This window comes from Lactuca sativa, chromosome 5 (genome assembly GCF_002870075.4).
Source record: "Lactuca sativa cultivar Salinas chromosome 5, Lsat_Salinas_v11, whole genome shotgun sequence".
Taxonomy (NCBI): domain Eukaryota; kingdom Viridiplantae; phylum Streptophyta; class Magnoliopsida; order Asterales; family Asteraceae; genus Lactuca; species Lactuca sativa.
The window spans coordinates 364,739,116-364,811,204 of NC_056627.2; the positions used below are offsets into that span (position 1 = coordinate 364,739,116).

A 72,089-nucleotide genomic window follows, 5' to 3' on the forward strand; every position below is an offset into this window, starting at 1 on the left:
TCTTACCGTTAGTAGGCCTCACTCACGAAGCTGGTCTATAAGGGGTGTTTAAGGAAATTGCCTATAAAATGGCGATTGAATGGGTATCCACTCTTACCCACCGCACTCTTGACCAGTGGAGGGTCGTTAGCCGAACGAGTAGGATAGGACGAAACCTTCCATTATAAGTATAATGAAGTATAAAAGTAACTAAATGTTTTCATATAATTCCCAATCTTAGTTACTTAGGCAAAAGTGAATTGATGCAATTCCATGAAATTACACTTTGTGCCCTTGCGAAGACGTTAGTGGAGCGTGTGTGGTTAACCGGCACACTAAATGGGTCTAAGCAAAGGTAGCAAAGGGTGACTCAATGTTTGTCATAGTTCGGTGGAGCGTGTGTGGTTTACCGGCACATCGAATAGGCGACAGTAACATGTGAGGGCACCATGTAAGTTTGCATGGTTATTCACACCCACTTTGTGATCCTCGGCATCCCAGTCACAAACAAGAGGGGCATATCGAGATTTAAACATGCCATTGAAAGTTCAATGAATCTCAAAGGATCTAAGAGTTTTCATAGATTTAAAACTTAAATTTCTTTTTCGTTTTTCGTGGTGGAAATTAGTGAATCGTCATTCACTTACCTTCAAATATTCTGCAATTAGGGTTACGGCATCCCTCTCCCGAGTTGTAGAATATTGTGTTGGGTCCTAGCCTTAGTATCTCATTTGGGTGATTTACTAAGGACTCAATCTATCAACTAACTTGAATTTGTTTTTCTCCCGTTTTGTAGATGTCAAAGTTCGACAACTATGGTCTTCCCAAATCCCGTGGAACAAGCATTCCACGTGAAGATGATATTCCACGATTTAATCGAGGAACGAGAAATCATGCTTCACTTCCTCCTCCTCCTCCTATTGTTCTCCCTAGCCCACAAGATCGAAGAATTGAAAGGTTCAATATCACTAAAGCCCTATTGGAAATGAAACATGAAGATGGTAAACCCGTGTGTGCCCACGTTCTAGGAATGAAATCACACATTGATAGGTTGATAATGTTGGGTGTGTCATTCCCAGATGAGTTGGCTGTGAATTGGGTTTTGTAGTCACTTCCTGAATCATATAATGAGTTCAAAAGAAAGTATTATATGATGAATCATGACGACAACCTCATTGACCTAACTTACATGCTCATTGCTGCTGAATCAGAAATGATTTGGCGAAGCAATGGAGCGTATTTGTTGGAAAAGTCAACCAACCATGCTTCCGAGGACATTCTAGGAGAACCGACCTGCGTTTGCTGCCAAAAGAGAGGGCGTTGGATACAAGTCTGCCCGAAGAGCTTGAAGAGTCCAGAAGCTGGGAGAGTCAAAGAGTATGGTTGCGCTTCAGGTAAAATCCACTATCTAACTCTATTAAGTTCCTATTCATTAATTCTTAATACATAATGTAATAAGATTGCATTTGAATGTTTTACAGGATCGGTGAAAAGAAAGGAAGCTTGGTGAAAGAGCAAGATGAATCTAATCACAAGGAATGGATCTTGATCGCATGGACTTGAAGATTAGATTTTGAGCTTAGATAGTTATGATAGAGTTGTTAGAAAATTTTCTTTTGAAATACATAGTTTTCAATGGATTTTGCATTGTAAGGACAAATGTTTTCCGCTGCTTTTATAAAATAAATTTTTGTTTGACTTATTTATTTATTTGTTTATTTCCTTGCAATGAAATCGTTATGAAAATTGGTGTTTGCATATTTCTACAACAAGTGGATATGATTCTTATTTATGGTGTTTATAGAAAAGTCGAGAATTTACCAAATAGGGAGAGTTTCTCATCACCCAAGTTTCAATTGGACAGAAATTTGGAATCATGCAACTTGGTTGCACGATGAATGAGAAATCTCATATTTGGAAATTAGACAAATTCATTGACAAAGTGTCAAGTGAAGGACTAAGAGATCGAGCACACAATGTTGCGTGTTGATCAAGTCCACCATAAGAGTAACAATGATATTCGTCATGATTTACTAAAGGTTTAGTAAATATGATTATACTTACATGATTAGGTGTAATTCTGAATTAATTAAAGGGTTTAAATCAATAGCAGAACGAATAAGAAGAATCAAGTAGGCAGAAAGATAAAAGTTTCTCCATTCTAAGATGAAGGGAGAGTACCTTTTATGCTTTATGATATGTCTTAGTGATTAAGAACCATACCTCAATTGATCCTCTAAGTGAGTCTTAGTACAATTGTATGTCTAAGAAGAGGAATCAAGAATTGAAGAAATGGTTAAATCAATAAGTCAATCATACTTCGTTCCAATAACAAGTCTTAAAGTTAAGATTGTGACATTGAGTGAAAGGTATTAAGAAGGTTTGTAACTTTCATTAAATGTGGAAAGTTGTGATGTCTTGGATAAGACAAAGACCAACTAGGACCAATTTATGAAGTGTTTTGATAAAAGCTACACTAACTCTTGAATATTTGTTTGTCAAAAAATGATTTTTGACAAGAGAATCTTATATGTCAAGGAGTCAGTGGGAGTCTTAATGGTCTTGAAAGGTTTCAAGAACAAATCAAATAAACCTTATCGATCATCACTAGCACACGAGTTGAGGTTTACAACCTATCGTGTTGACATTATTTTGATTCTGTGCCAATCCAATCGAGTTAATTGTGCATGTGAGTTCTATGAGTTCTCATTTTGAACGCATAAAAGGCAAAACACCTTAATCAATGAAAGGTACATTGATAGGAAAGGGTGAGCTGCTTAACTACTTGGAAGACATGGTGGGCAGCTGTGCTACCATAAAGGCAAGAAATCGAGATCATGAAAGTTCGATCCATAAGAGTTTGAATTTGTCGTAAACTTTGATTTTGACAAATTCACATGGATAGGAACAAATACACTGTTTAAATCTAAGTGTCATAAGATTTCCTCCTTCATGAAAATGATTGTGAGGAAATGCTTTCACTAAGACAGATTTTAAGAAGATAGTGATTGTAAAATTGCATTCTCGAATTCAATTATGGTTATGACATCCCTTTCCATAATTTGAATTGTGAGGTTCGACAATTAGTCTTAATTGTTTAGACACACATATGAACTATCGAAGGCAAATGTGTATAAGTTCAAGAAACATTGATGAAAGATTATCAAAGCACTAAGTATTAGAAACATGAACTTAAGAAATTCAATAAGCATTGTTTTTCTGAAAGTTAAGATGTTTATGAATACATGTCGAAGCTAGTGGGAGCATAAGTGTTATGTTTTATAATAATCATCAAGATAGTGGGAGCATAAAAGTTATGATTGTATGATTATTAAGGAAAGTATTGCAAGATTAGCAATATTAATTATAGAAAACAAGAGTCATACTTTGCAAAGTCGCAATAGTTGAAGAGTTGTTTTGCTATAATTAAGGGAGAGAATATTATGCTTCATTTCAAATCTAAAGGTTTAGGTTGAGAAATGTTAATAAAATTTAGTCAAAGGTACAAAGTGTGTTCTTAAAATTTCGATTATGATTACGGCATCCCTCTTCACAATTCGAATTTTGAGAACATAGCAAATAAAACATTATGCGTCGTGTCCCATACGCTTCGGGTATAGGATCGATTGCAAATGCTTTAATGTTTGACCATTCTAAAATTTTCCAAATGTCGAGCACATTTAGAGGGAAAAAGGACTAGAATCGGTTTGGACTAAAATAATTAAACAACTATCAAAGGACAATCCAAGTTCGACGAGGATTGGTCGCTTGTGAGTAGTTGGAAGTATAGTATTGGAAAATATGGAAATGTTTCCATATTGGATGGACTATATCGACATCGTTACGAATAGATAAGATTCTATTAAGAATGAGTTGTCATATGGAACATATGGAAGTGTGTCCATATTGGGAATTGAAAATTGAGAAATCTATGACTAGATTAGAAACTTCTATGCAAAAGGATGTTCAAAGAAAGTACTTTAAGTGAGAGACATCACATCTATGGAATTGTCTTGTAACAATCTCCGATAGAAGACTTTGTAATATCATTGGCAATAGTCTTTGTGACTTTGGTGTAGTGACATTACAAAAGAGATCATTGCATAAAATGTTAGAATCTAGCATATTCTATAAGTAGCAAGAATTTGATATTCTTTCACTTATGAAAAGGATTTGGAGTTGTGAAATGAGAATGATTGGAAATGTGTGATCTATTTCACAAAGTAAGAACCATAGGTAAACATTGTGTGCATGCTAGGAGCATGGGACAAGTGTTGTAATTCAAGTAAGAAGTTGATTACCCGAAACTACAAATAATGAGTAATCAATATGGTGATAAATAAAAGGTGTTTTATTTATGCTCAAAGGGTTGAGGCCATATGGGATTAGTATTATTCTTGTGTTTCACATTTGCATGTTTTGACTTCCAGAATAATTGAGTTTATTAAGAATAATCGAATTATTCGAACGGGCCACAGTCGTTCATATGTTGGAAGTAGATATGAATGAAGACTGTCATGAATTGGTGTGTGGAATGTCTAGAAATATATTAGACATAAGCAAATGTTTGCTGCAACGTTCATGAGTGCTTACGAATATGATTTGAGCATTGGATTAAACCCACGCTCACTTGGATCACCCCATGGATTGTATCACGAGTGATTGGTGAGACGATAACATCTTATATTCTTGAAACCGAGATGTGTGAGTTGTATCTTGCAAATCGGTTGCACATTGATAATATGTAAACGCACCAGTAACTTGGTGTTATAAAACATATTGTTGTGTGTGATTCGGTGCGTGAGTACAAGCAAGCATTGTATCAAAGTTTATCCGTTCCTTTTATCCAAAGTAGGATAAAAGCGATATCTTTGGGCCCCTTGATGGTTTAGTGATGACAAACGTAAATGCTCGGCCGGGCTAGGGCTAATTTGATTTGTTCAATTAGTCAGTCGTCATAAATCAGAAGTCGAGAAGTAGTACAAAGAGAATGATTTGAAATCATATCTCATATGATATCTAGAATGGAGGAATATATGATCCCTTATCTAAGGACACGCGTATTTGATATGATCAGAGTTGACAGCGGCTTTGGAAAGCTACGATTGCAGAATGGGATCCGAAGTCATACGCAGAATAGTTGTTAGACTTATCCAAGTGGGAGACTGTTGGATTAGTGTCTAAGTCCATAACTATTTTGGTATGTACTTGACCCGATGGTGCATGGTCCTTTTGGGTTGCCTTCACCAAAGCAACTTGATTGGAGAAATAAATAGAGAGAGAGGTTATTATGATTTATTAATATGTTATAAGAATAATATATTAAAGGAGAAATCATATTTGTTTAATTAATATTGGTCAATAATTAATTAAGAATTAATTTTGTGATCAAGTGTAATTAATTAAACTAGAGGGGCTGAATTGTAATTATGTGATAGTTACAAAATAAGGTAAGGATTATCTTATATATATGGTGAACGAATTTGAGGTGTAAATCCCTTAGAATTCGACTAGGATAAGGATTTCTAGGACTTATCTTATGGTTGCTTGGTGGACAAGCAACTAGATAAGGATAAGGACTAAAACCCTAATCTTTACACCTATATAAACCCCCTAAGGCATAGGAATTCGTCCAACCCTTCCCAAGAAGTCCTAGGGACGAATTCTAACACCTCTCCTCTCTCTTTATACCTTCTCCACTTGCTTATGGTGTTTGTAAGCCATTAGAGGAGTGACACTTGTGACTCTCAGCTTTCCAAGGTCAATTCAAGGAGGAATTGGATTGTTATTGCTATATAACAATCAAGGTATGTTCTCAAACCTAATTATATGTTAATATTGATTTCCATATGCTATAATTAGGGTTTATAGTCTTGGATTCAAAGTATGTACAATAGAGAAACCTAGATCCGAGCATTAGGGTTTGTATGAGCACATAGGATGTCTTCTGACAAAAACCCATCAGAACCTAGGAAAAGCACCAGAGCTAGAAAAGCTAAGTCTTTTGGATCTGATTTTCAACTATATTTAGTTGAAGGAACAAGGAATGAAACTATTTCTCAACATCAATATTGTTTTAATATTGAAGAGGATCCAAAGACTTTCAGTGGAGCTATGGCTTCTAGGGATGTTCATTTCTGGAAAGAGGCAATTCATGATGAGATTGATTCTATTATGCATAACAATACTTGGGTATTGGCTGATTTACCTCCTTGTTTCAAGGCATTAGGATGTAAATGGATCCTCAAAAGAATAATGAAGGTGGATGGCCCAATTGATAAGTATAAAGCCAAATTGGTTATCCAAGGCTTTAGACAAAAGGAAGGTATTGATTTCTTTGATACTTATGCTCCTGTTGCTAGAATTTCTACTATTAGATTATTATTAGCTCTTGCAGCTATACATAATCTTGTGATTCACCAAATGGATGTGAAAACTGCATTCTTGAATAGTGACTTGGATGAGAAAATATACATGAAACAACCTGAAGGGTTTGTGATGCCTGGAAATGAACACAAAGTGTGCAAGTTAAAGAAATCATTATATGGTTTGAAACAAGAACCAAAACAATGGCATCAAAAGTTTGATGATGTTGTCTTGTCTAATGGTTTTGCATTAAACCAAGCTGACAAGTGTGTATATAGCAAATTTGATACTTCTGGAAAAGGAGTCATGATTTGTTTATATGTGGATGATATGTTGATTTTTGGTACTGATCTAGAAGAAGTTAATAAAACCAAGAAATTCTTATCATCCAGTTTTGAAATGAAAGACCTGGGGGAGGTTGAAGTAATTCTTGGTATAAGAAGTAGAAAAGGAAACAATGGGATTTCAATTTCTCAATCTCATTATATTGAGAAGATATTGAAAAAGTTTAACTTTGAGAATTGTTCTCCTGTTAGCACTCCTATAGATCCTAGTCTTAAGCTTCTACCTAATAAAGGATCTCCAGTGTCTCAACTAGAATACTCAAGGGCTATTGGTTGTCTAATGTATGCCATGATTAGTACTAGGCCTGATATAGCATATGTTGTGGGAAGGCTTAGTATATATACTAGTAATCCTAATTCACATCATTGGCAAGCTGTGAGTAGAGTATTCAAGTACTTGAAAGTGACCATTAATTAACTTATAGTGGATATCCTTCTGTTTTGGAAGGTTATTCATATGCTAGCTGGATTAACAACTTAGAGGATCACTCCTCTACAAGTGGTTAGGTGTTTCTTCTTGGAGGAGGTGCCATTTCTTGGGCATCTAAGAAACAAACTTGTATTACTAACTCAACCATGGAGTCTGAGTTTGTTGCATTATCTGTTGCTGGTAAAGAAGCTGAGTGGTTAAGGAATTTGATTTATGAAATTCCATTATTGCCCAAACCGATATCTACCATTTCTATCAGATGTGGTAGTGCCGCAACCTTGGCTAAGGCTTATAGTCAAGTGTACAATGGAAAGTGTAGACATTTAGGTGTTAGACATAGTATGATTCGTGAGCTCATCATGACTGGTGTGATATCTGTGGAGTTTGTAAGAACTCAGTTGAATTTAGCCGATCATCTAACCAAAGGGTTAGCAAGAGATCTTGCGCACAAGGCGGCTATAGGGATGGGTTTAAAGTCCACTTAAAATCTTTTATATTAAGATACCCAATTCCCATCTAATGCAATATTAGATGTTGAATTCAATGTGGAAAGCTTGATACTTGAAGATTGGAACACATTTTTATGATCATCCCAAGGTATGTGTTCAGTACTGCAAGTTAAGGAGGTTGAAATTTTATTTCTTAATAGTTCTTTGAAAAATTGCATTTGCAGGTGCAAGAATAAAAGAACTACCTATATAAGCATGAAGTTTAGTTGCTTCAAAAAGTTGGGACTCGGCTTTGATATGCTTATTGAAGGATGGGACACAAGCTAGTAAAATATAGTGTCAAGTTAGAAATTATGAGAATGTAAACTGGTGTGTGTATTATCTTCATGTATTCACTTTGAATAGAAAGGGTTCAATCCTTAGAGACACCCTGATATTCGAATATTTTGATTGAGTAATATACTAATATGAAATTCAATCGTCACGACATTTCATTTATGCATCAGTTTGTTATTGTTTATGTTTTGTTTTAAGTTTAATCAAGATTACACTTAAATGGGGGAGGTTTGTTGGTGATTTTATATCATCAAATATTATTTAAGTATAATAGGATTAAATTTGTGTGACCAAAAGTGATCTTGTTGAATATTGAACAAGTTAGGATGGTGTAGGAGTGCACACTTGTTCAAGTTTTTCAAGATTTAAAGTACGTTGTTATTTAGGGGCGAAGCCCCTAAACGAACGGGGGTCTGGGGGTAGCGCCCCTTGCGGGGTCCAAGGGGTAGAGCCCCTGGCTGGTTTGTAACTGTCTGTTTAATAACAGTTTGGTAGTTTTATGACAGTTTGTAACTGTCTGTTGACAGTTTTCAGACATGATTGATATATCCGTTTTTTGGTCAATTTTCTGGTACATGTTGAAGAACATTTTTTTATATACATTCTCAGATTTCATTCTCTGAATTTCATCCAATTGAGTGTTCAATCTGTACCATCGAAATACTTCAATTTGATAGTGAATCACGACTTTCAGAGAATCCAAGCAATCTATTCATCCTTTTTTTTTTTAACATTGGGTACTGTGAGCTATTGTAGCCTTCCATCCTTGATACCTTTAAGATCTTTTCATCAAATCCCTTTTGTGTGAGCCTTATGCCATCCTTGCCCTATGATACTTCAATTCCCAGGTAATAGGATAGTAATCCCAGATCACTCATGTCAAACATTTGTTTCATTCTATACTTGAATTCTTGGATTCCTTTCTCATTTGAGCCAGTAACTATAAGATCATCCACATATACACCAATTATGAGAATCAAGTTGGGTTTATGTACCTTGTAGACGGCTTGCTCTTAAGCGCATCTGGTGAATCCAAGTGAATTGAGTGACTGGTCGAGCTACACATTCCATGCCCTTGGCGCCTGTCGCAATCCATACAGGGCCTTATGGAGCTGGTACACCCAACTTTCCTTTCCTTTGACCGTGAATCCAGTTGGTCGAGTTACGTAGACTTCTTCCTTAGGATCGCCATGTAAGAATGCTGACTTGACATCCAAGTGATGTACAAGTCAATGTTCTTTAGTTGCTAATGAGAGAATCAACCTTATTGTCTCCAACCTGGCGAATGGTGCAAAAGCTTCGTTAAAGTCGATACCCCTTTCTTGAACGTACCCCTTAACGACCAGCCGGGCCTTGTGTTTGATTACTTCTCTAGCTGCATTCCTTTGTAGCTTGAATACCCATTTCAACCCTATCGCCTTGCGATTTGGGGGTAATTTGGTTAGGGGCCAGGTGTTGCTTCTTTCAATCGACTTCAACTCCTATTCCATGGCTCGTTTCCAACCTTCTTCAACCGATGCTTCTTCGTAGGTCGTGGGTTCGTCATCAACCAATAGTAATTCTTGATTCCTTTCGTATAGATCTTGTATCTCTTCTTCCCCCATTCTTTTCGTATTTTCATAGATGTCATTGATTGAGCGAAAACCTTTTGCTGATGTATCATCATACGAAGCTACATACTCGTTTCCTTCTTGAACTACCGACGTTTGACTTGGAGATGTTAATCACGAGCTGGTTCCAGGTGTACATGATTGCAATGAGTCTTCAAGTCTTGAGTTATCTGATACATAACCACTGTAGGATTCGTTTAACGAAGTCAAGGGTTCTTCGTTGATGTCATCTGTTTGATCGAGTTCTTGGGCCGGTTGAGATTGGGCTGTTACATTGACCACAAAGTTGGTCCAGTAGGGTGTGGTAAAGGGCTCCCTCGTAGTTTCTTCCTTCTAGGCCCATCTCCTTGCTTCGTCGAATACAATATCGCTTGCGATTACATTACGCCGATTAGTAGGATTGTACATACGATACCCCTTCGTCCCTTCGTCTGTTCCTAAATACACCATCGCTTCGCTTCGATCACTTAACTTGCTTAGACCTCACAGCTTATTTACAAAACTCACACATCCGAAAAATCTTCAAGTGTGCAATCGAGGGCTTGGAACCCTTCCATGATTCGTATGGTGTTACGTCTTTAAGCGCGTTTGTACTAGTTCCGTTCAGCAGGTACACCGAATGACTCACCACCTAACCCCTTAATTGATATGGTACAGCCATTGCCTTGAGTAGCGCCCTCGTCATCTCTAGAATAGTTCTATTGCGACGTTCTACAACCCCATTTTGCTATGAGGTGTGTATTATTGTCAATTGGCGCTTGATTCCCATCTGCTCACAAAATGCTTGGAACTGGTTCGAATTGAACTCACCTCCATGGCAGTTCTCAACATCTTGACTTTATGGCTGCTTTCCTTCTCAATTTGTAATTTGAACTTCTGGAACATGTCGAACACTTCGTCTTTAATCTTGATCAGGTACACCCACATGTATCGTGAGTATTCATCCACGATTAAGAGGAAATATTGGTTCCCTCCCTTGGTTGCCGGTGTAATGGGTCCGCACAAATATGCGTGTAGTAACTGAAGTGGTTCCTTAGCTCTCCATTGGGCCTCTTGTGGGAAACTTTGTCTTGATTGCTTGGATATCATACATCCCTCACATAGTTGGGATGGGTGTGCAACTCACGGCATACCTGTCATCATTTCCTTACGTGCCATCTCTTCAAGTGTTCTAAAGTTAGTGTGACCCATACGTGCATGCCACCACCATGAGTCATCATCTATGCTCATGTTCAAGCATACGAGTCTTCCAGGTGTGAGCTTTATCTTATAAATCCTGTTTTTCGACCTCTATACTTTCATAATCAAGCAACCTTCTTCATCATACATCCGTAAGAATTCTCTTTTCATACCTATGTCATAACCTTCCTCTGTCATCTGACCCAAGCTTATTATGTTATTGTGAAGGGCTGGAATGTAATAAACGTCCGGGATGATGAATTGATCACCATTTTTGCAGTCAAACAACAATGTGCCCTTTCCTTTGATTGGGACCTTGGAACCATCCCCAAATCGTACTTGTCCCATTACGTTCTCATTGAGTTCTGCAAATAAAGCTTTGGAGCCAGTCATGTGATTACTAGCCCCATTGTCTAGATACCACATGTTCTCATCTTCAATTTCTTTTAACTGGCTTGGGTACACCTTTTCTTCATTTAGGAGGACCATGCTTGATATCTCTTCCCCACATACAGTTAGTAGGAGGGCAAGACCATCTTCATCTACATCCAAGTTCGCCTCCTAGTCCTGCTGCTTCTTTGCCTTGCATTCAGATGCAAAGTGGCCAAACTCTTGGCACTCAAAGCATCTTATGTTACTCTTGTCTCGGGGCTTTTTGTTGACATTGCTTGCTTCCTGTCGTGAGTCACTGTCCCAACGCCCACTTCTGCCACGAGACGACCCATGCCCTCGTGAGCTGCCTCTTCTACCTCAGTTGTTGTTTCTGCCCCTTCCTCGGCCACCGGTTGAGTTTGGTTTGCTTGGACTCTAGTGGGTTGATGAGCTTTCTACCTTGGCAAGTAGCAAGGCATTATCTGCCTGTGTGCTTGCCTTTAGAAGCTGAAGTCGGTCTTCATATGCATTTAAATGCCCAATTGCCTCTTTAAATGCCATTGATTCCATGTCATAGCTTTGATCAATCGATGTCACCAGGTTTATAAACCTTTCTGGGAATGTATCAAACAACTTCCTTACCAATTCTTCATCTTCCAATATTGCAACTGCACTTCCAAACTTTGAGATCATGGCTGATATTTTCCCTGCATAATCATATATGGTTTCTATTTCCTTTATTTAGAGTGCTCCAAACTCACTTTCCAGTACCCGCAACCTTGCCTTTTGGACTCGTTCTGCACCCACATACCGTGACTTTAGAGAGTCCCAAACCTCCTTGGTTGTTTTCTTCTTGGCAGCCCGTGCAAGTATCTCTTCTGGGATAGATTGGAAAATGAAAGCTCGAGCCTGCTTGCTCTTCTTCTCATCCACAACCACTCCGGTTGGTGGTTCAATGGCATCCCACATGTGACATCCCCATTTTCACGTCCAGAAAAGACTGATTTGTTTATGCTTTATTTGAAAATCATAGTATATATTTAAAGAAATATATTGCGAAATTTGTCCCTAGAAAAACATGATAAATTTATTATCAAAGCATTTCCGAAGAAATGTATTTTGTTCATATTTAAACTTTGGGATGTCATCGTCAATACAAAAACATAAGCATAAACAAAACTTACATTCATTTATATTATGGATCTACATCTCTTTAAATCTCTTGGTGTGGTGTGGCTTTGTATCGACGCCCATGATACAAATAAACTGAGTGGGTCAGGTTGGGAAACCTGATGAGTACATAGGGTTTTCAACCCACAATAATAAAGATATTATATTTTATCATCAAAAAATTAACACAATTACTCATCCCTAGTATCTTCTTTATTTCTAAAGGATTTACCCTAAGAATCATCTATCACTCATTCCTAAGGATTCATCCTAAGGAATAGGCACGAAGTCTCATCGTCGCCAGGGTTTATACAATAGACACTAAGTCCATAGCTGCCAGAGTTTAACAACATGTGCTAAGTCCATAGCTCTTATTTATTAAGAATCATCTATCACTCATTCCTAAGGATTCCTCCTAAGGAATAGGCACGAAGTCTCATCGTCGCCAGGGTTTATACAGGCACTACGTCCATATCTGTCAGGGTTTATACAACATGTGCTATGTCCATAGTTATCATTTATTAACAATATTATTTTCGAGAGTCCACTCTCAATACATGTCAATTGGTTTTTAAAGTACATCTGATGAACATATTGTTCGCACACCTACAAGTTGCGAGCCTACTAGTGTTCCACGCACCGTCTAGAATAGTCCATGGTTGTCATCCATACTTTGCTAGATGACAGGGCCAACGTTTGGGTAAGAGCTTCTCTTATTTTTCACCTCTCACCCTCATCTCATATTCTATATCACTTTTCATCTCACCATCCAACTCATCTTTCTTCACACATTAGCTATTTCATCTACCCAACATATTTGTAGATATAAAATACATATACAATTCAGATCTGGAAAACAAAGTTTAAATCTTTCATCCAATATAGATCTCACGTAAATGGATAGTATGCACACACATAGCACGTAAATTATATAAAATACTTCATATCTATGTGTAAAATGAAAGTAACTATGCACTCACTTGATAAGACGGTAATTGGGCAGCATTTTGTCTCTTAAAACAATCGTTTATGATAAAATCGGGATGTTTTCTCAAAAACCGGGCTTCACGTGGGCAGAGTTTCGACTCGCAAAGTCTTTTTCTCGGGATCTTCGGGTTCTGCGAGGCTTTCTTATGATGCTAGGATAGTATTTTAGGGTTAGGGGTATTTATTGTGACTTAAAAGAATGTATAGGGGTGAGAGGATGAAAGTTGTAACCTAAAATCAGATGGCATTGCATTCTATTTATAGTGGTTGAACACTCGTGTTACGCTGAGCGTAACTTTATGGTACGCGGGGTGTACTGCTTCTTCAACCAGTACGCTGGGCGTACATCATGGTACGCAGGGCATACTAAAGGATTATCTCGGACGCGTCAAGGCTATGAATACGTTTCCACCATGCAATGGAGTAGGCTACGTGGCCAATTATGGACTGTGAACAAAAGTACGTTGGGCGTAAATATCTCGTACGCCAAATCTTAGAAAATTCACAACTTCCTCATACGAAGTCAGATTTGGACATTCTTTTTATGCATGCTCTCAGTTTAATGTATACTACGAATTTCATTTAGATCGCTAAGGCGAAATGACACTTTATCGTAAATTCACTTTTTAAGTCACACAACGTCATGTCGGGTCTGCCGCAAAACTTCGACAGGTCATAACTTCTTCGTTATAACTCAGATTTCGGTATTCTTTATATCTCCGGAATCCTTGTTTCAACCACTACAACTTCATTCATAGAGATCGGGTTTATCTAATACTTATTTTCGACGCTTATTTTTATCTTTAATTTATTAAATCATAATAATTAAGTATAAACACATAATACTCAAATAATACCTCTTTATTATTTCAAAATAAGTTACAAAGGTTGACCTAGACTATTACATCATCATTAATGCCTAGCCTAGAAACACGGGCGTTACAATTCTCTCCCCTTAGGATGATTTTGTCCCCGGAATCATACATCAGCAAACAAATGCGGATAGCGACTCATCATGTCACTCTCCGTTTCCCAGGTGAGATTTGGCCCATTCGTATGTTTCCATCGCACAAACACTAAATCGATCATCTTGTGTCTCAACTTCTTAGTATTACGGTCAACGATTGTCTATGGTTATTCAATTAACCTCTTGCTTTCATCAAACTTTAATTCAGAAATTAAAATTATATCGGGAACTTCTCCCATGAACTTCCTCAAATAACACACGTGGAAAGTGTTATGAATATCATCCAGTTCTTCTGGTAGTTCTAGCTTGTAAGCTTGGTTCTCAATCTTTTGAAGAACTTTAAATGATCCAATAAACCTTGGACTCAACTTTCCCCTTTTACCAAATTATAAGTCCCTTCCACGACGAGACTTTAAGTAAAAAACCGAATCTGCAACTTCGAATGTTATCGATTTTCTTTTCTTGTCAGCATAGCCCCTCCTGGCCTTATACAAGATCCACTCTTGTATGTATGCTCACTAAACTTTATGCTTACACATTGTTTATTGATCTTTTTCATAAGTCTTCGGGATAGATAGTTGTAAGAACCAACGTGAATGCATATGATATTTACATTTTTGTTATATTATCATTATGACATTTAAATATGTAATATGGGATTACGACTTGCGTATTTTTCTAAAAAAAATTTAGTTTTTTTAAATATAAACACACACTTACTCCCACCTCTACCTACCTCCATCTTAACACCACCAACCCACCACACCCTTACCTACCCACACCCACCCACTCCCACGCCCACCCCTACATACACATACACACCCACCCACCCACCCCCACAAATACACACCTACCCCAACCCACCCCCACCACATAACCACAAACATACACACCCACCCCTCCCCCACAAGCACACACACACACACACACATAAACAGGCACCCACCCCCCACACACACTCATATCCTCCAACACACACACAAACAAACAAACACACACACCCAACATCACTACCAAAATCAACGACCTACCATTACCACCACCACTACCCCATCACCACTGCCACCGCAATCAGCACCACCACCGCCACCACCACCATCGTCGCCGTCATCGACACCACCCCCACCCTACCACCGCTACCGTTTTCTAAAAATGAAAATCGATAGAAATATACACATCTAAATGCGTTTCCTAATTTTCTAAAACTGAGAATGAATAAGTTTTAACTAAATCCGTTTTCTAAATTTTCCAATGAAAACTAAAAACGAAAAACGGAAAATGAAAATTGTTTTTGCGTAACTAAACGCAACCCTAGTTACTTATTAAAGTTGAATGATTCTCAGCTCACTTAATAATATTTCATTATGTTTGGTTCAAAAAAAGAATCCCAATCTAAATACCAGATATGAGCTCTAAGGCATGTACCAAATACGACCAATGAAGGGCAATTAGTGTTTTTTTTTTTTTCCAAAATAAGGTAAAATGTCAAATGATGGATATAAGCTATATCTTGAGCATCATTTGTTAAGATAATGGATAATATTGCAATTTACTATTTCATTTTTCATTAAGGAATGAAAACAAACAACCCTCAAACTAAGCAATGAAAAAAAAACTGATCGAATTACATTCTTTCAAGAACTGTCCATTCCATTCCATTAGATAACACAATCAAATTTTTTTTTCAATTCAGTGGAATAGGCTATTCCATTGCTTCCCCGATTCCATCATTACCAAAACACCTACTATTAGTAATACCAAAGTTGATAGAATCCAACCTTAAGTCTGATTGTCTATCACAATTTGTGCACCCTTCTTTTTTGTTCCATAAGCAAGTGTTTTCCCCGCACCACCAGCATCAATAACCTCAAATAGTGTACCACCCAAAGGTCAAACCCTTGCACCAGTTTTAACTCCTAAACCAGTATCCAGTTAGTAGAGTTTATATATTTTCATTAACTAATTTGGAATTATAGAGTATCAGGAAACGTCATTAGACCATGCACCAACATAGTTTGTATTACAATGATATAAATTCCCATCACTTTGTCTTCTAGCGATGCATTTCACTGCTCCTATTGGTCGGAAAAAGCATACCTCATTATCAATCATTTAAAATTTTCATTTATCTCTTATTTATTTAATACTTTCCTAATTATTTAGTAATCTTAGTCTAGTTATTTATTTTTATTTTTATTTATTATTTTTGTCTTATAAATAGGACAATATTTAAACGTTTATTAGAAAAGCGTCAATCTATTACTTGCAGTGTGAGGAATTACAAAGAAGTCATCATTTCTATTGTATAAAGAATGATTTTCAATTGCCAATGAGACTTGTTTTTCTTTCTCATTTAAAGCGGACCAGATAAAGTTTTGTCAGGATAAATGAATTGCTAATAATACCTGAGAAAATAGAAAGAAAAAAAATACCCATAAACCCTCAAAATTATTTATAACAGGCTTTTGCTTTCTTAAAATCTATTTAGTGCTTCCCACTTTATAATTTTACTTAATCCTTTTAGTGTTTCCAGTTTACATTCACAAAATCATGCATTGACTGCTTGTTTGTTGTTGCCATCGGCAGTAATAGACCACTAGGTGACTTGAGTCATGCGTGAAGGGTTATACAAATATATTAATTTATATTTTATGTATAATGGAACAGTTCTTATTTTCTCATGTTTATTCAAGAGCTTTTTAAAGCTACTTGTTAAACTAGAAAAACACAGTGGAACTAATTGGATTGAAAGTGAAGCTGGTTAGTATTTTACTGATGGACAAACTAAAGAGAATAGCAACGTACTTTAGCATGAAACTTGTGCCCAAAAAGATGAATATTTTCTATTAAAAAGACGTAAAGATTAAGAAACCATGCTAAATGAAGAAATTATAGAGGATGGGAAAACAAACCAATGCATACTTGAAGGGACATACATTGGCTGTTTTACCAATGGAGGACCTGAAATTAAAAACCCCAATAAAATTGAAACAAATGATCTCATAGTTCTTTTAATTCAATAACTATATTAAATTGCAAAGAAAGAGAAATGACAAACACATATCTCCAATACCTAATCCATTCTCCTAAATACTGTCAGTGACACCACTTTCTACCCTCAAGTTTCCATAATTTTAAATATTAATTAATACAACTCCCACCTCAATTCAACACCCCTACAACCATACTGATAAAAAAAAGCTTAGATCAGAACTTAACTGAAACCTAAAAACAATAGAAAGAAAATATATACCTGCATGATTAAACTACTTACAAAATTCTGTGAAATGCTATTCCTAATTAAAGATCAAGATGCCATAAGGTTAAAAAAAACCTCATTGCCAGAAATCTGAAGAGCACATGCTATTTTCAACAAAGGTAGGGATTAGTGAGATGGGTAATAACAATACAAACGACCCTAACCTTTTTCTTCGATCAATTACTATGGGACAGAAATCAAGTTCCCCCAATTCAGAAAACCAACAAAACAATTAGTTCGAAGGAGGGGGAGAAGAAATAAACACAATAAACAATCATGGCAAGACGGAGAGTAATTCTTTTAGAGGAAGCCATGACTCAACCTAACTATTGCCAAAATGAAATCCGATAAAACAAACTAATAAGGGCTCATTTCAATCAATAAATTGTGCAAAAAATTAATAAGTTATTTTTGGAAAATCAAAAAATCGATTATGATGATGTACGAAAACAAACAAATCATTATAAATTATTGAGGCTTGTGTTTAACACGGTGTACTTAAAACAAATCCGATAAAACGAGTAGGTGTCTTACATATAATTGTGCAAAAAATCAATAAATTCAAGTGGTATAAAAGAAACAAACCAAATTCAAGAGGCCAGTTCAAACAAAAACAAGATTACTAAGATAGAAATACAATCCAACATCAATACATAGGTCTCAACCAAAAAACCAACATACCTTAACCAAGTATTGAAATCTAAAGTTTTTAGCTACACATGGCAAGGAACAATTCAAACAAAATAATGGAAATCAAAGTGTTTAACAAACTACAAAACAATCATTCCAAAAAAAATCAAGCATTTTAAACCTTCAAAATCACATTTTTCTGTATGTGGAACAAATTCTCCTTGAATGAATCCAATTTCCCCTTTTTACAAAAATAAAAAAAGTTTGCCAAAATAATTTGTTGGGGGAGGGGGACATGGTTTGTGTTAATAAACACAATCATGTTTTCTAAGTTCTCACGATATCAACATGGATTCAAAGTAGGATGGGCCAAATATGACAATTTTTGAAGAAACACAGTTTGGGTAACAAAACACGAGTTTGTTTTTATGTGATTTTTTTTTGTATTCGATCTCAAAGTACATTCCCCAGTCTTTGAAATCCTACTTCGTTGTCTCTAGCCCCCCTCATTTACTCTGCTCCCTTTCTTTGAAATCATTAAAAATAGTGAAGTACCAAACATTCCACCCATGAACATAGATTTGTTCAAAAAAACAAGTAAAAAACTAAAAATACAGTGCAAATGTAGGAAATAGATGTGTAAATGGAAGCTCGAGCTCGTTTAATAAACTCGAGTTGAGCTTTTAACGAGTTGATCTCGAGCAACTCACGAGTAGTTTGGCTCGTTTGCACCCTAGTTAACCGACATCTTAAGAATTAAACAAACATATGGAATAAATTTATAACTTACTCAGAAAACTTTAATATAAAGGATGCATAATCATAAATTTAAGTTTCTTTTATATAAATAGAAGACATACTACAAAAATGGTCCATGTGGTATGCATTTTTTCCGAGTTTTGGTCCAAACTACAAATTTTTTGGAACGGTAGTCATTTTCAGCTAGTTTCATTGTTGAATTGGTCTTGTTAAACTTGAAAAAGACTAATACACCCTTTTAATTTGTTAAATCAAATAAAGAAGGGGACTCACCTCTCTCTCTCTCTCTCTCTCTCTCTCTCTCTCTCTCTTCAAAACATACACAAACACACACTCTCAAGAATATACACCCATATGTAGGAGCATACACCTCCATCTTCGCCCATATCTATTCTGCCACTTTCATCTCCGCCAAAAATAGTTCCAAATATCCTCTGCAACCACCATGATTTCACAACTCAAACACACAAAGGCTGCTAAAGTGAAATAGGAGAGAGATAGAGAGACGGTGTTGCGAAAGTCTAGTCGTCTTCTTCGATTACCCACTGCTAGCACCACCACTTGTACCGCGACACCATACTCTTTTTTGTTCCTAATCCTTTTTTTAATCTTACTTAACACCAAAACCATCCTCTAATTTGGTTTTTGTGGATGTCAAACATGAGCCCCACCATGTTCAAGATAAGCCCTAACTTTTCAAAGTTCAAGCTCAATTTTCATCATATCTGCCATTGTTGTTTGAGCATCGGTTGTTTACTTCGTTGTTGCGTGGATAGAGGAAGAAACTTAACCGGGTGTTTAATTAATTGTAATGTGCTTTTCTAAGAATAAAGAGTGCCTTGTTTTTTCGACAACATTTCCGAATGAAGTGTAGAGCAAAAAGGCTTTGGCTGATATCCCTAGCACTAGGTTAGCGGATGTAACGTCCCAAAAATATCAAGAAAAAAGTTTTATTTTTCAATAACCAAAACCATTTAAAGATTTATTCAAAAGACAATCGGAGTATCATCCCTCAAATATAATCACAGAATCATCACGGAATCACTGAATCAGCATAGCAAAACATTGTTCCAAAATATAATCACAGAATCAGAGTAGCAAACATCTCTCAAATCATAAAAATCCAAAGGATGATGTGTACGATCAAGCCTTTACCTTCCCCCAATCATCCAAAGTACCTGAAACATGGAAATTCACAACTATCAGCAAAAACTTAGTGAATTCCCCCAAAATATTCCACACAACAACACAATAACAATTACATTACATGCATATAGGGTTTGTTGGTTTGTGGCCTCAACACAACTACCCAGGGTGTGTTGACATGTCTCAACCCAACCATCCCGGGTTTGTTGGTCTACCACATGAAGCAATACCACCTCAACCAACCATCCAAGGTTTGTTGGCCGCCCACCTCAACCTAACCACTGACATGCAACAGATAACAATAATTACCAAATACATGTAAACATATCGATCTACCAAACTAACATATGTGTGTATAACACACCTTAATGGGCTGACATTGATGGTGGAAGGAATTCGGTTTCATGTGAGAAATTTTTTTGTTGATTACAAATAACTTAACAATCAGATTTAGTAACTTAACAATCAGATTTAGTTTTGTTGTCCTTCATCTTAAAGTCACAAAATCCTTAAAAATAAAAAATCTAATCTAATAATCTTTTTAGTTTGATGTTCATGATTATTTTTTCCAATTTGTTACCCAGGATCTTAATTTTGTTTTAGTTGTAGTTCAATTTTTGGGTTTTGGTTTTGATTATAGTTTGAGATGGTTTGAGGAAATTTAGGGTTACAGGATGAAAGAGAAAAAGCTGAGGGCAAAACAGTCATTTTACAGACATTTGTAACACCGTCAATATTTAGACAAACCTTGCAATCAAACTATACTTTATCGACCACTTGTACAACAAATAAATATCTAGATGAAAACCATAACTTTTGAAATATCACAAGGTTAAAATTGTAAATTACTCTGCAAATAATTGTGGCATGTTACTTGGCAATAACCAAGATCAAAGTTGTAGAACGACTAAGTCAACAATATATCATGCAAAAAGGCAAGTGGTCAATGCAAGGTTTAGGGCCTTTAGGGTAGTTCAGTCATTATACTTGTAGTTTAGGTGGAAAAGTTAGTTGCATGAGTAGTAGAGATTATCTTTACGTGTTAATCAGTTTTAGTCTACTTTTGGAAAGACACATCTCTCAAATATAGGAATGCATTCAATTCATATCCTGCTTTCATTCTATATTTCTTGATTTTCTATCAAACTTGTATCACACTCCTTACTTTTTTTTTTAGAAAAGGCAAATATTATTATAGGAGGCAAATAGCAAGAAGCTACAACAAGCCAAAAGTTAACAATACGAACAAACAGAGCAAGAAAGGGAAAACAAAGTAAGGGAAAAAAGGACTAAATTAAGTTGAGAGATGAGCGAAAGGCGATACACTCCATTCGATCCAATTCCCACAACCAAGTCCACCTCTGTGCTTGCACCAAACAAAAATAAAATACTTACTTTAGAAACAAAAATAAAATACTTAAACAAAATATTGCGTTTTATTCTTTATCCATAATAGTAGCATACTTATACTTTTCTATCCATAATAGTGATGTACTTATATTTTATACATATAATAACATTGCACTTATATTTCTACCCATAATAGCAACATACTTACATGTCTTTACAACTAGAAGCAATGTACTTTGTTCTTTATCCATCCATAATAGCAACAAACTTATACTTTTGCCTATAGTAGCAACTAATTTTCACTTCCCTACTAATAAGGTCAAATGTTTATTTGTTTAATATTGGCATATTGCTATTATTGGTAAAGACTAAAGAGATCTACGTATTTTGCCATACTGAGTAAGGTGTTGTTTGTTTTTTCGAAGCGAAAATGTTTGAAGTCTGCGGACCACCTATTTAGCCCTCTGTATTAAAAGAGATGGACCAAACGAGTGCAGTATGTAATAAAAAGTATGTTTGTTTTAACGTCTGCAGACTGCTGCAATAAGTTAAAATAAGGTGTGACGAGGTTTGAAGCAGATGGTTTAGTGTTGCGCCAAGCAACACACACGCAACAATTTTTTAAGTTAGAAGTCTTCTGAAAAACAAACAACTACGAATGGCCAAGTGCTACGCATGTGCTGCACGGCACAACAATAAGTGGTCAAAAGTGGTTTTTTAGAAAAAACAAACAGCGCCTAAGGAATCATAAGTATGATTGATGCTTTTATCTATAAATAAATGCAAGTATGCTGCAATTATAGGTTACACATTGCTTTTTCCTGAAAATTATCCTATAGAAAATAAAAAACATATGAGAGCAAAGCCAAATTACTTTGGTACAAAAGCAGCTTTTCTTAATATATTATTTTTATACGAATTACCTGGAGAGGGTTGGTGGGTAAAGGGACTTTTTTGGGCGCTATCATTTTGACCATGATTCTGACTTTGACCATGACCATCAACAAGGCTGTCACTGAAAAGTTGGGAAGTCGTCTCCTGGGCAAATATTTTCACAAATAATATGTTCACGTCTTCTGCCAATCTGAAACAAAAAAAAACAACTTATTATACGCAACAATAATTTTTAAAACATATATCAGATATCAGACGCAAGATGAACTTTGTTGGATATGAAGACATTGCCAAAATGATCATTTATATAAATTAAAATTGCAGATAAATTAAATAAAGTAATTGCAGCCAATCCTAATCCGCCTTAAAAAATAACAATAAACTACTTAACCTACTCTCCAATAGCTCCATCAAATACTTGTAATCTCAGAAGGTTTCAGATGCATACATATAGTGGAAGCAAATTGTTGATGTTATTTTTTCAGTATTTTGCATAATATATACAACAATTTCAGTGAGTTGAGAGAGTATAATACAGTGAACTTAGGCATGTAGACACAAAATTACCAATGTGAATCATTGATATTTGATATAAGTACTAATAATAGCAAAATGATAAGCCCCAGACTTTATTACCTTTTTATATTGACCACTTGTTTTTAGGTTATAACATTTCAACCCACGAAAAGACCACATCATGTGGCATTTCCTTTCCTTGATGTCCCAATTCGTTAAATAAAAAGTAGACTTTTTTAATAAATAAAAAAAAATCGGCTAAATAACAAATATCTTTTGTAAAGAATTACCATGCAGGCATACTAAATAAGTGCTCAAGGCAGTTTCCATGCAGTATTCAGCATCGTTAAAAAAAAAGCACATCGTTACCTGAAGAAAATAAATAAGCACAAGTTCTAAAACAGAGGGGTATTTATGGAAATACACAAACAGGAATGATTCAAGATTGCTCATTGTAAGTTTTGGTTGATTTTCACACCATATCTTTATCTCTAACCTGTTCAGACACACTTAAAAGCATTAAGAGGTAAATTCAGCTTTTGTAATAACAATATTTATGAGAAATAAAATAACATTGACTTAAGAGTGCTATAAGTTGTTAAAACTTAAAACAGCAAAAACCTTCATAGACCATCAAATCCTTATAAATTTATATGTTCCTTGTAATTAATAGATGCCAACAAAAATCAAAGTCAACATTTGGACCAGTTATCAGCATTTTAACAATCTTACACATTTTAAGACGACAATGTTATAATCCTAAAATGTTGCATATATAATAACTATTAAACTCTTCAACTAGTATTTAAATCTTGCAACTTCACATCAAAATTACACTATAAATTAGTAGTTAGACAACCTGTGCATTATTTACTTACACATTGTTACCTCATCAGGAGTTTGCTCCATTTATCACTGTATTCATTCATAAACTTCTTCAGCTGAGTGTTATGCATAATCCTGAAGAACACCTCATTGACATCTACATAATTTGTACAAAAAACAAGATGCATATTAGAAATGGGACTAATATCAGTAAATAACACCAAAAATAACAACCATCTGCAATCAATCTATTAGGGTACACAAGGATTTTATTAATTCATGGTTTTATCAATTATGAGAACATAAATTGAAATTTTTTGCATCAAGAACACGATGGAACAAAGGATCCAGATCTTTTTATGTAATTACAAGTCTTGCTGCAATAATCATTTTCAAAATAGAGAGTAAAAAACCCTTTAAACAAACATGTAGGAAAACTAAGAGACAATGTATTAGTAGGTTACATTTATAAAGTACTATGTTATAACTGTTTAGATTTTCAAAGTATAATGTCCAATTATGTTAACTTTTCCAAGTGTAATTAACTAATTCCTTATACACAATTTTTACTACAAAAGATTTAACATTGTTATAGGAAAAAGTTAAAACAATAATATCTTAATAGGTGAAACTATAACAATGTCATTTAAAGAATATGATAGATGATTATATTTTCAAAATATAATGTCTTATTAGGGAAAAAAATTGAAAATATAATGTTATAATTGGCAACGATGGTTAAACGAGTTTAGATTTTAAAACTAGAACGCATTAAAACTATAATGTATTGGGTTAGATTTTAAAAATATAAATATAATGTTACAGTTTGGAGTATAATCAACTGGTTAGATTTTGATTATGAAAGTATAATGTTTTAATAATTGATTTTATACCTTAGCATCTAAATAGTAATCAAATACAACATCCTACTTTCCTTTCATCTTATTAAAGCATTCTACTACAGAAAATCCACCCAGTTTTAGAAATAACATATAAATACAAAGTGATTTCACTGCTTAATTAGGTGAATTTTTTAGAGTATAAATCGGTATAATATTCAAAAAATAATTAATTTCACAAGAAGATAAAAAAAATTGGAAGTACATAGCTATAATTGGGTAGAATTTTCAAAGCATTAAGCCCTAATAAGAAAAAATGAAAGTACAATGCAATAATTGGGTAGACATCTAAATGTATAAGGTCCTACTAAGAAAATAGCTAAAAAGTACTATGCTATAATTGGATAAAATTTTCAAAGTACATTTTTTAAAAAGAAAAAGTTGAAAGTAGAATACTGTAATAGAAAAAAATGAAACCAGGATGCTAAAAAACACAAATGATTGAATGTAAGTTGTTATTTAAAGCAGATATCCCTAAAAATAACTTATACTATAAGAAAATTCATGACATCAGAAGACAAGGGTGATGGGCATGTTTGTCTTTCATTTTGTTAAATAATAATCTGTCCCACATAGCATATAATATCAGACATATTATATTTTTTAAAGTATGAAAAACTAAAAGTGCTGAAGAAAATTTTGTACATTGTTACCTTTATTAAGTGATGCTTGACTCTTTTGCATTAAATACACACCTAACTGAGTATCATCAACACGGAAAGTAGCATGTTATTTTTGTTTAAAAAATGAAAGTAGCATGCTTAGTTTGTCATAAAAATGAAAGTAACATGCTATTTTTGTCATAACAATGAGAGTAGTATGAGGGTAAACTAGTCAATTTTAAATTTAAACAAAAAAACATGCTAATTTGCCACTAAACTTTTTTTTTGTCAATTTAAGACCTATAAATGATGGTTATAACAAGGCCTCGTATCGATTTTTGTCCTTATTTTATATTTTCATATTGATTTTTGGCTCTTATATAAACGTTTTAAGGACCAAAATCAATACGAAACCTTGAAATAAAGAAAGGTTTCAATTTTGGACACATGGTAAAAATCAAAGAGCAGAGGGACCATTTTTGTAACTTACTTAAAATATTGGTTAACTAAGAGTGCGAAGTGCATCTTCTACATAGGATAATCGAATTGGACTCTTGTTGCTTTCATGAAGCACATTTCCCTTTTTGCCCCCGGTTGGGGACTTCTTTGATTAGTTCATGGTCCATGCCACCACACTGAATACCAGTTGGAAATGTAGGCAACAGACCTGCATACCTAAGACTCATTGTTACCTTGCTGCAACATAAAGCTCCAGACCTGTTAAAAGACCAAAATACCCTCAGCATATGCATTGAAGATTAAAAAAAACATTAATTACAATAATTGCATTTCTTGTACATATCACCAGAAAAAAATGCAGGCTGCCCTTCAGGTGAATTCCATACTTTCTTAACATAATTGGTTTGGCTAAAACAAAAGGTAACACAATAAGATGCATGTTCAAGCATCACAGCTGAATGAAGAGATTCCTGCAAAAAAATGAAACTTTTTAACAAAACTCTCATATATTTAAATAATATTTTTATTCACAAGAAGAGAATTGATTATTACCTACCAAGTGGCATTTTCTTTCCCTGATGTCCCAATTCGGTTAAATAAAAAGTAGACTTTTTAAATAAATAAAAGAATTGACTAAATAACAAATACCATTTGTAAAGAACTACCAGGCATACTAAATAAGTGCTCAAGGTGTTTTCCATGCAGTATTTAGCTTCTTTTTATAAAAATAAGCACATCATTTCCTGAAGATAATAAATAAGCACAAGTTTTAAAACCAGAGGGGTATTTAAGGAAATACACAAACAGGAATCATTCAAGATTGGTCATTTGGCTTTCCTTGTCGGATTCTTCATTGTAAGTTTTGGTTGATTTTCACATCATATCTTTATCGCTAACCTGTTAGACAGATTAAAAAGCATTAAGAGGTAAATTCAGCTTTCATAATAACAATCTTTATAAGAAATAACATTGACTTAAGAGTACTATAAGTTGTTGAAACACCATATCTTTATCTCTAACCTGTTTAGACACATTTAAAAGCATTAAAAGGTAAATTCAGCTTTCATAATAACAATCTTTGTAAGAAATAACATTGACTTAAGAATGCTATAAGTTGTTAGAACAGCAAAGCCTTCATAGACCATCAAAATCCCTATAAGTTTATATGTTCTTTTTTACAGATGCCATCCAAAATCAAAGTCAACATTTGGCCCAGTTATCATAAAATGTTTCACATTTTATGATGACAATGTTATAATCCTAAAATGTTGCATATATTGGTTCCAGGTTGCATATTTTCTCCAAAAATCCGGGTTGTTGTGTATATAATAACAAGTAAACTCTTCAACTTGTAAGCAAATGTTCCAACTTCACATCAAAAAGACACTATAAACTAGTATTTAGACTACCTGTGCATTATCAGAATTAAATCAGTTTCATCACCTAGCTCCATCTTAAGCTGCATACACAAAAAAAAAATACACATCTTATGAAGGAGATATAATTACAAAAGTCTGTACATTTTACCATAAGCTTTTTTTTATTTTTAAAAGAGATAATTAAACAATGAAAAAAGAGTACTTACACATTGCTAAATTCTTTTTACCTCATCAGGAGTTTGCTCCTTTTATCATTGTATGCCTTCATAAAATTCTATAATTGGGTGTTGTGAATAATCCTGAAGAACACCTCATTGACAAGCGGTAATCAGAATCAAACATGTAGGAAAAAAAAATAAAAGAAATTTTTTTAATAGGTTATAATCCTGAACAACATTCTACTTTCAGAAATCTACCCGGTTTTAGCAAATGCATTACAAATACAAAGTGACTTCACTGCTTAATTAGGTAAAAAATTTAGAGTATAATGTCCTAAGAAGCAAAACATTTGAAAGTAGAATACTGCAATAGAAAGAAATGAAACTAGGATGCCATGAACAAAAGTAAGTTGTTATTGGTTTCAGTTAATCCTAAAAATAACTTTACACTTCAAGAAAATCCATGACATCAGGAGACAAGGGTGATGGCCCTGTTTGTCCTTTCATTTTGTCAAATACTAATTTGTCCCACATAACCTTGAATTTCTTACTCCATGATAAAATTCAACTGAGCCACTATAGCACACCAATATGATCTGGTTATATATGTACCTAAGGAACACATAAGATATATATATATATATATATATATATATATATATATATATATATATATATATATATATATATATATATATATATATATATATATATATATATAACTGAAATAAGCATGGATTGGGCAATATTAGAGCAAAATAATATATGATGAAACAAATGGCATTATCTGATGGATACAACTTAATTTCAAGATTTCCATCAGTAACATTTGCAATCAGGTTTCCCCAACCTTATCACCATGTAGGAAAAGGAATAAGTTCCACTTATGGTAAGCAAAGATTCAACTTTGATAGACTTGAAAAGAAAGAAAAAAGCACAAGTAAATAAGAAATAGAAACCACTTGTATAACATATTGTACAAGTGGTAAAACATCCAGAAACTGATGTTTATGCACCTGTTGGAGTTTAGGAATACACCAGTTTTGTAAAACTCATATACTAATAAAATACTAAAATACACTTGATAGGAGTGAAACTACCTTTTTCTTTTTCATCATAATTTTGGCAGCAACCTAAAAACAAATATATAAAGATTTAGTAAAAACACAACAATACTTAACAAATATTTGAGAATAATCAAGAATCATACCTATGTATCATTGTGTAGATAGGAATACACCAGTGAGAATCAAAATCAACAACTTCCTGCCATTGACATGTCTTCATCCTCATCAACAAACTATCCTTTATAATCCTTGGATCATTGGTTGAGATCAAACTAAAAGACAAACATGTGATTCAGGTTTAGAGTTTAAGAAGCGAGGGAAGAAAGAATTATGTAACCTGCATTGTTGACCACTACATCAACCATCATCCCCTATTCCAAGAACGAAAGCATGATAAGAGGCTTAATAAGTTTGAAATTAGTATTAAAAAAAAAAGAATGAAATACACTTAAAGATCCAAAAAACATAAATTTGTGTGTATTTTGTTTTTCGCCTTAGTAGCAAGTGAAACAGAATGAAAATCCCTGTTAGGAGTGCAGCCAATGGTGATCTTTGAGCATCTATCAGCATTATTAATGAACCATTAATTCAAAATATTTGGAAATTAAGTGCATCAGTGTAGATACCTGGTGATAAACTGCACTTCAAATCTTGAAAAATAATATCTGTAGTGACCCCTTGGTATTGACACATGAAATCAAACATGAGTTTCTCAAATTTTTTGCTTTGACAAAATAATAAATGATTCAACGATAATAATTAACCTCTCAGTGTGAATGGAGATCGATAACATTGTAGGCTAAAAGAGGCCCTTTTGTAGTACTTGCTGAAAGGGCGAAAACAACAATCCAAACCTGGTGAAAGAAACTCTGACTAAAAAGAGTAAATAAGAAAAGTAATACATATTTCTGAAGACAGACAACTTTAACGAGAAGAAACAACATGCAGTTTTTTTTTAAAGTTACAATACAAGTGGTGCAGTTTTAAAATCAGATCTTACAGGAAAAAAAAACGCCAACGAAAAGATGAAGAAGAATACAGGGTTTCTACTAGAACAATGAGAATAAATAGATTTAAAAAGAAACAACTACTCTTTCTATTTTTTCTTATCCATATATATAAAGTGGAAATTACACCATCTGAATTACAGAAAAAAAAAAACCCTAGAGAACTAAAATAAAAGGGATAAGAGAAAAACGAAAAGAATGAAAGCTTACAGCGATCTTGTCAATTGATTTGGATCGTAGACATGGTTGTGAGTGAGTGGCGAAGGATAGGGGTGCTTGGGTCTCCGAGAAGCGGAGTTACAGAGAACGCGGTGAGTCTCTCCGGCGGTGTTTGGAGAGCGGGATGAGTGAGAGTGACGAATGAAGAACGGTTCGTTTGTATATTAAGCGCCAAATACACCGACCCAAACTTTTTGACTTCCCAAATCCAACGGTTCGTTTTTAAAACCTTTTCCAAAATTAACAGCTGATTATACGAACAACATCATACACCGTTTATTTTTTCTATTTATAAAACAATTTAAGTTTATATTAATTTATTTAATATAAGAAGTTAAGAACCTTAAATTTATAAATATGCTTATTTATCATCGTTTATATTATAGTTTTATGAGCAATTTATAAATTTGGTCCTTATAGTTTGTTATTATTTAGATGTCGTCTTGTACGATTGTACCAAGGTCGGCGTCTAAAGAGAGTTTAATGAGTGTCCATGAATAGGATCTAATACTAAATCATATGGTCCAAATTTTTCTTAAAATATATATTAGACTAGGTTGAGTTTAGGCTCAATGAAGTTAGGTTAATTCTTTGTTCTTTACCGGTCACAACAAACCCATGCAGGAAAGTATGCACGCATCGCATCATTACTCCAAAGGGAAAATCAACTTAAATTTGGGGAAGTTAAAAAAAATGTTTCGATTTCTTTGCTACTCCAGAGGGAAAATCGAAAATCAACTAAAACTTGGGGAAGTCGAAAAAAAATGTTTCGATTTCTTTGCCGATTATGCAGATATTAATAATAGTTACTGAATTGTCTCCAAAACTAAATAACAACGGTCTCAATCTTTGAATAAAATTAGTCAATTATAGAGGTTTGAGGTTTCTACTTTTGATTTATTTATTCTTTCTTCTCAAAAATCATAAGCAACATTTTTGAAAAATAGCTTTGAGTTCTTACAATCAAACAATCTTTTGTTTTGTTTTTTGAAAATCAGATTTTAGAGCTCCAAGTTTCGAAATCATAAGGTAAATGAAACGTACCAAAAATAAGACCAAAAAATTTTCATTTTTAAAGTAATAAAGCAGTAAACCATATCATTGTTACAAAACCAAGTTAATCGAATTTTATCAATACATTATCATCATCAGAGTAAATCACAAAATACGGGAACGAATGGTGTGTGTTCTGCAATCATCATGGGCTATTCCCTTTGAAACCAGAAGTGCCTGAAACATAAACAGAAAACCGTAAGCATAAAGCTTAATGAGTTCTCCAAAATACCACATACCATGCATACATAGCACATAACGGGCCCCGCCCTAACTCGCATAACGGGCCCCGCCCACATACAATTCATATGAACATAACAAGTAATGGCATACAGAATAACCATCGGGCCTCGCCCGGTAAGCATATAAGCACATACACATACAAGTGTCACACAGACAACGAGTATTATAAGATAACAGATAATGGGTCGGCATTGGTGCCTTCGACCCGCTAAACATAATGAGGAAACTCATCTTAATCCGCTGATAATCAAATAACTGCTCGGATCGCCGAACCAAATAACCTCGCGCCAACTAACAATAAATACAATCTTAATCAATAATTAACCCGATAACCTAAAATACCCTTAGGTCAAACTTGGCCAACCCTTGTCAAAATCGTAGTCAACGATCAAGGTCCAAAAGTTAATATTTCTTCCCGATGGAGTACGCCCTGTGTACCAAGAGAGTACACCCAACGTACTCTGATGTTGACTAATAGCGGGGGGTTGACCCCGTACGTGCAGCATACCACCAAGTACGCCCAACGTACTCAGCCTAGTCCCAAAACTTCATTAAGAGCTTATTCCATTAAGTTCTTACATCCAAAAGTCAGATCCAAGCCCAAAATGATGTCCTAAGTGATAAAGTTTCCAACTTTATGACTTTTCATGGCTATCAAGTGCTTAATGTCCAAAACCCTAAGTTCTTATCTATCTACCGGTATTTATGATAGATTTGAAAAGTTGTGACTGATCTATTTCTTAAGAGGCCCTATGCCACAATTATGTGGCCTTTGAGAGGGCGACTTCACGATAGGAGTTAGTAATTTCTTTTATGATAAAAAAATTTGTCAATATATTTATTATATATCATTGAAGATTGTGTTCAACTTGAAGTAACTATAAACATTGTAGATGGATAAACTAAAGTCAGTTTCAGAACGGGACGAGAGAATCTCATGACATTTATTTATGAGAAACCCAGACCTAAGAACGTTGGAGGGACGGTTCCAACGGCCTATTTTGTTTGACATCACAAAAATCCCTTTTAGATGCTTTTAATACCGGTGTGTTATCTTTTTTTTTTTGAACTAGTGAACAAGTGCTTAGATAGTAGATTATAGAAACACAGTCCACAGGTTCAACCAAAAACGAAAAATATTACACTGGTATTAAAAACATCTAAAAAAGAATTTTGTGATGCCAACCAAAACAGGCCTGATTGTACCTGTCTCTCCAACGTTCTTAGGTATGTTTTTCTCAAAAATAAAGTTCGTGAGATTCTTTCGTCCCGTTTTGAGACATGCTCTTAGTTTATCCATCTACATGGTTTATAGTTACTTGAAGTTGACAATCTTCAATGATAAATATACCTACAATTTTGTTTTGTTTACATAAAAGTAATTGCTTACTCCTATTTTGTGAAGCCGACGAAGGTCGTTCTTGTGGGTAACACGCTGCGTAAGAGTGACATACATCCTTTTAGGAAGGACATCGGTGATAGCTTTTCAAATCTATCAGGTAGGTAGATAAAAGAATGACAACGTTATATACAAATCTAAAACCAACAACCGGTAGTAGTAGTTAGTTGAGAATGAGCCAAAGTGAAGAACCTCATTTTGGCTAAATAATTCTTAGCACAATCCAACGTCTTCTGTTCATTTTCAAGATAATCGTGAGCATATGGGTGACATATACCTGGATAGAAATCCCACAATAAAAATCATGGTGATAAGGTTAAAACACCATAAGAGGAGTTGCCAATGGATCAGTAAAAAAACATCATGATTGTACCCTTAAATGCCAGAGATACACAGAAATTGGGAGAATTCTCCAAGCTTTGGCACTGTGGTTTCCCCTCCAAAGTTATAAAGATCTTTTGTAATTACGGTTGCAAAAGAGAGGCTAGCAATACCCACATACTCAATGCATCCTCCCATCTAATAGAAGAATACGTAAACAATACAAGATGAAGTAAAAAAACTAGGTCAGTGAGATAAATAAAACCCTTGGTTATATATTAGCACACCGAATAACAATACAACTAAAGAAAACAATGTATGTCGTGTAGTCTCTATAAAATGAAACATAAAAGATGTGAAAAAAAAGTTTAAATAAATTTATCAAACATTTCAACAAAAAGTATTTAAGTAGAAATAATGGTTTATAACAAGAAACCTAACCGTGTAGTCACCAAATGTAACGCCTTCATTGTCCATAAGCAAAATAGTGCATCTAAACCTATTCTCAATCGGTTTTTGTCATTGGATTATTCAAGGCGTTTTGTGCATGGTCCGGTAGTTGTTGACATCTCAAATCCAACACTCTTTCCATGTAACTATAAAAATAAAAATGTAAATTATTATAAATAAAATAACACCGGTTTCTCAAACTTGCGTTGCACAAATGAACTTTATTTATAAAGGGAACCTCACATATAAACTTGCATAAAAATGTCATGTTTCAATAGGATTTTTTTATACCTCAAGACACTTGGCTTATGAAATTGCGGTTACTTTCTAATTAGTTGCCACAACTTTGTAATTCTACACAATTCATAATCTATAATTTTTGTATGGCCATTCTCGATTTTATTCACAATTTGACATATATGCTTTGTATCCTCCCATCTTGAATGGTGTTGTATATTTCATGCAATTACACGAGTATTAAGCATTTAATGGGTTTGGATTGAAAACCAAACCCATAAACTCCTTTTAATGAACTTTAAATGAAGAAGAGATAAATGTGATTTTTTTGATCAAGCTCTTTATCCATTAAGATGTTCTTATTACATTAATTTATATAGATGTTAAGAACTAGGGATGAGCTTTTAACCAAAAAAGTGAATTGCAACCGCAATCGGTTTAAACCTATTAGTGGTATTTGGTTCGTTTCCCGATTCCCCTAATTTATCATTTCGGTTCTTTTGATTCCGGTCCGGGTTAGTACCGAAGACCTTAGATAGCAACTTCCTAGTAGAACCGAACCAGAACTGGTTAATGGTATTCGATCCGGTTCTCGGTTCCCTAATCAGTTTTCGATTCTTTCGGTTCCGGTCCGATTCAATCAAAAACTAGTATTTAGCTTAAATAAATAAATGCTCTTATTCAGTGAAACTCATCTCCATAAGTTAACTTTACCGGAGGTCTTTAGGTGAGAATTCGATTAATTCTAAAACTTCAGTTCCATTCGTTATAGGGGGTTAAAAAGGGTGTTGAAAATAAGAATTCTAAGGATGTAAAAGAAGGTTATGGTGACTCTCACTCATCATTAGGCGATTCCATTAAAATATTGAGGAAGAGACGATGTTTTTCCCTTATTGATGAATTGACTGCTTTAATTGATGTTGGGCAAGCCATGGGTTAAGCAATGGAAGGATGTACTCAAAATATTTAGGATCTTTTTATAATCATGGAGGAGTTGAAGATTTCTCATGAATTTGCTCTTTCTGAATGTTTAAGGATTGGGGAAGGAGGGGAAGATTGCTTGGGTGAAAACCTTTTGTAGTAAACATCAAATTTCTTTTCTAACTTTATTAGAATTTAAGATGAGGCGTATATATATCGATGTTGTAAGGTTGGGGTAATCTTCAATTTGATTATGCTTACTCCTCTTCTAAAGGTCTTTCAGGTTGAATTCTTTGTATTTGGGATAAGATTTTTTCATAAATGCAAGGTGTATTCGGATGATCATTTGGTGATAGTGGTGGGTTTATCTAAAACTCGCCTGCTTTTTGTCTCCATTTATGCTCCTCAAGATGTCAATATTTAAAAGTTGATTTGGAATTGGTTGCTTTGCATTATGAGTAACCGGGAGGGTGAGACATTTTGATGGGGGGTTTTAATGAAGTTCGGGTTGCTAGTGAAATATATGGTTCGGTTTCTCTCCCTCATGAAGCTAATATTTTTAATGATTTCATTTCTCATGCGGGGCTTGTTGATATTCTCCTTGGAGGATATTCTTTTACTTGGTCCGACAAAGTTGTTACAAAAATGAGTAAACTGGATAGTTTTCTCGTGTCGGAAGGTACTTTGGAGATATTTCCAAATTTGACAGGCTTTGTTTTGGAAAGACATCTCTGGGACCATCGTCCTATTCTTCTTAAAGAGATTTCTATTGATTATAGTCCTCCATTTAGGGTGTTTCACTCTTGGTTTTCTATGGATGGCTTTGTTCAAATGGTGGAAGATTCTTGGAATAATAATGGGATTTTTCATCCAAATGCTTTGGTGTTTTTTAAAAAGAAGTTGCACCATTTGAAGAAAACGATAAAGGTGTGGAATTTTGATTTATAGAAATAATAAGGAAGGAGTTCAAAATCAATGTTTACTCTCTTTGGTTGATCTAGATTGAAAAATTGATAGAGGAGAAGGGGAACCTTCATTGTTGGCTGAAAGGGTTACGTTGCATAAGAAGATCGAAGACTTTAATCGTATTGAAAGGGCAGATCTTGCTCAAGAGGCTAAGATATATCAAGTAGGCTATTGAAGGAAACGAGAATTCCAAATTTTTTTTCATGGTATGTTAAATAAAGAAACGCAAGCAGTTGGCAATCCGGGGCATGATGGTTAATGGGGTGTGGCTTGACAATTCTTCTTAAGTTAAATCGGAATTCTTGGATCATTTTAAAAGCCGGTTTGCTAAACCTTCTATATCTCGTCCTCAGGTTCTTTAGAACTTCTACAGAAGGCTTTATCTTGATTAATCAGAGATGTTGGATAATAATATTTACTTATGATGAAATCAAGAAGGCGGTGTGGGATTGTGGTATCGATATATCTCCAAGCCATGATGGGTTTTCTTTTGGGTTTATTAGAAGATTTTGGCATCTTATTGACAAGGATATCATTCAAGCGGTTGTAGAATTCTATTCTTCCATCGAGTTTCCTTATGGGTGTAATACCTCCTTTTTAGTTCTTATTCCTAAGGTCCAAGATGCAAAGAATGTTAAAGATTTTCGACCTCTTAGCCTCATTGGGTGTTTATACAAGATTGTTGGTAAAATCCTCGCTAACGGGTTGTCTCTTGTTATTAAAGGTTTTTTTTAGTGAAGAACAATATGCTTTCATTGAAGGAAGACTTATTCTTGATGGTCTTGTTATTATGAATGAGGTGCTAGCTTGGTGTAAGGCGAAAATTACCACTCAGTTTGGTGGGACTTTTTAGACAATGTTCTTCGGTGTATGCATTTCAGTGATATATAAAGGCGTTGGATACGTGGTTGTTTGTATTCTTCTAGGGGTTTGATTTTGGTTAACGACTCCGCTATGGATGAGTTCATTTTTCACAAAGGCCTTAAACAAGGAGAAAAACGCTTTATGCTTTCTCCCTGCTTTGTTTATTTTGGTGATGGAGAGTCTTCATGTTGTTTTCCAATTCATTCTTGACTGTAATCTCTTTTCTGATATTAAACTTGGTATGAACTACATTATTACTATTTTTCAGTTGTTTTATGCAGATGATGCAATGTTTATAGGGGAGTGGAAAGATCTTAATATTCAAAATCTTGTTATAGTATTTCATTGTTTTCATTTGGCTTCTGGTTTGAAAATTAATCTTCATAAAAGCAAACTTTTTGGCATTAGTGTTAATAATTCGAGTATTGAGGCGGTTGCTACTCGGATCGGATGCAATAGGCGGTAATATAAACCACATGGATTCCTGGGAAAGAGGTGGTGCAGACAGTTACTTCTAAACTTTCTAATTGGAAAGTTAAGACGTTATCGATAGCGGAAGGCTCACTTTAATTAAATCGGTCCTTGGTGCTATTCCTACTTTCTATATGTCGATTTACAAAGCTCCAAAAGGAATTTAACTAAACTTGAAGCCTTAAGGAACAAATTTTCCATAGGGTGGAGGTGGATGAGAAAAAGTTATCCCTTCACTACTAGAAAAACAGTCTTTTACGACGCGTAAACAACGACACTCGGAGATTTATGTTACGCAAAAGAGAGTGACGTTAAAAAAGTGTTATCTCTTCAAAAAATTTAAGAATTTAGGTCGCGCATTATTGCGTGCCCTTAAATTAGTGTCTCACGTAAAAAAATTAAAAAAACGGAGGGCACTTTATCTAAAAGGTGCGCCGTCTATGAATGTTGTTTTATATTTTTTTAAGAAACACGCTTCTCCTTAGAGGGAAAATGAAATCTCCAAATTTTTTAAACCCCCACCTTCTTCTCCCTCGTCTCCACCCCCTAATCGAAGCTACCAGTTGAATAACCCCTAATCCACACCACCACCTTCTCGTCTCTCCTTCTCCACCAGGTTTTCTCTCATCTCTATCCTCCACCTTCTAGATTGTAAAGGCGTCGTTTTATAATTCTTTTACCAAACGCACATCCATTATCCTCAATTAAAAAAGGCGTCCAAATCTAGGGCTTTTTTTCATAAGATCTCATTCCACCTTACCTCATACTAACCTCTACACAATCGACCATCACCACCATTATCCTCAATTACAAAAGGCGTCCAAATCTAGGGCTTTTTTCAAGAAGAAACCAAATGGGAGTGCTCTCTGCAACATTCTCTACCTCCGCTCGCCCCACCTGCAAGCGACCTTGGTTCTTATATCCTCCCAGTTTTATGCGTTCTTCTTTCAGAAATTTAATCGAACAAGATCTTGTGCTAGTCAACAAATTCTAAAGACGAAGCCAATATTGAAGAAAGTGAATGGGAATTTCATCCGGATGCAGTGGAGAAACCTTCTAAACCTGTAAGTGAAGGCGTAACAGAAGCTGAAGAGGTGGAGTCTTATATTGCCATTAGAGAAGAGCTGTACAAGAAGGCTAAAGAATTTGATTCCAAGATTATTGATTTTGAGACTGCTATCAGAAGACCCTACTTGCATCAGGTTTTTAACACTTTTTTTGATAATGTATACAGAGGCAACCGGGGATTCACCTATTCACTTCATCATACTTGTGAACTTTGAATATGTGTGGGTCCAAAGGGCTTCATATGGACAGAAAAGTGATATAGGATAACGAAAGGAATATAACTGTTAACAGTTGATCAAAATCAAAAGATACAATTGGTATTCTTTGTTTAGGTTTTGTTATTGCTTAATATATAACTTATGCATGTTAATTGCCACAGAGACGACAACCTTTAGGGTTTGCGTTAAGGTTGATTGTTACAAAGATATGGAAATTTTAATGAGAAAGCTTAACTGAAGAACTTATAAAAAGACTAGAGTGTAGAGTTTCCTTGGCTGATGAATGGATTATCTCTAATTATGTAGTAGGTACTCCACACTCAAACAAACACTGATATAGTTTCGTAGGCTTTCAAGTTTTAATATTGTATTCCTATTTAACATACTGAGTATACTCTTGCAAAAGTTGTGGCGACTTTTTTTTCTTCATGCAACTGTATCACAAATATAGCTAACTGGAAATATTATTATGATTAGGTTATCTAGTTCTTCATTTAGACCTCTACTTGTATTGCCTAGTTAAAATATATAACTTTTAGCACTTTTTGTGTTTATTTGGACTGATTAGATGTTACATGGTTGAGAATTTGGAACTGCTATCACCTTTGTATGGTTACCTTGGTTGTTCACGGTTGTTATCTTCTATACAGGTTTAAGATACAATCAATCACCTATTTACTATGGGTGATAGTGAAACAGTTGTTGCTCAATCATCAGCTATCCAAGAGCATCCATCAACTACAATTAATAGAGATTTGGCTGCTTCTACATGTACCGATACCATGGATGTAGACAATGTCATTCCTCATGAGGATGATCGAGCATCCATCCAGGTAGTATCTTACTGGTGCTATAGTAACCCCCCCTATGTTCTTTAGAGTTCTTGGGCATAAACTTCCTCTTTTTTGCTTCATATGGTGGCTTTTTTATATATATATTTGTAGAAAACCATGTTACACATCACCCAAAAAACAAAATGAAAAGAAACTGAACAAAAAACTATGAGTTTTGATTTATGTTATAGATAATAACGGGCATTTGATTACTTAATAGTTTTTAGAATCAGTCGGGAGTCTTTCCAAGAATTAAGAAAGTTTTCAAGAATCAAAAGCTACAGAGTCTTCTTTGCACTTTTTGAATAGCAACTAGCAAATCCCTTCTATCTTAATGTTCTTTGTATAACTTATTTGCTGCATGAAATCTTTTCTTGATGCATAAGAATTTCATGCTTTCAGACTTTACTTACATGGTTGTTTTTTATATCAGGCATCACCCGAACATTGTTCTATTGCTTTTTATCGAGAGGGGTAAGAACTAAGAATTACTTTCTTATTTTATCTTTTTCTGTTATTTTTTCAATCTGATAATTTATATATATTTAAAATGACTTGTGATATTAATTTGTCCAATAACTTTTCATGAGCATGTGCGTAGGGGTAAAACGGGAAGAGGAAATACTCGGGAGATGGGCTTTGAGAGTTTCCTTGACTATGTTCTAGCCCTGGAAAACAAAGACACTCCAGAGGGAATTACATATCTTTTCTGATGTTTAGATCTTAATGGAAGAGGCTTCTTTACAACAGCTGATATTCACACCCTTTTCAGGTATAACTAATTATTATTAGGAAATAGGGAATTGAAAATTGGAAGTAAAGGAAGGGAGCATTTAAAGTTTAAATGTTGCCTGATATACCCTTCCTACAACAAAAAATAAAAATGAAAAATCTCTGCTTTTCCTACTTGTTGCACGCGAGACATGTCTGCAAGCCTCTTGACTATGAGATACATATTTTCACCATATATTAGTAATAAAAAAATAAAAAATTGATTTGATAATTGATTGGTACACTACACTACAGGGATGTGCACCAAAATTAAATTTATTTACTACTGGTGGAATTCAAGATATGTACAGGAGTGTATGTTGCCTTTATAATTGGTACAGTGCTAACATGGAGGACCTTGGCATTGACATGTTTTAAATTAGTCTAAATTATATTTATTTACTACTAGTGGCATTCGTATGGATAAAGAAAATAAAAGGTGATGAATTCTAGTGTTCTGTTTGCAGGATTAACCCCTTGTGCTGTTCTATTAGTGGGATTTTCTTTGTACCAGAATCTCCTAGATTGCTGGTATGTGAACTATCATGATTCATGAAGTTGTTTAATTTATCTTCAAGAAATTATGTTTGACATCATGCATGCAGGCAAAGATTGGAAGAAAGAAAGAGTTTGATGCAGCCCTAAGAAAACTTGGAGGGAAGGATGCTGATATATCTGAGGAGGCGGATGAAATCCAGGTGTTCATTTCAAAGCTCTCAACTTGTTTTCATATTTTTGTTAACAAATAAAAATTATAGAATTCTTTTTATGTGTTATCAATGGGGTCTTGAATATGTTGATAGGATTATATAGAAACACTACAAAAGCTCCCGAAGGCCAAAATATTCGATTTGTTTCAGAGAAGATATTTGCGATCTGTCACTGTAAGTTTATTTTCTTGACAACTCTTGTTGGCTACTTTAAAAAAAAGATTTTTATAATTGTAGTATGAATCTTGTTTTGACCATACATGGTACTTTTTTCATTTTCTGTAATTGTAGTCTGAATCTTGTTGGCTACTTTAAGAAAAGATTTTTCTAACCTGCTCCTGGACGTGATTGTGCTATTGAGTTTGATCTTGGAAGTGGAAGCTATAATGTAACTTGCTATTGCTCATACAACTTTTGTTGGAATGTGAGTATCATAATTCATGCATTTTTATAAAAGTTTAAAATATTAGTTTATGATTTTTCTATATAAAAGATAAAATATTTTTTTTGCTATTGTTGTAGTGTACAAAAGAAACTCATCGCCTTGTGGACTGTGAAACTGTGTCCAAGTGGATTATGAAGAAAAGTGCAGAGTCTGAAAATATGAATTGGTAAAGGTCTAAACTGCCCCTCGGCAGGTATGCTGATCAAATTGCTAATGCTAAATGGGAAGTTAAAGAACATGGAATGGAACGCAAAGGTGATTATTTTTAATTTTAGCACCAAATATTTAAAAATATCATTTTTTTATGTTAAATCATAACTATAACTCAAGGTGCTATATCTTTTATCTGCTGTTTGTAATGTTGATATGATAATATTAGTTAATAACATATTTATATAACAACTCTATCAGTTAGCTAAAACCGATTATGTCATTAATATATTAAATTTCATAATTATTATTTACTACATTAATGCTTTTAATATGTTCTTTAGTTGCTTACACCATGAGTTCTCATTGGTCAATTGGTTAATGCCCACCAACATCTCCTAGCACTAAGGATATCAGATTATCTTGGAATACACCAAGTTCTGTGATATTTCCAATACCAATAATAAGGAGGAATTACAATCTGGTGTTATGGAAGGAGTCAATCTCTTTGGGAAGTAATGGAGCCAAAAGAAGGTAGTCTACTCTAAGTGCAGTTTGTTATTATTCTATTGGTGATTTGAAGCATGGAGTTAATTCCTCCTGCAAATGAAGTTACTTAGTTGGAATTTGATGTACATAGTAGATTAGATGCAAATTTATATATTGTAAGAAATAGAATTGTATGACATTAAATTTAAGCAATGGATTCTATTTTTTGTATATGATATTTTATTTTCTATTATAAAACATTAAATACAAATTTAATTAGAAAATAAGTAAACCTATAAAGATTATTTTTTTAAAACATTTAAAATTATGATACGCAAAAATGTGTGTCATCTTCATTTATGACATGGCCTTTCTTGATAGGGGCTTTCTTAATACGCATTGCGTGTCATTAACACGCGCGTCGTAAGGTTACGACACGCGAATGCGTGTCGTCTTCCTTTATGAAAGGGCTTTCCTTGATACGCATTGTGTGTCGTAAACACGCGTCGTAATTGCGTGTCGTAAATGCGCGTCGTAAATGCACGTCGTCTCTCTTTATGACAGGGCCTTCCTTGACGCGCATTTGTGTGTCGTCTGAGCCTTTTACGACACGCAATGAGCGTGGTAAAAGGCTGTTTTTCTAGTATTGCTTGTTAGTTGGAAAAATATTCTAGCTCATAAAAATCATGGGGGTCTTGGAGTAAGCAGTTTGTTCGCTCTTAATCTTCCCTTACACTTCAGATGGGTGTGGCGTTTTTTAACTAATCCTTTGGCTCTTTGGGTTTCGGTCATTAAACCCATGTATGGTAATGTTGGTTATGTTGTTGTGACTACTTTTCCTAATAGAAGTTCAAATTAGGTGGATATAGTCAAATTTGTGAATCAACTTAGTCTTGATGTGCATCCGTTACAGTTGTTCATTAAAAAGATTAGGGATAGTGCTTCTATTTCTTTTTGGGATGATGTGCGGTTAGGCGGTTTGGTGCTTGAATATCAGTTTCCTAGAATTTACAATTTGGAGAATTCTAAAGGTATAACGGTAAAGGAAAAGTTGAGTCATGAATCTATTTTGAATTGCCTTTGTAGACATTCTAGAGGAGGAGCTGAGAGTGTTCAATGGGAGGGACTTAATTCGCTAATTGAATATGTTTTTTTGTCTTCGACTCCTGATAGGTGGTGGTGATCTCTTTCGGGGATGGGGGATTTTTGTTGTGGCTTCAACTCGCTCTTTTATTGACGAGAAGATGTTATTGGTTGCGAGCACTCCTATTAGGTGGAGTAAGGAAGCCCCTATTAAAATTAATACTTTTGCTTGGAGGTTAACTCTTGATAGACTTCCGACTAGGGTCGTTCTCGATAGAAGGGATATTGATTTTCCTAGTTTATTATGCCTAATTTGTGAAGACGTTATGGAGTCTTCCTCTCTTCTTTTTTTATAATTGTTCTCTTTCGGCTAACATTATATTTCAAGTTTGTCATTTTTGGGGTTTTCTGACTCCAAGCTTGTCTTGTTATGCAGATTGGTTGGTTTGGTAAGGCCTTGTGTTTTCCGGCTTTTGCTAAATGGGTCTTGAAAGGTGTTTTTTATGTGGTTTCGTGGATGATATGGGATTACATTAACTCTTTGCCTTTTGGAGCTACAAAACCGAAGGCTTCCCTTTATCTTTGATAATGTAGTTACAAAGTCTTTTCTTTGGTGTAGTGTCAGGTGTAAGAAAGATATTAATTGCAGGGCGGAGCTTGAACAAGTAGTTTGGGGGGCGAAAGTAGTTTAAAATAAAATTAACATTCTTACACAAGGAAAAACCATTTTTTTCATCAAATAAACACAAAAAATGCCTAGAAAAAGAGTTACAACTCAGCAAATAATCAATGGTTCTCATCTTTCCCCTTATTGTATCTATAAAAATCAAAATGGGGAAACAATTGAAACAAATAGTTTATTCTAGACAAACGTTAACAAAAATCCGCAATAACTCATTTAACAATGTGTGAAAAGTGAAAACTGAAAACTAAAATAGATTTTCATTGCCAAGTCAATGTCATCTAAAATTTGTAACAAACTAACAATCAACAATGACCTAAATCAGTGAAATCACAATTCACAACAAGAAAAAAAGAACAAGACTACAGGACTAACAAGAGCATTTTTAATTCCTAACTTAGCCACTCGGGACCAATTCAATTAATTAATAGAATTAGAAATCAAATGAATGAGTTTCTGAGATGAATCCGAGAGAATTAAAGAATAGGAGAAGAAAGAACTGGAGCGTTCCATACTTGATTTCCGATGACCGGTGACTGTGGACAATCGTTGTGGAGGCAAATGGAGGTAGCTACTGAGGTCTGAGCGAGGTACAGAGGTAGCGACTAGCAACGATGGTTGATGGGGGCTGGGTAACGATCGATTTTGACTTCTCATCATTGTTCGAAAATCAGACTATTGGAATCAAGAGGGGCCACAACCCAATTTGGACACTTGTGTAGGCATATAATTAAAAATTTTGAGGTTATATAGGTTATTTCTAAGCCAAAAATTGAAAAAAACGGGGGGGGGGGGGGGGGGGGGGGGGATAGCCCCTCCTAGACCTATACAAGATTCGCTCTTGTGTGTATGCTCACTAAACTTTATGCTTACACATTGTTTATTGATCTTTTTCATAACTCTCCGGGGTAAACAGTTGCAAGAACCAACGTGAATGCAGATGATATTCACATTCTCAAAGATTTTTTTGTTATATTATCATTATGACATTTAAATATGTAATATGGGATTATAGATTGCCTATTTTGGTTATGTTACATTTTTAATAACCCTGATAATGTGTATTGAATGTTTTAACATGTTTTAAAGTTGTTGATATTAAGAATTCTATCTTTTACAAATGATTTTGTTATAACTAACATTGAAAGCTATGGTTTTAAATGGATTATTTTCAAATGTATTTTATTTTATTAATGTTTCAAAAGAATTTTTTTTTAATTAAGACATTACAACTTTAAACAACCTTTTTTTTATAATTTTTTTAACCTTTGTATGGTAGTATCAATAGTATTTTGGTTGTTTTATGTTTGCAAATATGTCATTGGCACTTAGTTATGAGTTTATGGCTTTGAAATGCTTTGATCTTCTTGTTGTGTGTAGATAATAATATAGTGAATTGTCTTTATATATATATATATATATATATATATATATATATATATATATATATATATATATATATATATATATATATAAATTAGAAAATTTGAAGACCCGTTCTAAGCACGACCCATAAAGTTCAACGTAGGATGTCTATGTTGTGATCTCAAAGTGATGACAATAATTTTCTCACCAACTCTTATGGTGCGTTTAGTTGCGGAAAAATGGGTCGTTTTTTGGAAACACACACACACGCCCATAAACAGACACCCACCCCAACCCCCACGCACACACACACCCCAACACCTCCCCCCCCCCCACACACACACACAAACACACACCCACACCCGTACACATACACAAACACCCACCCACACCCACAGACGCAAACACACAAACAAACACACACACCCACACCCACCCCCATAATACACACACACAAACCCAACACCACTACCACAATTACCGACCTACCATCACCATCACCACCACTACTGCCGCCATAATCACCACCACTGTCGCCGCCAAGACCACCACCACCACTGTCTGTCATCACCACCACCGCCGCCACCACCACCATCGACACCACCACTGCCCCCACCTTACCACCGCTACCGTTTTCTAAAAATGAAAATCGATAGAAATATACACATCTAAACGCGTTTTCTAATTTTCTAAAACTAAAAATGAAAAACGAATAGGTTTTAACTAAACGTGTTTTCTAAATTTTCCAATGAAAACTGAAAACGAAAAACAAAAACTGAAAAGGGAAAACAAAAAACGGAAAATGAAAATTGTTTTTCCATAACTAAACACAACCTTAGCTACTTATTATAGTTGAATGATTCTTAGCTCACTTAATAATATTTCATTATATTTGGTTCAAGAAAAGAAGCCCAATGTAAATACCAGATATGAGTTCTAAGGCATGTACCAAAGACGACAAATGAAGGGCAATTAGTGTTTTTTCGAAAATAAGGTAAAACGTCAAACGATGAATATAAGCTATATCTTGAGCTTCATTCGTTAAGATAACAGATAACATTGCAATTTACTATTTCATTTTCCATTAAGGAATGAAAATAAACAACCCTCAGACTAAGCAATAAAAAAAATTGACTGAATTACATTCTTTCAAGAACTGTCCATTCCATTCCATTAGATAACACAATCATTTTTTTTTCAATTCAGTGGAATAGGCTATTCCAGTCCTTCCCCAATTCCATCATTACCAAAACACCTACTATTAGTAATACCAAAATTGATAGAATCCAACCTTAAGTCTGATTTTCTATCATAATTTATGCACCCTTCTTTTTTGTTTCATAAGCAAGTGTTTTCTCCGCACCACCATCATCAATAACCTTAAATAGTGTACCACCCAAAGGTCAAACCCTTGCACTAGTTTTAACTCCTGAACCAGTATACAATTAGTAGAGTTTAGATATTTTCATTAGATAATTTGGAATTATAGAGTATCAGGAAACATTATTTGACCAAGAACCAACATAGTTTGTATTACAATGATATAAATGATGGGTTTTAAGTACTACATCATTCATATGATGTACATGCAAACTCTAATAGCTTTTGGATCTAGTTTGTCTAATGAACATGTAATTGAATATCTAAAGCCATAAACCCTAGATCTAGCATACAATTAATCACATTAACATAAAATAGGGTTTAGATCTAATCTTTGATTGTTATATAGCAATAACAATCTAATCCTTCTTGTAATTGGCTTCAGAAAGCTTAGTGCCTCAAGTGTTGCACCTCTAATGGAGTCACAAACACCACTAAGCAACTAGATGAAGAAGAGAAGAGAGGAGGCAACCAAAAATGTCCAGGAAACCCTTCATAAGTGTTAGCCACGTTTTTAGGTCTCAAGGGGCATTTAAATAGGTAGGCAATTAGGGTTATCTAACAAGGAAACCCTAATTTGACCGCTTAAGCCCTAAGCAACCCATGGACCCCTTCTGGAACATGCCTTGGATGAAAATCATATGGGCTTCCCATAGATTTCGTCCAACCTATATTCCAAGGTGATCCATAGCCCAATTGTAATTATAATTACAATTTCAGTCCCCTAAGTTTAATTAATCTCTTTTAGCCACAAAATTAATTCTTAATTAATTCTTGACTAATATTAATTAAACGTTATGATTTCTCCTTTAATATATTATTCTTATAATATATTATTAATCATAATTAATCCTTTCTCTCCTTAATTCATCCTACAAGTTGCTATGGTGAAGGCAACCCAAAAGGACCATGCTCATAATCGGGTCAAGTACATACCAAAATAGCTATGGACTTAGACACTAATCCAACAGTCTCCCACTTGGATAAGACTAATAACTATTTTGCATAACTTCAGAACCTGATCAACAATCGTAGCTTTCAAAAGCCGATGTCAATTCTGATCTTATCAGATACGTGTGTCCTTTAGATAAGGGATTATATATTCCTCCATTCTCAATATATAGTATAGACACGAGATATGGATTTAAATCATTCTCTCTGTCTATGTATTGTTTCCCGACATCTGATTTATGACGACTGACAATAGACTACAATTGAACACATCAACTTAGTCCCGGCTTGGCCAAGCGCTTAGGGTGTCATCACTAAATCATCGAGGGGCCCATAGATATCACTTTTATCCCACCTTGGGTAAAAGGAATGGATAAAATTTGACTCAAATGCTTGCTTGCACCTACTAAACGAATCGCACACAACAATAAGTTTTATAACACCAAGTTACTGGTGCGTTTACTTATCATCAATGTGCAATCGACCAGCAAATAACAACTCACACGTCTTGGTTTCAAGAATATACAATGTTATCGTCTCACTAATCACCCGTGATAAATCCATGAAGGATTCAAGTGAGCGTGGGTTTAATCCAATACTTTAATCTTATCAAAGCACTCATGAACTCTGCAACAAACTTGTGCTATGTCTAAACACTTTAGACAATCTACAGACAGATTCATGATAGCCTTCCTTCATACCTACTTCCAACGTATGACCGACTGTCGATGTTCGAATAACCCAGTTATTCTGGAAGTTAAAACATGAAAAATGAAACACAACGATAATACTTAATCCTATATGGCCCCAAAACTTTTGAGCGTAAATAAAACACTTTTATTTACACACCATATTGACTACTCATTATTCATTGTTCAATGTTTTGGATAATCAACTTAATACTTGAATTACAACAATAGTTGTCCCATGCTCCGAGCATGCACACTATGTTACCTATGATCCTTACTTTGTGAAATAGATCAATTGAAAACCTTTCCAATGACACTCATTTCACAATTCCCAATCCTCATCATTAGTGTAAGAATACCAAATTCTTGCCACTTTTGGAATATGTCAGATTCTAACATTTTATGCAACGATCCTTTCGTAATGTAATAACACAAAAGTCACCAAGACTTGGCTAATGAAATTCTAAGGTATTCTATCGGAAATTGTTACAAGACAATTCCATACACGCAAAGTCTCACATTCAAAGTACACTCCTTTGAACATCCTTCTTGCATAAAAGTTTCTAATCTAGCTATAGACTTTCAATATCCAACTCCCAATATGGAAACATTTCCATATTTGCCTAATGACAACTCATTCTAAATAGAGTCGTATTTATTCAAAATAATGTCAACATGGTCCATCAAATACTATACTTCCAACTACTCACAAGCAACAAATCCTTGGCGAACCTTAGATCGTCCTTTGATAGTTGTTTAATTATTTTAGCCAAAACCGTTCTAGTCCTTTTTCCCTCTTAATGCGCTAAACATTTGGAAAATTTTAGAATGGTCAAACATTATAGCATATGCAATCGATCCTATACCCGAAGCGTATGGAACATGATTCATAATGTCTTACATGAAGACGTGATACTTTACCAGTCTTCTGCTATAATATTTCTAATTGCCATGTTCTCACAATTTTGATTATGAAAAGGGATGCCGTAATCATAACCAAATTTTGAGAATGCAATTATCCTTTCCATATATAGAATTTCCTCATATTGAACCATTCCAACACAACATTCATATATATTTGACTAAATTTGATTAAAATCCCACAATCTAAGCCTTTAGATTTGAAATAAAGTATAATATTCTCTCCCTTAATTATAGCAAAACAACTTTTCAACCCCTGCAACTTTGCAAAGTGAATCTTTGTTTTCTATAATTAATATTGCTAACTTGCAATACTTAAAATAATAATCATGCTCCCACTAAAACGGTGATTATTACCATACAAGCATAACACTTATGCTCCCACTAGCTTTGACATATATTCAGAAAACGTCTGAACTTCCAAAAAACAATGTTTATTGAATTCCTTAAGTTCATATTTCTAAATACCTGATGCTTTGATAAGCCTTTATCTAAGCTTCTTAACCTCATACACCTTTTCCTTAGAAAGCTCACATGTGTGTCTAAAGAAATTCAGAACTTACGTTACTAAGTACCAAATATTCAGACTAATTGCCAAATCTCACAATTCAAACTATGAAGAGGGATGTCGTAATCATAATCGAATTTGAGAATGCAATTTTCACAATTGCAATCTTCTTAAAATCTCTCTTAGTGAAAGCATTTCCTTACAATCATTTTCATGAAGGAGGGAAACCTCATGACACTTAGATTTTAAAGTGTATGTGTTCCTATCCATGTGAATTTGCCAAAACCAAAGTTTGCGACAAATCCAAACTTATATGAACCGAATGTGCTCAATCTCGATTTCTTGCCTCATGGTAACATGAATGCCCACCATGTCTTCCAAGCAACTCACCATTTCATATCAATGTACTTGTCATTGATCAAGGTGTTTTGTCTTTATGCATTCAAATGGGAACTCATAAAACTAACATGCATAATTAACTCAATTGGAATGGCATAGAAAAAGAGTATGCCATCCACGATAGGCTTTAAACCTCAAGTCGTGTGCTAGTGATGATCAACTAGGTTGAACTCTTGATTTTTTTTTGAAACCTGTCAAGACCATTAAGACTCCCACTGACTCCTTGACATATAAGATTATCTTGTCAAGAAACATTCCTTGAAAAAACAAATATTCAAGAGTTAGTGTAGTTTTTATCAAGACTATTACTTCACATAATTGGTTTTAGTTGGTCTTTGTCTTATCCAAGACATCACAACTTACCAATCTCAAATGTGCAGGAATAAGAAGACTTTTTCCAATTCCACATTTGTTGAGTGTTATAAACCTACGAAAGACATGTCACTCAGTTTACAATCTTGGAGTATAACTTTAATACTTGATTTTGGAATGAAGTATGATTGACTTCTTGATTTAACCATTTCCACAATTCTCGATTCCTCTTCTTAGACATAGAAATGCACTAAGACTCGTCTAGAGGATTAATTGAGATATGGTTCTTAATCATTAAGACTTATCATAAAACATAATAAAAGGTACTCTCCCTTCTTCTTAGAATGGAGAAACTTTTATCTTTCTGCCTACTTGATTCTTCTTTATTCGTTCAGCTATTCATTGAAACTCTTTCAACCAACTCAGAATTACACTTAATCTTATAAGTATAATCATATTTACTAAACTTTAGTAAATCATGATGAAACTTTATCACTCTTATGGTGGACTTGATCAACGTACACCATAGTGTACTCGATCTCTTAGTCCTTCACTTGACAATTTGCCAAAGATTTAGTCTAATTTCCAAATATGAAGTTTCTCATTCACCACGCAATGCATGATTCCAAGTTTTTGTCCAATTGAAACTTGGGCGATGAGAAACTCTCCCTATTTGGTAAATTCTCGACATTTCACAAATAACATAATCAAGAATCACATCCAATTCAACATTGCTAAAATTAGAAATACATAAACATCCATTTTCACATATGCCATTGCAAGGATAAATAAATAAGACGAAATCAAAATTCATTTTATTGCGGAAAACTTGTCCTTACATTGCAATTCAAATGAAAACTATGCTATTTCAATTTCTAAGCAATCTATTCTAACTCTAAATTAGTAGCTCAAAAATCTGATCTTCATGCAATGCGATCGAAATCCATTTCGTCATGATCAGATTCAGCTTACTTCTTCCCTTAAGTTTCCTCTCTTTTCTTCGATCCTACAAAACATCAAAATGTAATCTTATCACCTCATGTATTGAAAATCAAAGAATAGGAGCTTATAGATTTAGTTATTGGATTTTACCTGAAGTAGAGCCATACGTCTTGACTCTCCCATCTCTTAGATCTCTCAGGTAGTTTGGGTAGCTTCGTCTCCAATGCCCCTTCTCTTGGCAATAAAAGAAAATGGACTCCTTTGGCACAGCACAGGGGACAATCTCATACTTAGTCCTTTCTCGACTTCCAAAGTTGCTAGTGTCCATTGAAGTTTAGGAGTTTGATTCACCAGACAAATTTGCTTGACCAGTACACCAAATCATTGCTGATTCAACAGCTATAAGCAAATAAGTGAGATCAATGAGGGTCACGTCGTGGTCCATCATATAGTACTCTCTAATAAACTCACTATATGATTCAGGAAGCGACTGAAGAACCCAATCAACAGCCAACATCTCTGAGATATCAACACCCATCATCCTTAACCTATCAATGTATGACTTCATCTCTAAGATATGTGCACACACAAGTTTCCCATTTTCATGTTTACTTGCCAAAAGGGCTTGAGTGAGCATGAACTTTTCAAGCCTTCAAACTTGTGGGTTAGGGAGAATAATTGGAGGAGGTGGAGGTGTTGGAATAGTGTCTAAGCCAGTAACTATATTTGGTATGTACTTGACCCGGTTGTGCATGGTCCTTTTGGGTTGCCTTCTCCAAAGCAACTTGACAAGGTAATTTAAGGAGAAAAGAGAGAATTGATGGGTTTTGGTCCTAAGAACATCCTATGTGCTCATACAAACCCTAATGCTTGGATCTAGGTTTCTCTATTGTACATGCAAGTTATCCAAGACTATAAACCCTAATTCTAGCATTCAAGTAATCATATTAACATGATAATAGGTTTAAGATGTTACCTTGATTGTTATGTAGCAATAACAATCCCAAATCTCCTTGTATTGACTTTAGAAAGCTTAGAGTCACAATTGTCACTCCTCTAATGGTTCACAAACACCATAAGCAAGAGGATGAAGAGGAGAGAGAATGGAGGCTGCCCAAAACGTGTTCTAACCCTAGAAGAAGTCTTGTCCATGTTTTTGGGTCATTAGGGTCTTATATATAGTTAGGCAATTAGGGTTATCTAACAAGGAAACCCTAATTTGGATGCTTAAGCCCTAAGCAACCCATAGACTCCTTTAATTAAGGCCTTGGACGATTTCTTTATGGGCTTCCCCATATAATTCGTCCACCCCTTAATACATGGCAATCCATGGCCCAAATTGCAATTATCTTATAATTACAATTCCAATCCCTTAAGTTTAATTAATCTCTTTTAGTCACAAAACTAATTATCAATTAATTATTGACTAATATTAATTAAACAATATGATTTCTCCTTTAATATATTATTCCCATAATATATTAATAAATCATATTTAATCCTTTCTCTCCATAATTCATCCTATCAAGTTGCTTTGGTGAAAGCAACCCAAAAGGACTATGCACCATCGGTCAAGTACATATCAAAATAGTTATGGACTTAGACACTAATCCAACAAGAATATTATGGTTTATTAACATATTATAAGAATAATATATTAAAGGAGAAATCATATTTATTTAATTAGTATTATTCATAAATTAATTAGGAATTAATTTGGTGACTAAAAGAGATTAATTAAATAAAGGGGTATAAACTGTCAAATGCATGATAGTTGACTTTTGGGCTGGAGAACCTAATGGACTAAGGGGGAACGAAATTATGATGGGGATCCATCATATTTTCGTCCAAGGGCCCTAATCTAAAAGGTTCTATGGGCTGCTTGGTGATTAAGTTGTCCATTAGGGTTTAGGCTGAAACCCTAGCAGCCAGCAGTATAAATAAGACCCCTAAGCTATGGAAATCGGCTACCACTTGATTCTAAGAGAACCCTAGGCCGATTTCAGCACCTATCTCACCCTCTCTCATATTTCCTTCTTGCTTGTGGGGTTTGTGAACCATTAGAGGAGTTACATTTGTGACTCTAAGCTCAAGATCAAGAAGATTACAAGGATTCAAGCTACTTGAAAGAGGTAAAACACTTAGATATGTTTTCCTTATAATAATTTCGAATTATATATGATAGATCTAGGTTTGTAAGTCTTGGAATCAAAGCATGTACAGTAGAGAAACCTAGATCCAATCATTAGGGTTTGTATGAGCACATAGGAATATTTCTTATGCATAAAACCCATCAGTGGTATCAGATCCTTGATTGGTTTCAATTGTATGTGATGCTTAACTGTTTTACTTGCTGAAAATCGAGTTTTTTGCCTCTGCCCGACTCAACTCGGCGAGTCAATATCTGGACTCGACGAGTTGGCCCCTACTCGGCGAGTTTGTGCGTTAGACAGAGGGTATTTCGGGATTTAGCTACTGTTTTGACTTGGATTTGATGCCTAAATCGTTTTTTGAAGTTAAAATCGAATTTTATCTTAATTAAATGGTTATCCTTGCCAAAACAATAGATAATTTCAAATCTTTTTGAATATTGGTTGTTTATATGATAAATATGGATTATTTAAAATTATTTGGTAATTATCTAATGACTAAAATAAGATTAGGTCAAATATAGATAATTATGAAATTAATTTTTTAATTTGAATTATTTGTTATTTGATCCCTTATGTTTTGAAAAGTTCAAAACTTGCCCTCAAGTTTTGAAATTTGAATTTTGTGATTAAAAGTTTAATTTTGAATAATTTAAATTTCAAACCCTTAGAATTTTACAAGTTTAAAATTCAACTTGTTACTATTATATATTATTACAAGCTTAACTAATATATATATATATATATATATATATATATATATATATATATATATATATGTATGTATAACTTAAACTGCTAGTCTTACCGTTAGTAGGCCTCATTCACGAAGCCGGTCTATAAGGTGGGTATAAGGTTACTGTCTATAAAATGACGCTTAATGGGTGTACACTCACACCCACCACTTGCTTGACTGGTGGAGGGTCGTTAGCCGAACGGGTAGGTTAGGGAAACCCTCTCCTCATTAAAAGTATAATGTAAGATACAAAGTAACTACATGTTTTACAAATTCCGAATCTTAGTTAATTTAGGGTAAAATATGAAAATGATGCTAATCCATGGAATTACCCTTCATACCCTTGTCAAACGTTGGTGGAGCGCATGTGGTTAACCGACACATGAATTTGGGGATGACATTGGTAGCGAAGGGTGATTCGATGTTTGTCATAGATCAATGGAGCGTGTGTGGTTTACCGGCACATTGATTAGGTGATAGAGATATTGAGTGCACCATGTTGATTCGCATGGTTATTCACAATTTGTTTGCGATCCTCGGTATCCCAGTCGCAAATTTGAAAAGAATATCGAGATTTAAACATGCCTTTGAAAAGTTCAATGAATCTCAAAGATCTAGGAGTTTTCAATACATTTAAAACCTAAATTGCTTTTTCGTTTTTCATGGTGAGAATTAGTGAATCGTCATTCGCTTACCTTCAAATTATTTACTTTTAGAGTATGGCATCCCTTTCTAAGTTGTAAATAATATTGTTGGATCCTAGACCTAATTTCTCATTTGGGTGTTGAATTAGGGATTCATTTCTAATCAAACTTTGTTCCTTTCTTTTTCAGATGTCTGCAAACAACAACAACAACGCTTCTGGGTCATTCTCGATCATGAACCTGTGTCAGAAAGTGACATTTGATGGGTCAAACTTCAACGAGTGGATGAGGTATATTCGCATGATCACACGCTACGAGGATAAAGAATATGTCATCGATGAAAAGCTTGAAAAGATCATCCCAGATGTTGCTACTCCTGAAGAGGTGGCCGCCTTTGAGGTCCATGAGCTTGATGCTATGAAAGTTCATTGCATCATGCTGGCCACCATGAACCTCGAACTCCAAAAGTCCTATGAGGACATGTATCCGTATGAAATGCATCAGGATTTGCTGGACAGGTATCACCAGAGCGTGAGGCAAGAGTGCAATGAGATCATTACTAACATGATCACCGTTAAGATGGGGAGTGGAGAATCCCTAACCTCTCATTTGCAGAAAATGCAAAGGTATGTTGATCGTCTTGTCAAACTTAATGTTAAGTTTGATGAGGATTTGGCTATCAACATAATCCTCCACTCTTTGCCCTCCTACTACAACCAGTTTAGGATGACCTACCACATGAACAAATAGGAGGTCTCCTTGAGCAAGCTCCAAGGACTCTTGAGGACTGCTGAGAGAAACCTCAAAGACAAATCCGTTGCACCGTCCCCTGCTGTGGTTGCTCCTGTGATGGCAATAGGTCAAGGAAAGGGTAAAAAGAGGAAGGCTCCATGTAAGAGCCACCATAAGGGGAAGCCTTGTGATGGTTCATCCTCAAGTGGGACCAAAGCAGGCCCTGCTAAACCTTCATCCGATCCCAAGGAAGCAGAGGTCTTCTATTGTCACCAAAAGGGCCACCGGAAATGAAGCTGCCCTCAGTATCTGCAAGATATAAATTATGGGAAGATTAAGCCCACCTTTGCAGGTATGTATTCTATTAAATCTAATAACTCGTCATTTGCTACTTCATGGGTTCTTGATATTGGGTGTGGTTACCACATTTGTTCTGATATGCATGGCCTAAAAATAAGTAGGGAGGTGGAACATGGAAAGTTGAACCTAATTATGGGGAACAGAAGATCGTCGCCTGTGACCAAAGTCGGTGTTTATTCTTTAGTGTTGAGTAATGGGTTAGGGATAGATTTAAACAATTGCTGTTATTCGCTAGATATGGCAAGAAACGTTATTTCATTTCATGGGTTGTTTAAACAAGGTTTCAAATATTCTTTTGATAATAGTAATGGTTCTATTAATGTTTATTTGAATGGTGTCTTTTACTTCAATGCATTACCTTGTAATGGGATTTATGAATCTGTGATGGTTGTTGATAATTTAGGAAACAATGTTTAAATATTGATTCGTCTACTAGTCTAGACAAAGCATGCTTGTGGAATTGTTGCCTTGGCCATGTCAAAAGAAACGCATAGCCCAACTCCAAAAGGATGGAGTGTTGGAGTCATTCGACCTTAGGGACGATGACACGTGTGAATCTTGTTTACTTGGGAAGATGACCAAGTCACCCTTTACTGGCACTTGTGAATGGGGTGAGGGTTTATTGGATCTCATACAAACCGATGTGTGTGAGACCTTTAGATCCACCACAAGGGATGCTTGCCGCTTCTACGTGACTTTTATAGATGATTATAGTAGATATGGATATATCTACTTAATCAAGCAAAAGTCAAAAACCTTTGAAAAGTTCAAAGAGTTTAAGAATGAAGTGGAGAATCAGCTGGGCAGGAAAATCAAGATGCTTCGGTCAGACCGAGGAGGAGAGTACCTAAGTCTTGAGTTTCACGACTATCTAAAAGAATGCGGAATTGTTTCGCAATTGACGCCTCCGAGGACGCCACAATTGAATGGTGTGGCTGAGAGATGTAATCGGACCTTGTTGGACATGGTTCGTTCTATGATGAGTCGGACTTCATTACCAATAGCTTTCTGGGGGTATGCCTTAGAGACTGCCACCCATATCCTTAACTTAGTTCCCACCAAGAAGGTTTCCAAGACTCCTCACGAAATGTGGACAGGGAAGGCTCCCTCGTTGGCACATATTAAGGTTTGGGGTTGCGAGGCTTTCATAAGACGAGAGACTCACAACAAGCTCGAACCTCGTAGTGAGAAGTGTTATTTTATCGGCTATCCACAGAAGTCATTTGGCTATCTTTTCTGTAGACCGAGTGACAATGTTGTCTTTGTTGCTAGAAGAGGAGTTTTCCAAGAAAGGGAATTGATAAGCCAAGAAAACTGTGGGAGGCAAATTGAACTTCAAGAGATTCAAGATCAAAGCGATGAAGGAACCTCTGACACTGGCACTCAACCTGAGGAGGAAACTCCTGTTGAACCTGTTGACGATTCATTACCTCTTCGACGTTCTACTAGGGCTAGTGTTCCACCCAAGTTATATGGAATTCATATTACTACTGAAGGGGATACATTTATTAGTGATAGTACACTAGTAAATTTGGACGAACCTAGCAGCTACAAGGAAGCCATGGCAGGCCCGGAGTCTGCGAAATGGAAAGAGGCGATGGACAGCGAGATTCGGTCCATGTACGACAACCAAGTTTGGAATTTGGTTGATAATGTACCGGGTCGTAAGACAGTCGGGTGCAAGTGGATCTTCAAGAAGAAGACGGACATGGATGGGAAAGTGCATACTTATAAAGCACGATTGGTTGCGAAGGGCTTTACTCAAACTCCTGGAATTGACTATGATGAGACCTTCTCACCAGTTGCGAAGATAAAGTCTATTTGGGTAATGCTTGCGATAGCTGCATTTCATGATTATGAAATATGCCAGATGGACGTGAAAACTGCTTTCCTTAATGGAAAGTTGGCTAAGGATGTATACATGAATCAACCAGAGGGTTTTGTCGATGCGAAACATCCAAATAGAGTATGCAAGCTTGAGAAATCCATTTATGGATTGAAACAAGCATCTTGTAGATGGAATCTTTGTTTTGACGAGAAGGTTAAAGAGTTTGGCTTTCTGCGAAGCGAAGATGAATCTTGTGTGTATGTCAAAGCCAGTGGGAGTATAGTAAGCTTCCTCGTATTGTATGTCGACGACATGCTGCTCATAGGAAACGATGTCCCAACCTTGCAGGAGGTCAAGTCCTGGCTTGGGAAATGTTTCGCTATGAAGGACCTCGGAGAGGCTGCTTATATTCTGGGAATAAGGATAGTAAGAAACAGAGAAAAGAGACTGATAGGACTCAGTCAGGATACATACTTGGATAAGGTACTAAAGCATTTTAGTATGGAAAATTCCAAGAAAGGGGAGTTGCCAATCCAAAGCAATACCAAGCTGAGTAAGACTCATAACCCCAGTACAGAGGCAGAGATAGCTGATATGAGCTGAGTACCTTACGCTTCCGCAGTAGGCTCTATCATGTCCGCTATGACTTGTACTCGCCCTGATGTGGCCTTTGCTTTGAGCATGGTCAGCAGATATCAGGGGAACCCAGGTAGAGCTCATTGGATTACGGTAAAGAATATTCTTAAGTAACTACGAAGGACCAAGGAATGGTTTCTAGTCCTCGGTAGGAGTGATGACTTAAGGGTACGAGGGTACAGTGACGCTAGTTTTCAGACGGATTGGGATAATTTCCGATCGCAATCGGGCTGGGTCTTTACCCTAAATAGAGGAGCTGTGACTTGGAAAAGTTCCAAGCAGGAGAACGTAGCTGATTCAACGTGCGAATCAGGGTACATTGCGGCGAGCGAAGCGTCAAAGGAGGCTATATGGTTGAAGAACTTCATTGGAGACCTTGGAGTTATGCCATTCATAAAGGAGCCGATGGAAATTTTATGTGATAATGAAGGAGCGGTTGCCTTGACCAAGGAACCGAGAGATCATGGTAGATCTTGACATATCGACAGAAAATACCATTTTATCAGACATCGAGTAGAAGAAGGACTCCTCGTTTTGAAGAGGGTATCATCAGAAGAAAACCCAGCAGATCCCCTTACGAAGGGACTGAGTAGGGTCAAACACTTGCAGCACGCTAGGAGCATTGGGCTGAAGGATGATATAAGTTTGGATTAGATAGGAAACGTGTAATAGATAGTTTGTACTTGACATTTGATGAATAAATAAAATTGTGTTATTTATGAGTAAAGCTACTATCTTGTGTTGGTTATTTATCTATTGTTTCCATTTTGCATGTTTTGACTCCCTGAATGATAGGATTATTCAAACAGTCCACAGTCGGTCGTATTTTGGAAGTAGATATGAGTGAAGACTGTCATGAATTGTTTGTATATTGTCTAAAAGGTTTTGGGCATAGCAAAGGTTTGCTGCAAAGTTCATGAGTGCTTATGAATATGATTTGAGCATTAGAATAAACTCGCGTTTGCTGGTATCACTTCGTGGTGTTTTGCCTTAAGTGATCGCAAAGTGATAAGATCATATAGTCATAAAACTTAGAGATATGGTTGTTATTTGCTGGTTGGTTATGCATTGATGATGTGCAAACGCATTAGTAACTTGATGTTATAAAACGCATTATTTTGCATAATTCAATTAGTGATCAATAGATGCATATGAGTCAAAGTTGATCTGTTCCTTTTGTTCTAAGAGAATAAAAGCGATATCTTGGCGACTTGATGATTTGGTTTGACTTATGTGTCGGGCCCGGTCAGAATGAAGTTGATGTGTTCAACTAAATTCTATGTCAAACAAATTGGAAATCGAGGAACAAATGTTGGATAATAAGCATTGTCGGCATGATATCTAGAACGGAGGATTATACGATCCCTTATCTGAAGGACAAGTTGATCAGAGTTGACAGTGAAGTATAAGAGCTACGATTGCTAATCGGATTCTGAAGTCATATGTGAGATATAGTTACTAGACTTATCCAAGTGGGAGACTGTTGGAATAGTGTCTAAGCCAGTAACTATATTTGGTATGTAGTTGACCCCGTTGTGCATGGTCCTTTTGGATTGCCTTCTCCAAAGCAACTTGACAAGGTAATTTAAGGAGAAAAGAGAGAATATTATGGTTTATTAATATATTATAAGAAAAATATTTCAAAGGAGAAATCATATTTATTTAATTAGTATTATTCATAAATTAATTAGGAATTAATTTGGTGACTAAAAGAGATTAATTAAATAAAGAGGTATAAACTGTCAAATGCATGATAGTTGAGTTTTGGGCTGGAGAACCTAATGGACTAAGGGGGAACGAAATTATGATGGGGATCCATCATATTTTCGTCCAAGGGCCCTAATCTAAAAGGTTATATGGGCTGCTTGGTGATTAAGTTGTCAATTAGGGTTTAGGCTGAAACCCTAGCAGCCAGCAGTATAAATAAGACCCCTAAGTTATGGAAATTGGCTACCACTTGATTCTAAGAGAACCCTAGGCCGATTTCAGCACCTCTCTCACCCTCTCTCATATTGCCTTCTTTCTTGTGGGGTTTGTGAACCATTAGAGGAGTTACATTTGTGACTCTAAGCTCAAGATCAAGAAGATTACAAGGATTCAAGTTACTTGAAAGAGGTAAAACACTTAGATCTGTTTTCCTTATGATAATTTTGAATTATATATGATAGATCTAGGTTTGTAAGTCTTGGAATCAAAGCATGTACAATAGAGAAACCTAGATCCAAGCATTAGGGTTTGTATGAGCACATAGGAATGTTTCTTATGCATAAAACCCATCAGGAGGAAGTGAAGCATGATCTCTGGTTCCTCGATCATATCGTGAAATATCATCTTCATTTGGAAAACTTGTTCCATGGGATTTGGGAAGACCATTGTTAGATTCTTACATCTACAAAACGGGAGAAATTCAAGTCAAGTTGATTAGAATCCTTGATGTAACACCCAAATGAAACATCAAGGCTAGGATCCAACTCAATACTATACAACCTAGAAGAGGGATGTCGTAATCTAGTTGCGGAATATTTGAAGGTAGGTAAATGACGATTTACCAATTTCCATCTTGAAAAACGAAAAAGAAAATTTAGGTTTTAAATGAATTGAAACTCCTAGATCTTTTGAGATTCATTGAACTTTTCAATGGCATGTTTAATCTCGATTTTGCCCTACTATTTGCGACTGGGATGCCGAGGATCACAAACAAGGTGTGAATAACCATGCGAATCATGTGGTGCACTTAATGCTACTATCACCTAATGAATGTGCCGGTTAGCCACACACGCTCCATTGATCTATGATAAACATCGAGTCACCCTTCGCTACCAATGCCAAACCCAAATTAGTGTGTCGGTTAACCACACACGCTCCACTAACGTCTCGGCAAGGGTACAAAGTGTCATTCCATGGATTAGCATACATTTTCACATTTTGCCTAAAGTAACTATGATTTGGGAATTTGAAAAAGCATTTAGTTACTTTGTACTTCATTATACTTATAATGGAAGGTTTCCGTCCTATCCTACCCGTTCGGCTAACGACCCTCCACTAGTCAAGAGTGTGGTGGGTAAGAGTGGATACCTATTCAATCGCCATTTTATAGGCAATTTCTTTAAACACCCCTTATAGACCAGCTTCGTGAATGAGGTCTACTAACGGTAAGACTGACTCTTTACTCATATATATATATATATATATATATATATATATATATATATATATATATATATATATATATATATATATATATATATATATATATATATATATATATATATATAATATTAGACTTTTAATGTTACACACACACAGATATATATATATATATATATATATATATATATATATGTATGTATGTATGTATATATATAGTATAGGGTGTATTTTATACTTTTAAAATACTATGTGGTTTTATTAACTTTCTCTTTTAATTAAACTTTTAATTAACTTAACAAAACCATGTGGGTGTAATTTGAACTTTTCAAAATACTAGGGTTTTGGAATTTAAATATTACAAAATTAAACTATTAATTAAAATTTTAAATTCCAAAACTTGAGGGCAAGTTTTGAAACATTTCAAAACATTAGGGTTTAGAACTTAAATATTTCAAAATTAACTTTTAATCAAAAATTTAAATTCCAAAACTTGAGGGCAAGTTTTGAAACTATTCAAAACACACAAGATCAAATTGCAAATAATTTAAAATTAAACAATTAATTTAATAATTATCTAAATTTGACCTAATCAAGATAATTTACAAGATAATTCAAATCTAAATTACAAATAATCAATCTTTATCTAATAAAACAATTGATTATCTAAATTTTGACAATTATCCATTAATTTGATTAGGATATCAATTACCATAACAAAAAATCTTATTTTTATTTGAATAAAGCAGTTTATGGTAATTATCCTAAGCAAATAAAGGTAAAAATCTCGAAATTGTGTTGTCATACTGAATTCACGAGGTGAACACACTGTGTTCACGACATGAGTCTGGTTTAATTCGAAAATATGTTGTTAGACTGAATTCACGAGGTGAACAGACCGTGTTCACGATGTGAATCAGGTCAGATTCGAAATTCGCATATTTTCAGCTTTGAAAACATAATTTTGCATCAAATACAATAGAAGAACACCCTAAGCTCTGATACCACTGATGGGTTTTGAGCACTACATCATTCCTATGGTGTACATGCAAACCCTAATAGCTTTTGGATCTAGTTTGTTTAATGAACATGCAATTGAATATCCAAAGCCATAAACCCTAGATCTAGCAATCACATTAACATAAAATTGGGTTTAGATCTAATATTTGATTGTTATATAGCAATAACAATCTAATCCTTCTTGTAATTTGTCGCACCCCAAAACCGATAACGGCGGAATACGTTTCGGGGTGGATGACGTAGTGAACAGTATCATCACAATTGCCTAATAGTAGAAACAAGAAACATACAACCATGGTATTACATAGTGAATTTAATTACATGCGTGTTTTGTAATGTTTAACAATCACCCAAAAGTAAATCAAAAATAAGAGATGGGTCTTGAGCGCTCCACCTTCTCCAAAAATGCCGCGTCTGTACCTGTCTATCTTTGACCTGAAGATACAAGTTATTTTGAAAACAATTATCAGCATAAAGCTGGTGAGTTCATAAGAGTTTAGTGTGAGTTTTTGTATACAAAGCATTAGTGTTAAAGATGTATCATTTATGTCCATAAGTAGTAGAAACTTAGAAAATCCCATATTTTCCAAGAAATACATTGTAAGTGACAATCTGTGAAAAGTATGCATTCTTTAGCTCTTTGAAAACAATTTATTGTAAAAATACTTTGGCAAATCTCCGAATAACAAATGTGATAGGATAAGTTAAGCCCGTGATTCATGATAGAGGTGCGAGCTTCCTTTAGTGATAGATACTTACTTACTTCGGGATGTGGTTTAGCATTTAGTGTAGTATTTTAGTGTAGTTGTAGGGTATTCCTTGTATATTACCAATAGTGTGGATAATAGAGGATCCCATGACCTTCCCGGTCATGCACAGTGTAGTGAAGTAGTGGCATCCCTGGGCCTGTACGGCACGGATTGAGTTAACAGTCGGGATGTAATAGCGTATGCCCCGTATAGATCTATACATGTAGAGTCGTCTCCTGCTGGAACACTCCGGGCGTAGTGAATAGCGAATAGAGTATCTTGTAGTGGTTTAGTGTATTATTGTTTGTTTAGGGTTTACTCTATGGTTATAGTATAGTAAGCTTTTACTATTGATCATAGTGTATTCTCTTACTAGTGTATCGTAGAGTAATAGTGAGTATTATAGTGTAGATAGTAATAACTTTAGCGAGTAGTAGCGGTAGCGACCCTAACCATACCTATTATGGTTATCTTAGTGGGGATGTTTCTTAGCACGTTAGTGACTTTAAGTGAAAGCAGTAATAATCGTATCCCATACTGATATACAGATTATATAAGTAAGAAATCAATGACAGTCGGACGGATAGCTACTACCCTAAGCCCACAATCAAACAAGAACAGGAAATAAGGTGAGATATTGGTCCTAAGTCCTCCAAGTCTTATTTATATAAATATATCAGAGTGGTTACATTTTATAAGCAAATTGATTTAATAAAAATATTTTCCAAAAGAACATTTAAATTCTGATTCACTGTTTAAAAATAGTTTGAAAAGGGTAAAACCCGTTTTCAAGGCATAGGGACAAATCACATGTGATTTGAACTAAGAGTAGTGAATCACATGTGATTAATCCTTGTAACTCGGAAATCGTTCTGTAAAACTTTACATAAACATTTATAAGCAACTTGTATCTCCCCCCTAAAACATGTAAAACACTTGAAAGGTTCATTAAAGGGGTATGAACTCACCTGAAATCGCGGAAATCGGGTGAATCGGGTAAATCGGGTAATAGTGTCGATTGAGCGTTTGGTACCAAATAACCACTTGAGCACCTTTTAGGACCCTAATGTCATATGAAATATGTATTTTACAAGAAGTTAATCATCTTATGCTTTTCATTATAGAATTTGGACATTCTAGTGTCGTTTTCGGGGTTTTAAGGCCTAGAAAGGGTTCCCGGGAGTGGTACAAGGCCATGGATGATTTACGGGAGGGTCCTTGAGTTTACTCTCTTAGAGTTTATGGCCTAAAAGCCATTCATTGGGAGTTTACAGCCGTAATCCCCCTAGGCTTGGCCGTAAACTCTTGTGGCACTCCAAAATGTGTGTTTAGGGCCTTATCTCACTTCCTTAATTTAGTGGTGTGTGTTTTGGACCAAGAGGGAAAGATTAAACATCAAATTTTGTGATATTTTTGGGGAGTTTACGGCCAAGACTTGTTCTTGGGCTGTAAACTTCTATAAGTCCTTCAAGATGAAGGTTTTACTTGTACAACATGGTCCCAAATGGCTTAGAAAAATCCTTGAAGGCCCTATAGTGAGTTTGGAACAATTTGGCATAAATTTTTGGGGAGTTTACGGCCCAAGAACATCCTTGGCCGTAAACTCTTCATTTGGTGTCAAAATGAGGTGTTTAATGGTACAACACACTTCCAAAGGCCTTAGATAAATTCCTTTCATGCATTAGGGTAGTTTAGGGACTTGTTTGACACAAAAATTTGGGTGTTTACGGCCCAAGCCTAAGCTAGGCCGTAAACTCCTCTTTTTGGCCTCAAATGGAGTTGTTTGATGCATCTAAGTGTTCCTTGGAGTCATGTCTAATTTACCTAACATCCTAGAAGTGTTTTTGGGGCTTAAAACATGGATTTGTGGGGTGTTTGAGGTGTTTACGGCCTAAGCACATGCTTGGGCCGTAAACTCCTTTTTAAGCATCATTCTCCTGTGTTTTAAGGTCCAAACCCTTCTAGTTATAAGCCTTAATTAGTATACTAACATACAAGAAGGAAAAACTTGGTCTTTGGCTTGGATTTGGGGTTTACGGCCTAAGGAGCTTCTTAGGCCATAAACTCCTCTTTGAACCTTGATTCCTATGGTTTTTGGCCCTCAATTTCAATGAAGCATGTCTAGAATAAGATAGGGGATGAGTACTTACGTTTGGAAGTCGGAAATTAGCGGAATCGGGGTCGTTTTCGAGTCTAGAAAGAGAAAGTAGAGAGAGAGAGAGAGAGTGGGTGTGTAGTGAATGAGTGTTCAAATGTTGTGCACACCCATTGCATATGTCTCGGGAAACGCACCCGATACACGGCTACCCGATGTTTAAATTTAACTGGGTTAAAACTTTTTACCCGGGTGAAGTGGTTGAAAAGGTAAAACAACTCTATTAGGTTAAACGGGGTTAACACATATGAGTTATATTACTTATGATAATATTAAGTCATGCATAGACTGAGATATTCGAATTTTGACGGTTCCAAATATTACATAAATAACGTATAGCGACACGTTCCGTTAGTGAAAATGGGGTTTGTAACGGAATTAGATTTGGGGTTGTCACATAATTGGCTTCAGAAAGCTTAGTGCCTCAAGTGTTGCACCTCTAATGGAGTCACAAACACCACTAAGCAACTAGATGAAGAAGAGAAGAGAGGAGGCAACCAAAAATGTCCAGGAAACCCTTCATAAGTGTTAGCCACGTTTTTGGGTCTCAAGGGGCCTTTAAATAGGTAGGCAATTAGGGTTATCTAACAAGGAAACCCTAATTTGACCGCTTAAGCCCTAAGCAACCCATGGACCCCTTCTGGAACATGCCTTGGACGAAAATCATATGGGCTTCCCACAGATTTCGTCCAACCTATATTCCAAGGTGATCCATATCCCAATTGCAATTATAATTACAATTTCAGTCCCCTAAGTTTAATTAATCTCTTTTAGCCACAAAATTAATTCTTGACTAATATTAATTAAACGTTATGATTTCTCCTTTAATATATTATTCTTATAATATATTATTAATCATAATTAATCCTTTCTCTCCTTAATTCATCCTACAAGTTGCTATGGTGAATGCAACCCAAAAGGACCATGCTCATAATCGGGTCAAGTACATACCAAAATAGTTATGGACTTAGACATTAATCCAACAATAAATTCCCATCACTTTGTCTTCTAGCAATGCATTTCATTGTTCCTATTGGCCAGAAAAAACATACCTCATTATCAATCACTTAAAATTTTCATTTATCTCTTATTTATTTAATACTTTTTGTTGAAAATAATATATATATATATATATATATATATATATATATATATATATATATATATATATATATATATATATATATATAACAGTCTCATATTTATTTTTCTGATTAAGATAATTGGAATAAAAATTGTTAAAAGGTTGTTGTATGTTCAAAATGGATTCTTTAGGGTGTTAAAAGGAAACTTGCAGATAAAAGAGGCATGCAGGTTGTAATCCTGAATCGGATCTAGTCCGGGTATTGATTGGATCAGTATATAGCTAGAAAGAGAGAGTGAAGAGTTGTTCATTCAGTCGATATTTCAGATCAAAAGTTAGGGTTTCTAAAAGAGGGTTTCTCTTCGTCTCTTAATCTCTCAATTGTTCATCTGTATTTTGAGTTTGTGTATACTCTTTGTTTGTGTATTGATTCATATAGGTTTTACAGATTGTTAGATTAGATTAGGTCGAGTGTTACAAATCAAGATAGTAGATTAGGGTTTGTGTAGTGAATTTTCAGTTGTAAGTTCGTGAAAACCTTCTGTTTCTTAATCCTCTAATGATATAAGAAATGAAGATGTTGGGAGATTTGTCTTGTTCAATTTTAACATGGTATCAGAGTTGTAAGGCTCTTGTTTCTCGATCCTGATATTTTTTGGTCACTTGACGCTTGGTTTCGACGATGATCTGTGAAAGGTACTCTTCTTTCTCTGTTGATCCTTGTATTTAGGTTCACAGTTGTTTCTAGTCTGTGTTAGAATAGTTTTTTTTTGTTTTCTTTATGGTTTCCACTTTAATTTCCCTGAAGATAAACTCTATTATGTTTAGATCTTGGTACTGCGAGGTTTGTTTTTTTGGTGTTTTGCAGATCTTTGGAACTACGCACTACCGATGATGTTTTGTTAACAACTCATGGTTGATTTTCCGAATCAAAGTTGATTAATCCCTCTAATCTAAAATAACTCTCTTGAGGTCGGGTTTCATCACTGATAAACTCTTGTAGAGAAGAGATTCAGGGAGTCAACTCTCGAACTTCTCTGCTATTGCACTGTGAGGGTTTCTTGTTCCCTTTTTCTTTTTTAGTTGTAGTTGTTGAGATCTTGGTTGTCTTGTGTACACCAGTTATTGTTTCTTAATCTGTTTTCTATGCTCTGTGTTGATTGTCTTGGGCCTTAACATACTGTCGTGACCATCAGGACATTAGGTAAACATAGTTGTTCTTGTTCTATTTGATTTCTTGTTTTCTGTTCATCATGACTAGTGAAACACCTGAAGGGAGTGGTACTCCTAAAGATCTTCTTGTTGACTTTGATGAACCCTATATGTTCATCCATCTGATAATGTTGTAACCTCTATTATAACAATTAAACTAGCTGGGAATGAAAATTACCGTTTATGGTGTAGTGTTGTGACAAGAGGTCTTAAGGCTAGGAATAAACTAGGGTTTGTAGATGGAACTCTTACGCTGGAAAAAAAACTGAACCTTCTACAGCCTCTAAGTGGGAATGTGTGAATGTTGTTATTTGCAATCAGATATTAGGGTCGATTTCTGAAACTATATATACTAGTCATGTATATTCTGATAAAGCTCAAGATATTTGGAATGAGTTGTTTGAAACTTATAATAAAGTTGATGGGTTTGTAATCTTTAATATTCATCAGCAGATTAATATGTTAAACAAAATGGTTCTTCACTTTCTAATTATTACAACAAACTTGATTCCTTGTGGAAAGAGTTTGATGGGTTAACTAGTTTAACTGAATGTGTTTGTGAAGCTGCTACTAAGCTTAATTATCATTCTAAATTGATGAAGCTACTGCAGTTTCTTAGTGGTCTTGATGATGTATATAATCAAGTAAAGAGTCATATTATATTAATGGAACCATTACCAAATGTTAAGTCTGTCTTCTCTATACTTTCTAGAGAAGAGTCACTTCAAAAGAATGGTTCTTTAAACTCCACTAGTTCTTTGAAACCACAAGTTTTTGTTTTTAATAGTAAAGTCAATGGTTTTAAAAAGGGACAAAGTTAGAATAAATCTAGAAATCAAGGAAACACTGCAATCTTAAAGGCCATTCAATAGAAAGATGTTTTAAATTGATTGGATATCCAAAAGATTTTAAACCAAAAAATGAAATTTTTAATCAAAATAGATCCTTGTCTGTAAATTGTTCATTTGTTGAGTCTAACAACAGCATCATTGCTCCTTCTGAGTCTGTACATGGTAATGATGCTCACTATCTTACTAGTGAGAAATACTCCAAGTTCCTTCGTCTCATTAATGAGGGTTCTACTAGTGAGGATGTATCTTCTATTGCAAATATGGCAGGTATATCTATGTTTCAATGTTGTAATTCTTTTGTCAATTCTAATGCTTCTCAAAGCTGGATTGTTGACTCAGGGGAAAATCAACATATAATAGCCTCTGAGTCTCAACTTAGTAATGCATTAGATGTGTCTAAACTTAATCTTTTTGTTAAACATCCTAATGGATCATCTGCTTCTATAAATAAAATAGGAAACTTTCAGTTGTCATCAAATCTTACCTTATTTGATGTGTTTGTTGTTCTAGACTTTAATGTCAATCGTTTGTCTGTTCACAAGATTTGTAAGGATAGTGGTTGTGAAGTTGTCTTTTCTGAACATAAGTGTAAAATTCTGGATTCACTATCAAAGGAGATGGTGGAGAATGGTAGAGAATTTAGGGGACTATATTACCTTGACTGTATTCCCTCAGGTATTCCAACAAATTTAATCAACTTTAAGTGTTGTGTTTCAAAACTCACTTGGCATAGTAGACTTGGTCATCCAGCTGACCAATCCTTGAGTTCTACAAAAGAAATTTTAAAACTTGGTAATGAGTCCCTTCCTTCTTGTGATGTCTGTCATAAGGCAAAACAGACTAGAGAGTCTTTTCCACATAGTCAACATAGTTCAACAAAACTTGGTGAGTTGATTCATCTAGATGTTTAGGGACCATATAGACTTGCTTTTGTTGAGGGCTAAAAGTATTTTTTGACTGTTGTGGATGATTTTACTAGGGTCACTTGGATTTTTCTATTGAAATCAAAAAGTGAGGTTTTTTATTGTTTTTAATCTTTTGTTAATATTCTTTTAAATCAGTTTAATGTTAAAATTAAGATGGTTCGTTCAGATAATGGAACTGAATTTGTCAATAATCAAATGAAATGTTTTTGTTTTGAACATGGTGTCATACATCAAACATCTTGTGCTTACACTCCACAATAAAATGGGTTTATGGAGAGAAAGCATAGACATATTCTCAATGTAGCTTGTTCTCTTTTATTTCAATTAGGTGTTCCTGTTAAGTTTTGGGGAGAAGCGATTTTGACTTCTGTTTTTTTTAATAAATAGGATGCCTACTTCTGTCTTAAAACGCTTGTCACCTTATGAACTTGTTTTCAAAAGAACTCCTAAGTTTGATCATTTAAGGGTATTTTGTTGTTTATGTTTTGTTGTTAAACAAAATATAACTGATATGTTTTCTGAACGTGCTGAAAAATGTGTTTTATTAGGATATTCATTTGATAAAAAGACTTATAAATTACTTAGTCTAGATAATAACACTTCTTTTATATCCATGGATGTAAAATTCTATGAATATGTTTTTCCTTTCAAGCTAAAATCAACTACTGTTGATAAAAATTTTAATAATTGTGGCCCTAGTGATCCTTTTTCCTATGATGTTTTAATGATTCTATTGATCTTGATGTGTTAAGAGTAGAATCTTAGTTGGATGGTGTTGATGCAGCCATTAATCTAGATGTTGACTATTCTAGTGAGTTTATCAACCGAAGTGGCGAGGCACTTGTGCCTCCTACTGATGGTTTTGTTCCTTCTACCTCAAGTGTGTTTGAGGAAAGCATTCATTCACTCTTAAATCCTCTAATAGAGTAGTCTATAGGTGTCTCTAGAGCTAGGCGTGAGTCACTCATGCCAGTCAAGTTTTCTGATTATATTCTTGAGGGGAAATACAAATATGTTATTGAGAGGTCCATTAACTATTTTTGTCTTGATACCGAAACAAAATGTTTTATTTCTAACCTTAATAAAACAGTTGAACCTAAAGATTACAATGAAGCATTGTCTGATCCAAATTGGATTAAGACAATGAATGAAGAAATAGAAGCACTTCATCGTAATCATGCTTGGGAAATAACAAAATTACCTAAAAATCGAAAACCAATTGGATAAAAATGGGTGTTCAAAATTGAGTATAAGTCAAATCGAGAATTAGAAAGATATAAGGCACGATTAGTTACTAAAGGATATAATCAATGAGAGGGTATTGATTTTGAGGAAACTTTCTCTCCAGTTGCAAAAATTATGACTATTCGTATTGTTATTTCTTTATCTGTGCATAATTCATGGACTTTATATCAGTTAGGTATAAACAATGCATTTCTTTATGGTGATCTCACAAAAGAGGTTAATTCATATGTCTCTTCCACCAGGGTATTACTCTAATAATGATTCCAGGGTCTGTAAACTTACTAAGTCTTTATATGGCTTAAAGCAGCCCCTAGAAAGTGGAATGAAAAATTATGTGCATCCTTGTTTATGTTTGGTTTTCAGCAAAATATAAGTGATTATTCTTTATTCGTTAGGAAATTTGAGGGATCAATAACTGTTTTGTTAGTGTATGTTGATGACATTATTCTAACTGGGAGTAGTGAAATTGAACTATAAAAGGTAAAAGACTTTATGAAAAGTCAATTTTTAATTAAGGATCTTGGAATCCTTAAATATTTTCTTGGATAGAAGTTGTAAAGTCTGGTGATGGGTTGTGTCTAAATCAGAGAAATATTATCTTGAATTATTACATGAGTATGGAATGCTTGGTTGTAAGCCATTAAATACACCATTAGAAACAAATTTTGTAATAAGTTCAAGAGAATTTGATAAAAAGGATGAATTGTTGAATAATAAGACTGAGTTTCAAAAACTTATTGGTAAACTCATATATCTGACTATCACTAGACCAAATATATCTTATGCAATTCAGGTACTTAGTCAGTTTATGCATAAACCAAGAAAGTCTCATTTAAAACTTGTTTTCAGGTTGTTAAGGTATTTAAAAGGAAGTCCTAGAAAAGGGGCTTCATTGTCTAAGTCAAATGCTTTTAAATTAAAAGGTTATGTTGATGCAGATTGGGCCAAGTGTTTAGCTACAAGGAAATATGTAACAGGTTATATTGTTTATTTTAATAATTTTGTAATTTCATGGAAAAGTAAAAAACAATCTACAGTTTCTAGATCTTCTACTGAATCAGAGTATAGAGCTCTTGGCTCTATTACATGTGAAATACTTTGGATTTTAAAAATTTTGTTTGAATTAGTTGTTAAAAATTTAATTCTTGTGTCTGTCTTTTGTAATAATGATTCAACTATTAACTTAGCACTTACTCCTATGTTTCATGAGAGAACTAAACATTTTGAAATTGATCTGCATTTTGTTAAGGAAAAATTTTCTAATGGGATTTTAAAATTAGTTAAAATTAATTATGGTGATCAAAATGCAGATATTCTTACTAAGTCTTTGAATTTAAAACAACATAATTTTTTATCAAATAAAATAGGTCTTATTGATGTGTTTAAAAAAGAAAAATAAATATTTTGATTGAGGGGAGATGTTGAAAATAATAAATATATATAAAAATCTCATATTTACTTATTAAGATAATTGGAATAAAAATTGTTAAAAGGTTGTTGTATGTTCAAAATGGATTCTTTAGGGTGTTAAAAGGAAACTTGCATGTAAAAGAAGCATGCGGGTTGTAATCTTGAATCGGATCTAGCCCGAGTATTGATTGGATCAGTATATAGCTAGAGAGAGAGAGAGAGAGAGAGAGAGAGAGAGAGAGAGAGAGTGAAGAGTTGTTCATCGGGTTGATATTTTCAGATCAAAAGTTAGGGTTTCTAAAAGAGGGTTTCTCTTCGTCTCTTAATCTTCAATTGTTCATCTGTATTTTGAGTTTATGTATACTCTTTGTTTGTGTATTGATTGAGATGGGTTTTACAGATTGTTGGATTAGATTAGGCTGAGTGTTACAAATCAAGAGAGTAGATTAGGGTTTGTGTAGTGAGTTTTCAGTTGTAAGTTCGTGAAAACCTTCTGTTTCTTAATCCTCTAATGATATAAGAAATGAAGATGTTAAGAGATTTGTCTTGTTCAATTTTAACACTTTCCTAATTATTTAGTAATCTTAGTCTAGTTTTTTTTTGTCTTTTAAATAGGACAATATTTAAAGGTTTATTAGAAAAGCTGAGTGTTACAAATCAAGAGAGTAGATTAGGGTTTGTGTAGTGAGTTTTCAGTTGTAAGTTCGTGAAAACCTTCTGTTTCTTAATCCTCTAATGATATAAGAAATGAAGATGTTGGGAGATTTGTCTTGTTCAATTTTAACACTTTCCGAATTATTTAGTAATCTTAGTCTAGTTATTTTTTTTGTCTTTTAAATAGGACAATATTGAAAGATTTATTAAAAAAAAGCACCAATCTATTACTTGCAGTGTGAGGAATTACAAAGAAGTGACCATTTCTATTGTATAAAGAATGATTTTCAATTGCCAATGAGACTTGTTTTTCTTTCTCATTTAAAGCAGACCAGGTAAAGTTTTGTCACG

At 34.8% G+C, this 72,089-nt stretch overlaps 1 protein-coding gene, 1 long non-coding RNA gene and 1 other non-coding gene across 6 annotated transcripts; 1 reads left to right on the top strand and 2 right to left on the bottom strand.

The window, feature by feature from the left end:
* Positions 1 to 19,701: 19,701 nt before the first annotated feature.
* Positions 19,702 to 26,989, bottom strand: LOC122198186 (uncharacterized). Of its 4 annotated transcripts, none has more exons than XM_052763839.1 (7): positions 26,938 to 26,989; positions 25,875 to 26,425; positions 25,560 to 25,786; positions 25,121 to 25,166; positions 23,632 to 23,725; positions 22,257 to 22,417; positions 19,749 to 20,015 (listed from the first exon to the last, which is right to left on the bottom strand). In XM_052763839.1, exons 4-7 carry the CDS (start codon positions 25,149 to 25,151, stop codon positions 19,981 to 19,983), a joined length of 321 nt encoding a protein of 106 aa, XP_052619799.1. In that variant the 5' UTR covers positions 25,152 to 25,166; positions 25,560 to 25,786; positions 25,875 to 26,425; positions 26,938 to 26,989; the 3' UTR covers positions 19,749 to 19,980. The 4 variants fall into 4 exon arrangements, 2 of the variants coding, with proteins under 2 accessions (XP_052619799.1, XP_052619798.1); XM_052763838.1 differs by lacking the exon at positions 19,749 to 20,015 and adding an exon at positions 20,749 to 21,344; XR_006192087.2 differs by lacking the exons at positions 23,632 to 23,725; positions 25,121 to 25,166; positions 25,560 to 25,786; positions 25,875 to 26,425; positions 26,938 to 26,989 and adding an exon at positions 23,034 to 23,583 and having other exon boundaries at positions 19,755 to 20,015.
* Positions 26,990 to 27,129: 140 nt separating this feature from the next.
* Positions 27,130 to 29,593, bottom strand: LOC111899165 (uncharacterized). The gene is made up of 5 exons (XR_006191627.2): positions 29,350 to 29,593; positions 28,897 to 28,986; positions 28,276 to 28,797; positions 28,166 to 28,198; positions 27,130 to 27,206 (listed from the first exon to the last, which is right to left on the bottom strand). It is a non-coding gene; the product is annotated as an uncharacterized LOC111899165 (long non-coding RNA).
* A 9,633-nt stretch (positions 29,594 to 39,226) lies between these two features.
* On the top strand, positions 39,227 to 39,358 carry LOC111899256 (small nucleolar RNA snoR104). The gene has a single exon (XR_002852836.1). It is a non-coding gene; the product is annotated as a small nucleolar RNA snoR104 (small nucleolar RNA).
* Positions 39,359 to 72,089: the final 32,731 nt, after the last annotated feature.

What these genes read in the sequence shown, in the direction of transcription:
- LOC122198186 (XM_052763838.1), bottom strand. Translation starts at nt 25,151, where the DNA reads ATGCAAAAGAGTCAAGCATCACTTAATAAAG. An exon ending in TCAAGCATCACTTAATAAAG is followed by an intron (nt 23,726 to 25,120) that starts GTAACAATGTAC and finishes CAAATTATGTAG; the next exon opens with ATGTCAATGAGGTGTTCTTC. An exon ending in TACCCACCAACCCTCTCCAG is followed by an intron (nt 21,345 to 22,256) that starts GTAATTCGTATA and finishes GTGCAAGCACAG; the next exon opens with AGGTGGACTTGGTTGTGGGA.